The sequence below is a fragment of the Leptodactylus fuscus genome, chromosome 6 (assembly GCF_031893055.1).
Source record: "Leptodactylus fuscus isolate aLepFus1 chromosome 6, aLepFus1.hap2, whole genome shotgun sequence".
Taxonomy (NCBI): domain Eukaryota; kingdom Metazoa; phylum Chordata; class Amphibia; order Anura; family Leptodactylidae; genus Leptodactylus; species Leptodactylus fuscus.
Window position 1 is genome coordinate 55,146,115 of NC_134270.1, and position 60,948 is coordinate 55,207,062.

The 60,948-nt window shown below is 45.4% G+C and overlaps 1 protein-coding gene across 2 annotated transcripts; it reads right to left on the reverse strand.

Annotated features, from left to right (window-relative positions):
• Window positions 1-34,130: 34,130 nt before the first annotated feature.
• LOC142210668 (F-box only protein 2-like) lies at window positions 34,131-45,839 on the reverse strand. 2 transcript variants are annotated; one of them, XM_075279988.1, is made up of 5 exons: window positions 45,802-45,839; window positions 41,887-42,013; window positions 41,396-41,488; window positions 36,913-37,048; window positions 34,131-34,273 (listed from the first exon to the last, which is right to left on the reverse strand). In XM_075279988.1, exons 1-5 carry the CDS (start codon window positions 45,836-45,838, stop codon window positions 34,139-34,141), a joined length of 528 nt encoding a protein of 175 aa, XP_075136089.1. In that variant the 5' UTR covers window position 45,839; the 3' UTR covers window positions 34,131-34,138. The 2 variants fall into 2 exon arrangements, with proteins under 2 accessions (XP_075136089.1, XP_075136090.1); XM_075279989.1 differs by lacking the exon at window positions 41,396-41,488.
• Window positions 45,840-60,948: the final 15,109 nt, after the last annotated feature.

The window sequence follows — 60,948 nt, forward strand, 5'->3', positions numbered from 1 at the left end:
AGAGGTCAGAGCCAGAATCAGTATGAGACGTCAGAGCCAGAAACAGTCTGAGAGGTCAGAGCCAGAATCAATATAAGAGAACAGAGCCAGAATCAGTATGAGAGATCTGAGCAGGAATCAGACCGAGAGGTCAGAGCCGGAAACAGTCTGAGAGGTCAGAGCAAGAAGCAGTATGAGACGTCAGAGTCAGAATCAGTATGAGAGGTCAGAGCCAGAGTCAGTCTGAGAGGTCAAAGCCAGAATCAGTCTGAGTCCTCAGAGCCAGAATCAGTATGAGAGGTCAGAGCCAGATTAAGACTGAGAGGTCAAAGCCAGATTCAGTCTGAGTGGTCAGAGCCAGAATCAGTCTGAGAGGTCAGAGCCTGAATCGGTATGAGAGGTCAGAGCAAGAAGCAGTATGAAAGGTCAGAACTGGAATCAGCATGAGAGGTCAGAGCCAGAATCAGTATGAGAGGTCAGAGCCAGAATCAGTATGAGAGGTCAGACCCAGAATCAGTATGAGAGGTCAGAGCCAGAATCAGTATGAGAGGTCAGAGCCAGAATTAGTATGAGAGGTCAGAGCCAGAATCAGACTGAGAGGTAAGAGCCAGAATCAGTCTGAGGGGTCAGAACCGGAATCAGTCTGAGAGGTCAGAGCCAGAAGCAGTATGAGATGTCAGAGCCAGAATCAGTATGAGAGGTCAGAGCCAAAGTTAGTATGAGAGGTCAGAGCCAGAATCAGTATGAGAGGTCAGAGCCAGAATCAGTATGAGAAGTCAGAGCCAGAAGCAGTATGAGAGGTCAGAGCCAGAATCAGTATGAACGGTCAGAGCCAGAATCAGACTGAGAGGTCAGAGACAGAATCAGTCTGAGAGGTCAGAGCCAGAATCAGTATGAGAGGTCAGAGCCAGAATCTGCATGAGATGTCAGAGCCAGAATCAGTCTGAGAGGTCAGAGCCGGAATCAGACTGAGAGGTCAGTACCAGAATCGGTATGGGAGGTCAGAGCCAGAAGCAGTATGAGAGGTCAGAGCCAGAATCAGTATGAGAGGTCAGAGCCCGGAATCAGACTGAGAGGTCAGAGCCGGAATCAGTATGAGAGGTCAGAGCCAGAATCAGTATGAGAGATCAAAGCCAGAATCAGCCTGAGAGGTCAGAGCCAGAAGAAGTATGAAATGTCAGAGCCAGAAGCAGTCTGAGAGGTCAGAGCCAGAATCAGTCTGAGGGGTCAGAGCCAGAATCAGTATGAGAGGTCAGAGCCAGAATCAGTATGAGAGGTCAGAGCCAGAATCAGTATGAGAGGTCAGAGCCAGAAGCAGTATGAGAGGTCAGAGCCAGAATCAGTATGAACGGTCAGAGCCAGAATCAGACTGAGAGGTCAGAGCCAGAATCAGACTGAGAGGTCAGAGCCAGAATAAGTCTGAGAGGTCAGAGTCAGAATCAGTATGAGAGGTCAGAGCCAGAATCTGTATGAGATGTTAGAGCCAGAATCAGTCTAAGAGGTCAGAGCCGGAATCAGACTGAGAGGTCAGAGCCGGAATCAGCCTGAGAGGTCAGAGCCAGAAGAAGTATGAAATGTCAGAGCCAGAAGCAGTCTGAGAGGTCAGAGCCAGAATCAGTATGAGAGGTCAGAGCCGAAATCAGACTGAAAGGTCAGAGCCAGAATCAGTCTGAGAGGTCAGAGCTAGAATCAGTCTGAGAGGTCAAAGCCAGAATTAGTATGAGAGGTTAGAGCCAGGATCAGACTGAGAGGTCAGAGCCAGAATCAGTCTGAGGGGTCAGAGCCGGAATCAGTCTGAGAGGTCAGAGCTAGAAGCAGTATGAGATGTCAGAGCCAGAATCAGTATGAGAGGTCAGAGCCAAAGTTAGTATGAGAGGTCAGAGCCAGAATCAGTCTAAGAGGTCAGAGCCAGAATCAGTCTAAGAGGTCAGAGCCAGAAGCAGTATGAGAGGTCAGAGCCAGAATCAGTATGAACGGTCAGAGCCAGAATCAGACTGAGAGGTCAGAGCCAGAATCAGTCTGAGAGGTCAGAGCCAGAATCAGTATGAGAGGTCAGAGCCAGAATCTGTATGAGATGTCAGAGCCAGAATCAGTCTGAGAGGTCAGAGCCGGAATCAGACTGAGAGGTCAGTACCAGAATCGGTATGGGAGGTCAGAGCCAGAAGCAGTATGAGAGGTCAGAGCCAGAATCAGTATGAGAGGTCAGAGCCCGGAATCAGACTGAGAGGTCAGAGCCGGAATCAGTATGAGAGGTCAGAGCCAGAATCAGTATGAGAGATCAGAGCCAGAATCAGCCTGAGAGGTCAGAGCCAGAAGAAGTATGAAATGTCAGAGCCAGAAGCAGTCTGAGAGGTCAGAGCCAGAATCAGTCTGAGGGGTCAGAGCCGGAATCAGTTTGAGAGGTCAAAGCCAGAAGCAGTATGAGATGTCAGAGCCAGAATCAGTATGAGAGGTCAGAGCCAAAATTAGTATAAGAGGTCAGAGCCAGAATCAGTCTGAGAGGTCAGAGCCAGAATCAGTATGAGAGGACAGAAGCAGAAGCAGTATGAAAGGTCAGACCCGGAATCAGTATGAGAGGACAGAGCAAGAATCAGTCTGAGAGATCAGTGCCGGAATCAGTATGAGAGGTCAGAGCCGGAATCAGTATGAGAGGTCAGAGCCGGAATCAGTATGAGAGGTCAGAGTCAGAATCAGTCTGAGAGGTCAGAGCCAGAATCAGTCTGAGAATTCAGAGCCAGAATTAGTATGAGAGGTCAGAGCCAGAAACAGTCTGAGGGGTAAGAGCCGGAATCAGACTGAGAGGTCAGAGCCAGAATCAGACTGAGAGGTCAGAGCCGGAATCAGTATAAGAGGTAAGAGCCAGAATCAGTCTGAGAGGTCAGAGCCAGAATCAGTCTGAGAGGTCAGAACCAGAATCAGTGTGAGAGGTCAGAGCCATAAGCAGTATGAAAAGTCAGAACCGGAATCAGAAAAAGCAGTCAGAGCAAGAGGCAGTATGAGACGTCAGAGCCAGAATGTGTATGAGGTGTCAGAGCCAGAATCAGTCTGAGAGGTCAGAGCCAGAATCAGACTGAGAGGTCAGAGCCAGAATCGGTATGGGAGGTCAGAGCCAGAAGCAGTATGAGAGGTCAGAGCCAGAATCAGTATGAGAGGTCAGAGCCCGGAATCAGACTGAGAGGTCAGAGCCGGAATCAGTATGAGAGGTCAGAGCCAGAATCAGTATGAGAGATCAGAGCCAGAATCAGCCTGAGAGGTCAGAGCCAGAAGAAGTATGAAATGTCAGAGCCAGAAGCAGTCTGAGAGGTCAGAGCCAGAATCAGTCTGAGGGGTCAGAGCCGGAATCAGTTTGAGAGGTCAAAGCCAGAAGCAGTATGTGATGTCAGAGCCAGAATCAGTATGAGAGGACAGAGCCAAAATTAGTATAAGAGGTCAGAGCCAGAATCAGTCTGAGAGGTCAGAGCCAGAATCTGTATGAGATGTTAGAGCCAGAATCAGTCTAAGAGGTCAGAGCCGGAATCAGACTGAGAGGTCAGAGCCGGAATCAGCCTGAGAGGTCAGAGCCAGAAGAAGTATGAAATGTCAGAGCCAGAAGCAGTCTGAGAGGTCAGAGCCAGAATCAGTATGAGAGGTCAGAGCCGAAATCAGACTGAAAGGTCAGAGCCAGAATCAGTCTGAGAGGTCAGAGCTAGAATCAGTCTGAGAGGTCAAAGCCAGAATTAGTATGAGAGGTTAGAGCCAGGATCAGACTGAGAGGTCAGAGCCAGAATCAGTCTGAGGGGTCAGAGCCGGAATCAGTCTGAGAGGTCAGAGCTAGAAGCAGTATGAGATGTCAGAGCCAGAATCAGTATGAGAGGTCAGAGCCAAAGTTAGTATGAGAGGTCAGAGCCAGAATCAGTCTAAGAGGTCAGAGCCAGAATCAGTCTAAGAGGTCAGAGCCAGAAGCAGTATGAGAGGTCAGAGCCAGAATCAGTATGAACGGTCAGAGCCAGAATCAGACTGAGAGGTCAGAGCCAGAATCAGTCTGAGAGGTCAGAGCCAGAATCAGTATGAGAGGTCAGAGCCAGAATCTGTATGAGATGTCAGAGCCAGAATCAGTCTGAGAGGTCAGAGCCGGAATCAGACTGAGAGGTCAGTACCAGAATCGGTATGGGAGGTCAGAGCCAGAAGCAGTATGAGAGGTCAGAGCCAGAATCAGTATGAGAGGTCAGAGCCCGGAATCAGACTGAGAGGTCAGAGCCGGAATCAGTATGAGAGGTCAGAGCCAGAATCAGTATGAGAGATCAGAGCCAGAATCAGCCTGAGAGGTCAGAGCCAGAAGAAGTATGAAATGTCAGAGCCAGAAGCAGTCTGAGAGGTCAGAGCCAGAATCAGTCTGAGGGGTCAGAGCCGGAATCAGTTTGAGAGGTCAAAGCCAGAAGCAGTATGAGATGTCAGAGCCAGAATCAGTATGAGAGGTCAGAGCCAAAATTAGTATAAGAGGTCAGAGCCAGAATCAGTCTGAGAGGTCAGAGCCAGAATCAGTATGAGAGGACAGAAGCAGAAGCAGTATGAAAGGTCAGACCCGGAATCAGTATGAGAGGACAGAGCAAGAATCAGTCTGAGAGATCAGTGCCGGAATCAGTATGAGAGGTCAGAGCCGGAATCAGTATGAGAGGTCAGAGCCGGAATCAGTATGAGAGGTCAGAGTCAGAATCAGTCTGAGAGGTCAGAGCCAGAATCAGTCTGAGAATTCAGAGCCAGAATTAGTATGAGAGGTCAGAGCCAGAAACAGTCTGAGGGGTAAGAGCCGGAATCAGACTGAGAGGTCAGAGCCAGAATCAGACTGAGAGGTCAGAGCCGGAATCAGTATAAGAGGTAAGAGCCAGAATCAGTCTGAGAGGTCAGAGCCAGAATCAGTCTGAGAGGTCAGAACCAGAATCAGTGTGAGAGGTCAGAGCCATAAGCAGTATGAAAAGTCAGAACCGGAATCAGAAAAAGCAGTCAGAGCAAGAGGCAGTATGAGACGTCAGAGCCAGAATGTGTATGAGGTGTCAGAGCCAGAATCAGTCTGAGAGGTCAGAGCCAGAATCAGACTGAGAGGTCAGAGCCAGAATCGGTATGGGAGGTCAGAGCCAGAAGCAGTATGAGAGGTCAGAGCCAGAATCAGTATGAGAGGTCAGAGCCCGGAATCAGACTGAGAGGTCAGAGCCGGAATCAGTATGAGAGGTCAGAGCCAGAATCAGTATGAGAGATCAGAGCCAGAATCAGCCTGAGAGGTCAGAGCCAGAAGAAGTATGAAATGTCAGAGCCAGAAGCAGTCTGAGAGGTCAGAGCCAGAATCAGTCTGAGGGGTCAGAGCCGGAATCAGTTTGAGAGGTCAAAGCCAGAAGCAGTATGTGATGTCAGAGCCAGAATCAGTATGAGAGGACAGAGCCAAAATTAGTATAAGAGGTCAGAGCCAGAATCAGTCTGAGAGGTCAGAGCCAGAATCAGACTGAGAGGTCAGAGCCGGAATCAGTATAAGAGGTAAGAGCCAGAATCAGTCTGAGAGGTCAGAGCCAGAATCAGTCTGAGAGGTCAGAGCCAGAATCAGTATGAGAGGACAGAACCAGAAGCAGTATGAAAGGTCAGAGCCGGAATTAGTATAAGAGGACAGAGCAAGAATCAGTCTGAGAGATCAGTGGCGGAATCAGTATGAGAGGTCAGAGTCAGAATCAGTCTGAGAGGTCAGAGCCAGAATCAGTCTGAGAATTCAGAGCCAGAATCAGTATGAGAGGTCAGAGCTAGAATCAGTCTGAGAGGTCTGAGCCAGAATAAGTCTAAGAGGTCAGAGCCAGAATCAGTATGAGAGGTCAGAGCCAGAATTAGTATGAGAGGTCAGAGCCAGAATCAGTCTGAGAGGTCAGAGCCGGAATCAGACTTAGAGGTCAGACCCAGAAGCAGTTTGAGAGATCAGAGCCAGAATCAGCATGAGAGATCAGAACCAGAATCAGTCTGAGAGGTCAGAGCCAGAATCAGTATGAGACGTCAGAGCCAGAAACAGTCTGAGAGGTCAGAGCCAGAATCAATATAAGAGATCAGAGCCAGAATCAGTATGAGAGATCTGAGCAGGAATCAGACTGAGAGGTCAGAGCCGGAAACAGTCTGAGAGGTCAGAGCAAGAAGCAGTATGAGACGTCAGAGTCAGAATCAGTATGAGAGGTCAGAGTCAGAATCAGTCTGAGAGGTCAGAGTCAGAATCAGTCTGAGAGGTCAGAGCCAGAATCAGTCTGAGTCCTCAGAGCCAGAATCAGTATGAGAGGTCAGAGCCAGAATAAGACTGAGAGGTCAGAGCTAGAATCAGTCTGAGTGGTCAGAGCCAGAATCAGTATGAGAGGTAAGAGACCAGAATGAGACTGAGAGGTCAGAGCCAGAATTAGTATGAGAGGTCAGAGACAGAATCACTCAGAGAGGTCAGAGCCAGAATCAGTCTGAGAGGTCAGAGCCAGAATCGGTATGAGAGGTCAGAGCAAGAAGCAGTATGAAAGGTCAGAACTGGAATCAGCATCAGAGGTCAGAGCCAGAATCAGTATAAGAGTTCAGTGCCAGAATCAGTATGAGAGGTCAGAGCCAGAATCAGTCTGAGAGGTCAGAGCCAGAATAAGTACGAGAGGTCAGAGCCAGAATAAGACTGAGAGGTCAGAGCCAGAATCAGTATCATAGGTCAGAGCCAGAATCAGTATGAGAGGTCAGAGCCAGAATCAGTATGAGAGGTCAGAGCCAGAATCAGTATGAGAGGTCAGAGCCAGAATCAGTATGAGAGGTCAGAGCCAGAATCAGTATGAGAGGTCAGAGCCAGAATTAGTATGAGAGGTCAGAGCCAGAATCAGACTGAGAGGTCAGAGCCAGAATCAGACTGAGAGGTCAGAGCCAGAATCAGTCTGAGGGGTCAGAGCCGGAATCAGTCTGAGAGGTCAGAGCAAGAAGCAGTATGAGATGTCACAGCCAGAATCAGTATGAGAGGTCAGAGCCAAAGTTAGTATGAGAGGTCAGAGCCAGAATCAGTCTAAGAGGTCAGAGCCAGAATCAGTATGAGAGGTCAGAGCCAGAAGCAGTATGAGAGGTCAGAGCCAGAATCAGTATGAACGGTCAGAGCCAGAATCAGACTGAGAGGTCAGAGCCAGAATAAGTCTGAGAGGTCAGAGTCAGAATCAGTATGAGAGGTCAGAGCCAGAATCTGTATGAGATGTTAGAGCCAGAATCAGTCTAAGAGGTCAGAGCCGGAATCAGACTGAGAGGTCAGAGCCGGAATCAGTATGAGAGATCAGAGTCAGAATCAGCCTGAGAGGTCAGAGCCAGAAGAAGTATGAAATGTCAGAGCTAGAAGCAGTCTGAGAGGTCAGAGCCAGAATCAGTATGAGAGGTCAGAGCCGAAATCAGACTGAAAGGTCAGAGCCAGAATCAGTCTGAGAGGTCAGAGCTAGAATCAGTCTGAGAGGTCAAAGCCAGAATTAGTATGAGAGGTTAGAGCCAGGATCAGTCTGAGAGGACAGAGCCAGAATCAGTGTGAGAGGTCAGAGCCAGAATCAGTATGAGAGGTCAGAGCCAGAATTAGTATGAGAAGTGAGAGCCAAAATCAGTCTGAGAGGTCAGAGCCAGAATCGGTATGAGAGTTCAGAGCCAGAAGCAGTATGAAAGGTCAGAACTGGAATCAGTATGAGAGGTCAGAGCCCAAATCAGTATGAGATGTCAGAGCCAGAATCAGTATGAGAGGTCAGAGTCAAAATTAGTATGAGAGGTCAGAGCCAGAATCGGTATGAGAGTTCAGAGCCAGAAGCAGTATGAAAGGTCAGAACCAGAATCAGTGTGAGAGGTCAGAGCCATAAGCAGTATAAAAAGTCAGAACCGGAATCAGAAAAAGCGGTCAGAGCAAGAGGCAGTATGAGACGTCAGAGCCAGAAGCAGTATGAGATGTCAGTGCTAGAATCAGTCTGAGAGTTCAGACCCAGAAGCAGTTTGAGAGATCAGAGCCAGAATCAGCATGAGAGATCAGAACCAGAATCAGTCTGAGAGGTCAGAGCCAGAATCAGTATGAGATGTCAGAGCCAGAAACAGTCTGAGAGGTCAGAGCCAGAATCAGTATGAGAGGTCAGAGCCAGAATGTGTATGAGATGTCAGAGCCAGAATCAGTCTGAGAGGTTAGAGCCAGAATCAGTCTGAGAGGTCAGAGCCGGAATCAGACTGAGAGGTCAGAGCCAAAATCGGTATTGGAGGTTAGAGCCAGAAGCAGTCTGAGAGGTCAGAGCCAGAATCAGTATGAGAGGTCAGAGCTGGAATCAGACTGAGAAGTCAGAGCCGAAATCAGACTGAAAGGTCAGAGCCAGAATCAGTCTGAGAGGTCAGAGCCAGATTCAGTCTGAGTGGTCAGAGCCAGAATCAGTCTGAGAGGTCAGAGCCAGAATCGGTATGAGAGGTCAGAGCAAGAAGCAGTATGAAAGGTCAGAACTGGAATCAGCATGAGAGGTCAGAGCCAGAATCAGTATGAGAGTTCAGTGCAAGAATCAGTCTGAGTGGTCAGAGCCAGAATCAGTATGAGAGGTAAGAGACCAGAATGAGACTGAGAGGTCAGAGCCAGAATTAGTATGAGAGGTCAGAGACAGAATCACTCAGAGAGGTCAGAGCCAGAATCAGTCTGAGAGGTCAGAGCCAGAATCGGTATGAGAGGTCAGAGCAAGAAGCAGTATGAAAGGTCAGAACTGGAATCAGCATCAGAGGTCAGAGCCAGAATCAGTATAAGAGTTCAGTGCCAGAATCAGTCTGAGAAATCAGAGCCAGAAGTAGTATTAGACGTCAGAGCCAGAATCAGTATGAGAGGTCAGAGCCAGAATCAGTCTGAGAGGTCAGAGCCAGAATAAGTACGAGAGGTCAGAGCCAGAATAAGACTGAGAGGTCAGAGCCAGAATCAGTATCATAGGTCAGAGCCAGAATCAGTATGAGAGGTCAGAGCCAGAATCAGTATGAGAGGTCAGAGCCAGAATCAGTATGAGAGGTCAGAGCCAGAATCAGTATGAGAGGTCAGATCCAGAATCAGTCTGAGAGGTCAGAGCCAGAAATAGTATGAGAAGTTAGAGCCAGGATCAGTCAGAGAGGTCAGAGCCAGAATCAGTATGAGTGGTCAGAGCAAGAATCGGTATGAGAGGTCAGAGCCAGAAGCATTATGAGACGTCAGAGCCAGAATCAGTCTGAGAGGTCAAAGCCAGAATTAGTATGAGAGGTTAGAGCCAGGATCAGTCTGAGAGGTCAGAGCCAGAATCAGTGTGAGAGGTTAGAGCCAGAATCAGTATGAGAGGTTAGAGCCAGAATCAGACTGAGCGGTTAGAGCCAAAATTATTATGAGAGGTCAGAGCCAGAATCAGTCTGAGAGGTCAGAGCCAGAATCGGTATGAGAGGTCAGAGCCAGAAGCAGTATGAGAGGTCAGAGCCAGAAGCAGTATGAGAGGTCAGAGCCAGAATCAGTCTGAGAGGTCAGAGCCAGAATTAGTATGAGAGGTCAGATCCAGGATCAGTCTGAGAGGTCAGAGCCAGAATCAGTATAAGAGGTCAAAGCAAGAATCAGCCTGAGAGATCAGAGCAAGAATCAGTCTGAGAGGTCAGAGCCAGAATCAGTATGAGAGGTCAGAGCCAAAATCAGTATGAGAGGTCAGAGCAAGAATCATTATGAGATGTCAGAGCCAGAATCAGTCAGAGAAGTCAGAGCCAGAAGCAGTCTGAGAGGTCAGAGCCAGAATCAGTATGAGAGGTCAGAGCCAGAATCAGTCTGAGAGGTCAGAGCAAGAAGCGGTGTGAGAGGTCAGAGCCAAAATCAGTCTGAGAAGTCAGAGCCAGAAGCAGTCTGAGAGGTCAGAGCCAGATTCAGTATGAGAGGTCAGAGCCAGAATCAGACTGAGAGGTCAGAGCCAGAAGTATGAGATGTCAGAGCTAGAAGCAGTCTGAGATGTCAGAGCCAGAATCAGTATGAGAGGTCAGAGCCTGAATCAGACTGAGATGTCAGAGCCGGAATCAGACTGAGAGGTCAGAGCCAGAATCAGTCTGAGAGGTCAGAGCCAGAAGCAGTATGAGACGTCAGAGCCAGAATCAGTCTGAGAGGTCAGAGCCAGAAATAGTATGAGAGGTTAGAGCCAGGATCAGTCAGAGAGGTCAGAGCCAGAATCAGTATGAGTGGTCAGAGCAAGAATCAGTCTGAGAGGTCAGAGCCAGAATTAGTATGAGAGGTCAGATCCAGGATCAGTCTGAGAGGTCAGAGCCAGAATCAGTATTAGAGGTCAGAGCAAGAATCAGTCTGAGAGATCAGAGCCAGAATTAGTCTGAGAGGTCAGAGCCAGAAGCAGTATGAGAGGTCAGAGCCAAAATCAGTCTGAGAGGTCAGAGCCAGAATCATTATGAGATGTCAGAGCCAGAATCAGTCAGAGTCAGAGCCAGAATCAGTCTTAGAGGTCAGAGCCAGAATCAGTATGAGAGGTCAGAGCCAGAATCAGTCTGAGAGGTCAGAGCAAGAAGCAGTGTGAGAGGTCAGAGCCAAAATCAGTCTGAGAAGTCAGACCCAGAAGCAGTCTGAGAGGTCAGAGCCAGATTCAGTATGAGAGGTCAGAGCCAGAATCAGACTGAGAGGTCAGAGCCGGAATCAGTCTGAGAGGTCAGAGCCAGAATCAATCTGAGAGGTCAGAGCCAGAAGCAGTCTGAGAGGTCAGAGCCAAAATCAGTCTCAGAGGTCAGAGCCAGAAGTATGAGATGTCAGAGCCAAAAGCAGTCTGAGAGGTCAGAGCCAGAATCAGTATGAGAGGTCAGAGCCGGAATCAGTCTGAGAGGTCAGAGCCAGAAGCAGTATGAGATGTCAGAGCCAGAATCAGTCTGAGAGGTCAGAGCCAGAATTAGTATGAGAGGTCAGAGCTAGGATCAGTCTGAGAGGTCAGAGCCAGAATCAGTATGAGAGGTAAGAGCAAGAATCAGTCTGAGAAGTCAGAGCAACAATCAGTCTGAGAGGTCAGAGCCAGAATCAGTATGAGAGGTCAGAGCCAGAATCAGTATGAGAGGTCAGAGCCAGAATCAGTCTGAGAGGTCAGAGCCAGAAGAAGTCTGAGAGGTCAGAGCCAGAAGTATGAGATGTCAGAGCCAGAAGCAGTCTGAGAGGTCAGAGCCAAAATCAGTCTGAGATGTCAGAGCCAGAATCAGACTGAGAGGTCAGAGCCAAAATCAGTGTGAGAGGTCAGAGCCAGAATCAGTATGAGAGGTCAGAGCCAGAATTAGTATGAGAAGTGAGAGCCAGAATCAGTATGAGAGGTCAGAGCCAGAATCAGTCTGAGAGGTCAGAGCCAGAATCAGTCTGAGAGGTCAGAGCCAGAATCAGTCTGAGAGGTCAGAGCCAGAATTAGTATGAGAGGTCAGATCCAGGATCAGTCTTAGAGGTCAGAGCCAGAATCAGTATGAGAGGTCAGAGCAAGAATCAGTCTGAGAGATCAGAGCCAGAATCAGTCTGAGAGGTCAGAGCCACAATCAGTCTGAGAGGTCAGAGCCAGAAACAGTATGAGAGATCAGAGCAAGAATCAGTCTGAGAGGTCAGAGCCAGAATCAGTATGAGAGGTCAGAGCCAGAATCAGTATGAGAGGTCAGAGCCAGAATCAGTATGAGAGGTCAGAGCCAGAATCAGTATGAGAGGTCAGAGCCAGAATCAGTCAGAGTCAGAGCCAGAAGCAGTCTGAGAGGTCAGAGCCAGAATCAGTCTGAGAGGTCAGAGCAAGAAGCAGTCTGAGAGGTCAGAGCCAAAATCAGTCTGAGAAGTCAGAGCCAGAAGCAGTCTGAGAGGTCAGAGCCAGAATCAGTATGAGAGGTCAGAGCCAGAATCAGTCTGAGAGGTCAGAGCCAGAAGCAGTCTGAGAGGTCAGAGCCAAAATCAGTCTGAGAGGTCAGAGCCGGAAGTATGAGATGTCAGAGCCAGAAGAAGTATGAGATGTCAGAGCCAGAAGCAGTCTGAGAGGTCAGAGCCAGAATCAGTATGAGAAGTCAGAGCCGGAATCAGACTGAGAGGTCAGAGACGGAATCAGTCTGAGAGGTCAGAGCCAGAATCAGTCTGAGAGGTCAGAGCCAGAATTAGTATGAGAGGTGAGAGCTAGGATCAGTCTGAGAGGTCAGAGCCAGAATCTGTCTGAGAGGTCAGAGCCAGAATCAGTCTGAGAGGTCAGAGCCAGAATCAGTCTGAGAGGTCAGAGCCAGAATCAGTATGAGAGGTCAGAGCCAGAATCAGTATGAGAGGTCAGAGCCAGAATCAGTATGAGAGGTCAGAGCCAGAATCAGTCTGAGAGGTCAGAGCCAGAATCAGTATGAGAGGTCAGAGCCAGAATCAGTATGAGAGATCAGAGCCAGAATCAGTATGAGAGGTCAGAGCCAAAATCAGTCTGAGAGGTCAGAGCCAAAATCAGTCTGAGGGGTCAGAGCCAGAAGTAGTATGAAAGGTCAGAACCGATATCAGTATGAGAGGTCAGAGCCAGAATCAGACTGAGAGGTTAGAGCCAGAATCAGTCTGAGAGGTCAGAGCCAGAATCAGTCTGAGAGGTCAAAGCCAGAAGCAGTATGAGACATCAGAGCCAGAAGCAGTCTGAGAGGTCAGAGTCAGAATCAGACTGAGAGGTCAGAGTCAGAATCAGTGAGAGGTCAGAGCCAGAATCAGTCTGAGAGGTCAGAGCAAGAATTAGTATGAGACGTCAGAGCTAGAAGCAGTCTGAGAGGTCAGAGCCAGAAGCAATATAAGAGGTCAGAGCCAGAATCAGTATGAGAGATCAGAGCCAGAATCAGTCTGAGAGGTCAGAGCCAGAAGCAGTATGAAAGGTCAGAACCGGAATCAGTATGAGAGGTCAGAGCCAGAATCGGTATGAGAGGTCAGAGCCAGATTCAGTCTGAGATATATATGCGAGCGCATATATATGCGCTCAGAAATACAGGGTGTCCAAAAAAAACGCGCGCGCACATGGGCACGGGTGTCCCATATATATACGTGCACATATACAGGGTCTCGCATATATATGCGCTCGCATATATATGCGCGCGCATATACAGGGTGTCCCAAAAAATGTATACACATTTTAGCAGCTGATAACTCAATTATTTATTCTTTCTTTACTGACTGAACCCATTACGAGCGCTCCCATTGAAGTTAAAGGGAAGTGTTCGGCAGCCTGCCGTAGCGCTGGCGTGTACGGCTGTGATACACGCTCGGTGTTACTCTGTGTGAATGTTCCCTTACTCGTGGTTGTGCACGTCAGTTTCACAACCTGAACAGGTGAGAGGCCATCGGGTCTAAATAGATATTATTACTTTTTATACTTTTTTTGTACCAACCATATTTTAAAAATTACTACACTATCATTGGTTTTTGCTCGGTGCTGTTTTGTGTTCTCTTTGAGGTTTAATATAATGGAAGTTCTTGGTTGTCCTGATCTGGTCCTAGTTTTCGCTGAAGTCCTCGCCTGTCTTGGATTGTGTTCAGTCCTGGTCTTGGGTTGTGTCTGGCCTTGTCCTGGATTGTGTCTGGCCTTGTCCTGGATTGTGTCTATTCCTGTCCTTGGGCTGTATCTAGTCCTGTATTGGGCTGTGTGTAGCCTGGTCTTGGGCTGTGTCTAGACCTATTCTTGGGCTGTGTCTAGACCTATTCTTGGGCTGTGTCTGACCCTGTCCTGGATCGGGTCTAGTCCTGTCTTGGACTGTATCTAGTCCTGGTCTTGGGCTGTGTCTGACCCTGTCCTGGATCGGGTCTAGTCCTGTCCTTGGACTGTATCTAGTCCTGGTCTTGGGCTGTATCTAGTCCTGTCTTGGACTGTATCTAGTCCTGTATTGGGCCGTTTCTAGACCTATTCTTGGGCTGTGTCTGACCCTGTCCTAGATTGTGTCTAGTCCTGTCTTGGACTGTATCTAGTCCTGTCTTGGACTGTATCTAGTCCTGTATTGACCTGGTGTAGCCTGCTTTTGGGCCGTGTCTAGACCTATCCTTGGGCTGTGTCTGGCCTTGTCCTGTATTGTGTCTAGTCCTGTCTTGGGCTGTATCTAGTTCTGACCTAGGGCTCTGTTTAGCCTGGTCTTTGGATGCTTCTTAGTCTTGTCTTGGGCTCCGTATACTCCTGATCTAATATTATCTATAGTCAGAGTGTTTTGAGCATGCATTATCCCTAGCCTCACACAGCGGGGACTCAGTAGTCAGCACTGCTACATCTGTCAGACCCCATCGGAATGTTATTATCCATATTCTGCACCGATTCTATGCGGACGGCTTAAAGTGACAGAGCAGACTTTCATATAACCTTCATGGAGTGCATCTTTCAGGGGTTTGTGTGATACTGTGGTGCCGCACGTGTCTCATTCAGTCCATTCTTTGTTACACACACACACATATATATATATATACACACATACTGTACATATCATGGAGGCTTCAGACCCGGGAGGTCAATTATTACCATCTCCCAGTACATGCTCGGCGTTCTACCTCCCAGAGGACACAATCCGTAGCAGAACCATCACCCAATTATATCGACAACCCAGCAGGAGCCACAATTATTATTATTTCTTTCTAGTCACGTCCAATGTAAGCATTATAAAAAAAAGTATTTGCCCCCTTCCAGAATCATTATTTATGAGTGTAAATGTACTTCAGTACTTTCCTCCTGTATTCGTAGTGCAGAAGTCTCGCGCCTGGCCATTGGGGGTAGCTGGTTCCATAGATCCAAAAAGCCCCAAGACGTCTCCGTAGGACAGAGGCAGGGTCTTCAGTATGGCACCTGTGAACCAAGTAGGGTCCAGTACGTAGACAATGGGGCTGAGCCACAGAACTACCATTGGAGAGGCTAGACAATGTTGCAGACAGAAAAATGGAAAAGAGTCCATGTTGCTAGTTGGGATGGGTACAGCACAGATCCAGTTGTGAACCCTCAACAACATGGAAGACGTCATCTTATCAAGAGACTGAGTTGGCCTGGAACCTGGAGGACAAACCTGGGTTTGTCCTTGTAACGTAAGAGACCAGCTTGTAGGCCGTGGGTTGAAGACCAGAGGCAAAGACAGCAGAGACACTGCACTTATTTGGAGATCCCTGGGTGGAAGTGGTGATCCTGACACCGCCAAAAACGGCCTATAGAGTCACCTGTAGGGGTGGGATGAAGCCGAATTCTCCCCAGTTCTGTTGATCTACTTGTTAAATATTTGGCAGGTTTGCAAAGACAGTGATAAAAGGTTCCACCGATGTGATTCTGAGCCTCCGGTAGAGCAGGAAGCCATAGGCCTCCTGCCCTACCACTCTGATATATAGGTTAAAAGTACCCTGTGGTCTACAAGGTGCGAGGAAAACAGACAAGTTACGTGCCCTGGTGCAGGTGGTGGAATAATCACTGCATTGTGTCCCCCGTGTCAGGTCACTCATGTCCTCTCAGAACTCCCGGTACCTTGTATGTGGCTCACAATCTGGAAGAAGAAGCAGTGTCACCGCGGGATGGCAGAGGTGAGTAAAATATTCACACATGGGGGGTTATAATAAGGGGACATTGTGGGGGATTATATTATTGGGGGAATCAGGTTACATTACAGGAGGGTATAAAAACATGGTGGCAGTAGGTGACATTGATGGTCTTAGAGCACATTGGGGGGATTGGTTATATCATGGGGGTATCAGGGGATATTGGGAGAATATTAATACAAAGAGACACCATTTATATCAGGCTATAGTCATACTACCTTCTTTCTATCTTGAAACACTATGCTAAAAAAGTGCAATGCCACAAAAAATGTTTAACAAAAATATATCAGACTTTATTTAAATACATGTTAAAACATATATAAGAAAAGAGATAATGAGGTGGTACAACCATACAAAAAATGGAGGCCCAATTGAGATAATACTATATATTAGTAAGTAAATGACACTCTCATTGCATACATATAAGGATATATACAATAGCCATAATTTTTAGAGTGCAAATACAACATAGAATTATCATAGTACAAAAATATTAATTATCTATGGGAAGACCTCCATATAGTAAACGCACCCCAGGGACCTCCAAACAAGGACACAGGTCGCAGCATGGGCATGTTATACTGTATGGGGGAGCACTGCTGGGCTTGCTATACTGTGGGGGGACACACTGCTGGGCATATAATACTGTAGGGGGACACACTGCTGGGCATGAAATACTGTGTGTGTGGGGGGGGGGGACACTGCTGGGCATGTAATACTGTGGGGGGACACACTGCTGGGCATGAAATACTGTGTGTGTGTGTGGGGGGGGACACTGCTGGGCATGTAATACTGTGCACGCCACTGCCCTCCCCCTTAGACGCAGCAGTACCCCCAAAGATCTCCTGCTCCCCCTTAAACGCCAGAAACACCCAAAGAACCCTGTCTCCCTCCATGCCAACGACTCCTATACCACCCTAAACATCAATCCAATCCCCCAGACCCTCCGGGATACAGTCCCATATAAAACATCACTCTCTTTTCAGCCTCATCCAACATGCAGTCCCGTGTAACTACATAACTCACCCCCCCCAGCCTTACCCAACGTGCAGCCCCATGTAACTAACTCACTCCCCCCTCAGCCTCATCCAATGTGCAGTCCCATGTAACTACATCACTCCCCCCTCATCCAACGTGCAGTCCCATGTAACTACATCACTCCTTCCCTCAGCCTCATCCAACGTGCAGTCCCATGTAACTACATCACTCGCTTCCCTCAGCCAACGTGCAGTCCCATGTAACTACACTCGCTTCCCTCAGCCAACGTGCAGTCCCATGTAACTACATCACTTGCTTCCCTCAGCCTCGTCGAACATGCAGTCCTATGTCACTACATCACTCTCTCCCCTCAGCCTCATCCAACGTGCAGTCCCATGTAACTACATCAATCCTTCCCTCAGCCTCATCCAACACGCAGTCCCATGTAACTACATCACTCCTTACCTCAGCCTCATCCAACGTGCAGGCCCATGTAACTACATCACTCTCTTCCCCCTCAGCCTAATCGAACGTGCAGTCCTATGTAACTACATCACTCTCTCCCCTCAGCCTCATCCAACATGCAGTCCCATGTAACTACATCACTCTCTCCCCTCAGCCTCATCCAACATGCAGTCCCATGTAACTACATCACTCCATACCTCAGCCTCATTGAATGTGCAGTCCCATGTAACTACATCACTCACTCCCCTCAGCCTCATCCAACATGCCGTCTCATGTAAAACAAACCTGTCTCTCCCCTTCCATCCTCCATTACCACGCTACAATCCCCTCTGCTTTCTGTTCTCCAGCTCCATGTGCTCTGCCCCAGCTTCCTCTACACAGCACAGAGCAGAGATGGCCGAAACTCCGCCCTCCTCTGAGAGGCCACGCCCCTTCCTTTTACATCATCCCTACCAGGAGCAACTCCACTCTAGTCACGACCATGTAACATCTGCAGATAAATCAGTGGCCAGGATTCCTTGTGTCTTATAGAAGATGTCTGTCATATGGAGGAGAGGAAGCTACAGTAAAGTGACACACACAGGGACCTGCTGTGCCTATTACTCTGCCTATTAATGTCAGGTATTTGGGGTTATTCAAGTAATTTAGTTTCAGTAACTCCATGTGCCTCACATTAATAACAGTTAACCCCATCATGTCCCTCATATTAACCCCTGTGTGCCCCATATAAGGGTTATTAATATGTGAGACTAATACAGGACCTTAATTATGAAGATACCTAATTATTACCTCCATATGTCCCACATATCAGTAACGCTTATGTGAGGCACACAGGGGGTTAATGTGAGGGACATAATTGGGTTAACTGCTATTACTATGAGGCACATGGAGTTACTAATGCTAGGTTCACACTAGCGTTCGATCTCCATTCTGTGGTTTCCGTCTTCTGCATGCAGAAGACGGAAACCTGTCAGACCGGGTCCGGCCATGAGCGGTGGTGAGCGTTTTATGCTCTTCGCCACGAATCCGTTTTTTTTTTTAATCGGACACAGAGTACTGCATGTCCGACTCTTTGTCCGGTTTTAAAAAAAACGGTTTTGCGGCGGAGAGCATAAAACGTTCACTGCCACTCACGGCCAGACAGCTTTCAAACCCATTCAAATGAATGGGTATGACAGAGTCCTACAGGTTTCCGTCTCCTGCCTCTGTTTTGTGCAGGAAACGGAAACCTGCAGAACAGAGACCGGGCGCAGATGTGAACGAGCACTACTATAAGGTAATAGGGGCACACAGTTGGAAATTTTTCTTTTCAAAGTTTGAGACTTGTTTGGGATAGGTAAGTGAAAAGTTAAGCCAAAAGTGAACTGCGCTTGTAGTGGTAGTGTAGGCACGGGAGTAAGGGAGTTTGGCGCTGTACATTTTTATTCACATGTTGCATTGTTATATTGTGCACTGTGTATCTGTTGCATTGACCTGTACATTATCTTGTATTTGGTATGCAGAGCATCAAAGACATCAACCTTGGAGAGCCCTTCATAGGGTGATTTGCTAATGGCAAGTCATGGTAAAAGTGGGAGTGGGCTTTATAAAAGAGTGCAGTTACATGCATCCAGAGCCCATATAATAATATTAGACCCTAGATTGTTACTAGTTATGGTATTTAATATAAACAATTGGGCCATTTTATTTACACCATTTAGTGTTCACTTTAAATGTTTCTTTCTATACATACCGTGTTTCTCCAAAAATAAGCCCTTACCCAAAAATAAGCCCTAGCTAGATATTCCAGGTTTTTTGGAATAGGCTTGAAATATAAGCCCTACTCCCAAAATAAGCGCTAGCTAGTTTAACCCATTCCTGACATCTGCTGTAATGTGCTGCGGAAACTTGGAGCTAATGCCTGTGATCAGAGTCCACTCTGATCATGAGTATTGTTGAGCGAGACCCCGCCCCCAAAGTATTGCAACCGCCTGAGGTTAGCACGTGACCCCCTCCAAACCCATCCCCCAAAGTAGAACAACAATCCCCGGGGCTGGTTCCCACTAGCCCCGTAAATTTCTTGTTGTAGGACAGCTCCCACGCCGAGAGATCGTGGAAACCGACCTGTTCCTGTGACAGCCGGGAGCTCCCAGGCCTGTAATTGGAATGTTACTTTTGAGGCTGGTCTATGACCAGCGTCAATAGTAATGTAGATAATCTCCCATAGAATGCACTACGTTGTAGTGCAGTCCATGAAAAGATTATAGGGTCAAGCCCCATAGGGGAAGTTAATAGTATAAATAAATAAATAAATAAATAAGAATGTTAAAAAAAATAAAAGTTAAAATCCCCCCCACTTTCACTATACATATAAAATAAAAAAATTACTGTGAAACACACACACATTAGGTATATTTGTGTCTGAAAACGCCCGACCTACAAATGTATTAAAATATTTTTCCTCTATAGTAAATAAAAAGTGATTGAGTGTGTGACTGTTGTTCATGGAAATAATTAAGACCTACCCTGAAAATAAGCCCTAGCCTTTTTTCAGAGAAATTATATAAGACACGGTCTTATTTTCGGAGAAAATCACTATATGAATATAGAAAGTTATGTATAATCGTTTAATAATAAAAAAATTTGATAAAGCCTTTGTTTTAATATTTTTTTAGTATGAGAAATATCTCTATATATCTCAATATACCAATACATTATGTAAGCACAGTAAAATACTGCAGCTTGGTATAAGGAAAAGCCTCTGTTGCATCTAATAGAGCTTGTGACTCAGTAGGGTAACAGCCTTGCGTACTCCACTTCATGGGTTCAAATCCCAGTTGACACCTAATTAAAAAAATAAAGTTAAACTGTAAGTGATTAGAGGATCTTATCCTCCAGAGATCACAGAGACATGACAGGATCTTATCCTCCAGAGATGACAGAGACATGACAGGATCTTATCCTCCAGAGATGACAGAGACATGACAGGATCTTATCCTCCAGAGATGACAGAGACATGACAGGAACTTATCCTCCAGAGATGACAGAGACATGACAGGAATTTATCCTCCAGAGATGACAGAGACATGACAGGACCTTATCCTCCAGAGATGACAGAGACATGACAGGATCTTATCCTCCAGAGATGACAGAGACATGACAGGATCTTATCCTCCAGAGATGACAGAGACATGACAGGATCTTATCCTCCAGAGATGACAGAGACATGACAGGATCTTATCCTCCAGAGATGACAGAGACATGACAGGATCTTATCCTCCAGAGATGACAGAGACATGACAGGATCTTATCCTCCAGAGATGACAGAGACATGACAGGAATTTATCCTCCAGAGATGACATCACAGAGACATGACAGGAATTTATCCTCCAGAGATGACATCACAGAGCTGAGAATACTAATGAGCCTTCAGCTGGGAGAAAGAAACTATTCATCAGGTGACCGAGTGAGAGGACCTTAAAAACCAGGAGCCTCCTGGGAAGCTCTGATGAGTTGACAAGTCTGTATTAGATTTCTCAGTCTTGATTTGTCTGTGCAGGGAATATTCCTTCTTTGTGATCTGCTGTGAGAGTAAATCCACCATTATCCAGTATATCACATTTATTGTATCCAGCCTGTAGTCCAGGTCTGACCTGCACTCATACAATGTAACAATGTCAGGATCTGAGATATATAAAATAGGTGTTACTGTGGTTGTGCTTTTGACTGGTGTTCGTCTGGAGATTTGAGCCGGTGTCCTGTGGTTCTTTGGTTGGTTCTCTTGGCCACTGAGCTGTTGGGATAGTGGTTGGGTCTCTTCCTCAGTGTCTACTTGAGCTTGCTTTGTGTCCTGGTGGATGCGAGCTCAGGTGTCTGTAATTGTCGTCAACCTATCAGGTCTTTCCGGGGTCTGTATACGGCTGACTGCTGGCTTCAGTCCTTGCTGGTGTTTGTGGTTTCCAGCTCGGATTCTTGGCCCAGCCTAGAAGGAGAGTTTAGTTAGAGTTGTACGGCTTCTTGAGCTGAATTGGAAGTGGTGTGAGTTGTGTTCTGTGTGAGTCTGTTTTCCCTCAAACATTCCTACTCAACCCCTGTCCTGTATTTCTGGCTGCCTGTCACTGTTTGGTATTTGTGAGTTTCTGTTTTGGGTTCCAGGTTTGTTTTGCCCCTGTCCTGTGATACCTTTCCTCACTACTCCACTCCTCCTCTCCTCAATTCCTGTTGTGTGCTTAGTGGTTGTGCTGCACCTGTTAGTTCTCCGGCACGTCCCATCCTAGTTTACACTGTTTGCTGTAGCACTTATCCTTTCGCTAGGGGGTGACTGCCTCTAGTTTCCCAGTCCCTAGCCTCTTTCAGCTCTCATCCTACCTGTCTGTTAGGTCTTTGTGTTTAGAGAGCCAGTAGTTGTTGGGGCTGAGCTTAGCTCGGGAACAGCTGACCTACACCCTCAGTCAGGGCCTAGTTAGTCGTCGTAGCACTAGGGACACATTATCTTCCCCATTTCCCTAGTAGTGCTAGCACCATTCAGTACCATGGTTGTCGGGCATCTACATAACCGTCACAAACAATCCCCCTCATCTGAATATGTAACCAAAAATGGTTCACATCTGCATCGATGTCTCTGTAGGAGACTCTGCCACAGATGTCATCAAAAATCAGTGAAGAGAAAAGTTCGGCACCAAGGACTTTTTTCTCCATCAGTTTCAGCATAACAGCAGAAACACACAAAACTTGGTCTTTACACCAGACATCTATCTGTAAATCTTCATTTAAATGAGACCCAAAACCTATCAAGAGCCATAGTTCTGGAGAGAAGAACATTTAGGGTGCGTTCACATGGAGTAACGTGCCGCGTGATGTGGCACGTATACGGTGTGTGAGAGTTTGCGCGCCATTAAAGCTCCCATTGATTTCAATGGGAGTCAGGATCGTATACGCCACATTATTTTGCGGCCGTGATTTTGATAGGCCGCAAAATAACGCGGCGTATACGATCCGAACTCCCATTGAAATCAATCGGAGCGTATACGGCGGGCAAACTCTCACACGCCGTATACGTGCCACATCACGCGGCACGTTACATTGTGTGAACTTACCCTTAGGCAACATTTACTAAATAGACACCCAATGGGAATAAAGACAAGGACAAAGATATAAGAGGGCAAAAGGAAATTTTTATTTTTAGGCAGGAGTGGGGTCATATTTTATTTCTATATTCTTATTATATATATTATATGTATGTGTACATGTAAATTATACATACTGTAATACTAAACATATTTATAGATGGAGTCGGGTTGTATTTTACTACTATATTCCTATTATATTATACTACTATCTATGTCTAGGAGTTATTTTTGAATAATACTAAACTTATTTCTAGATGGGGCGGGGTTACATTTTATTACTATATTACTGTTCTATTTTACTGCTGTGTAAATGTATGTGTATGTTTAATTTATTTCTACAACAATTACTAAACTAATTTACTAAGTTAGGGTGCATTCACACTGAGTAAACGCTAGCTTATTTTGTAAAGTAAAATTACACTTGTAAATTTTGCTATCCCATTGACTTCAATGACATTTTACAGGCGTATTTTTACAGGCGTATTTTTACAGGCGTATTTTTTACAGGCGTATTTTTACACTTGTAAAAAAATATCATTGAAGTCAATGGGATAGCAAAATTTACAAGTGTAATTTTACTCTACAAAATAAGCTAGCGTTTACTCAGTGTGAATGCACCCTTAGGCCGTATTGATCCAGAGGAACCAGAAAATCCCCTGTGTGAAAAGATCCGATAGTTCTCATATCGGGGGAAAATTCCTTGACACCAAATATGGCAATTGGAAAAAAATCCCAGGATCAAAGGCTGATATCTAACCTATGTAATATGTTGGGGTTTTTTTCATTGTTTTTTTTTTTTTTTAACTATACTATACTATTTTTGTCTTTGTGCTAAACTACTATATATTCACATGAATAGCTAAAATTAAATTTTATATTTATTTTTTTTAGTTTTTATTGCACTATTTATTACTTTACCTACTTTAAATTTATAAATACTATTTTTAGACATCTATATTTTTTAGCTTATGTGTGATCTACTTATTTCTCTATCATCTAAACCTATTTAAGGCCGTGTTTTGATCCAAAAGAAGGCGAAAACCCTTATGAGGATTGGGCCAATTGTCCTCATTTAAGGGGAAAAATTCCTTCTTGACTCCAAATATGGCAATCGGAATAAATCCCTGGATCAAAAGCCAATCTATCTATATATCTGAGTATCTATGTGTTGGCGTCTATACTTATCATGTAGTGTTTGTGATGTACATGTGATGTGTGTTGTGTTTAATTCTTACCAGGCCTGTGTCTTATATTGCACTATTTATTTCTTTACTACCTTTAAATCTATAATATTAAAATTTAGTATTTTGCTATTGTTTTTCTATTTGTACTAAGCTTGTACTAAACTGTGTTTGTGTGTGAGCTATAACTTATATCTTATTTTAATTTTTTTTAGAATTTTTTTCTTAGATTTATATACTATTTTTTAGATACTATTTTTAGACATTCATATTTTTCAGCTTATTTCTCTATCATCTAAACCTATTTAAGGCCATGTATTGATCCAGAAGAAGGCGAAAACCCTTATGAGGATTGGGCCAATTGTCCTCATTTAAGGGGAAAATTTCTTCTTGACCCCAAATATGGCAATCGGAATAAATCCCTGGATCAAAAGCCAATCTATCTATATATCTACTAAGTATCTATGTGTTGGCGTCTATACTTATCATGTAGTGTGTACTTATCATGTAGTGTGTGTGATGTGTGTTGTGTGTAATACTTACCAGGCCTGTGCTAAGGTGAGCTCAGGAATAATGGCCGCTCTGGTACTTATCTCTGCTCACCAGATGGAACTAAGCACAGGCCGCTCCTGGGGACGTAGAAGTCAACGGCCTGGGACAGCAGCACAATGGCAAGTTGCGGCACACAGATGTCTGGAGAGAGTTGATGTTTAAGGCAGCCTGGATCATACACAGCAGCATGTAGACGTGGAGGAGGCATGAAGTTCTTGGCAGTGGACGCAGGTGGACGCAGGTTCTTGCAGGTATATCCTACAAGAAATAATGGAAAAACTTACCAGATGGTTGTGGATTTCTTCACCTTCTAGATCTTCTCATCCATCTAAGAGGAAACAAAGACAAAGTCATTGACACAAACAAAGGTTGAAGACATGAACAATGACGATGACCACAATGTAAGGAAAACATCCTATGATAGGAGGATCTTACCGGGTCCAGCTTGGTGACATGTACTTATATTGGTCCTCGTGGTGAAGGGCGTTCCTATCTTCTGGCCACTGCAGATGTTTCTCCTCCAGAACTGGTTGAAATGGTCGAAATGGTGGCTGTGCTCTCCTCTGTTCCAGTTCCTCCCAGCCGATGGTGGAAAAAAATGGATGCTCTCGAATGTTCCCGCACACACCCAGGCGCTCTTCAGGATTCTTGCGCAGCAGATTTTGTACAAGATGTTTTATGTTGGCATCAACCTCAGTTCGAAATTTGGGCTTCTTGGTGAGCTTCGCTTTAAAAGCCTTCTGTTGGATAGGACCATCGTAAAATGGGAGGCGTCCAGTTGCCATTTTGGACACTACGATTCCTAGGCTCCACCAGTCGACTGCTGCGCCATATCCTTTCTGAAAATGCACCTCTGGGGCCATATAATGGAAAGTTCCTGTCACATCACAGAGTTGATTGGAGGTGGTGACGCCATCTTGGGCCAGCCCCAGGTCGATGACACGGATGTGGCCATCTGCATCCAGCATGATGTTTTCCGGCTTTATATCTCTGCAATGAAATTAGAGAAGAAAATGATAATCTGCACAGTTATACAGGAGACAAGGAATGGGTCACTACGTAAACAGGGAGACTAGCCAGGCAGGACCCCAGGAAAGCTGGGTGCAGGAAATCCAGCATGTGAAGGAGACACAGAGAATGGAGGAAGTCCTTCTTACCGGTGAACGATGTTGTGTCCATGGAGGAACTGGAGACTGCATACAATTTCTGCTGTGTAGAATCTCATAGGGAGAAAAGAGAGAAATCTCAGTGTTAGCAAATCTCTAACTATACCCCCTGACCACAATTTTCATTTCTCACCCAACTCACGCTAATTTATTTGATACTTTCTCCGTTTTCTTACCTTATATTGCCGATGTCCAGGCAGCCGCACATCCTGAGCAAAGCCTCCAGGCTGCCGCCAGACAGATACTCTGTGATGAAATATGCCCGCTGCTCAGAATGATGTGCGGCATAGAGGTGGCAAATAAACAGGCATTCTCTGGCTGTAACGAGTATCTTCTGCTCTCTCTTGATGGTATCCATATTGTCCCCTCTTTTGTTGATGACTTTGACGGCCATGTAGATGTCTCGGCCAGGGACTGATGCCAGGAAAACCTGAAACAAACAGAAGATGCTTAATGGAGGACATCTACAAAGAAATGAGGTCTGGTTATATATCAGCCTTAGGAGCAGGGGTGAACAGAAGGGTTGTCAGACTGCTAGTACCCAGGGCCAGTGTTGGGGTCAAACAGGCAAATGCCCAGGGCCCCCGTCTCCTTAGGGGCCCCAGGAACCGCAGCACCAGAAATTTGATCTGGTGACCCAGACCGGGGCAGCTTTAATAACAAGTGTATCAGCGTGCTATATACTATGGACATCTATGCCAGAGCAAGGAGCTACAGAGTTCCTGCTCTTACACAGATGATTATGTAGAAGACGGGGGCGCGATGACATCACTATATCACGCCCTGTGCGCCGGACCTGGTTTTATTCTTTTATGAGAAATTAAAGGATGTTATTACTAAAGAAAGGGGGGCACATATTTAAAATAGTTCCCCCACTAAATTTACTATTAATTATTGCTTGTTATAAATCCCCCCTTATATAATAGCTCCCCCATAAAGATATATGTATTTGTAAGGAGAGACTATTATTAATAAGACTGGGGAATCTATTATATAAGGGGGTATGTATAAAAAGGAACTATTAATAGTAAATCTAGTGGAGGGTCTATTATATATTGGGTGGGGGTAATAGTTCCCCTAGCTGTTGTAGTAATACTGGTTTACCCTGTACTTATGCACAGACACAAAGTCCTGTATGTCTGACTTTGTGTCTGTGCAAAAAAAAAACAAAAAACGCTTTCCCCGCGGAGAGGCTGCATACGGACAGCGGGGGTTTGCTTTAATAACCCATTCAAATAAATGGTTTTTTAAACTGACCGCTGCCAAGTCGTCCCCTATGCAGTTTCTCCAGGGATTAGGATGGAAACACGGCAGGTGGCCGCCACATTTTGTCTAAAACCGGCCCTGCCCAGGAGCAAAGCTAAGCTAGAGCGTTTACATATAGATCAAAATAAAAAAAAAAAAAAACATGGATCCATTGCAAACAGCATACCATATTTTTGTGTTTGTCCAAGAAATGGTTTTGATCTCTATATAAACGGATGGCCATCTGTACCTTTTTTTGCATACATTAAATGGATATAAATGTAATCTGAATGGAGGCTTATTCATATTTCCAAGTTACTGTAAAGCTGTAATGAGGACATATAGAACAATATATGTATTGCCCTTCTAGCTTCCTAGACCTAAGCCCAAAGACCTAACTATGAAGATACAAAGAGCTAATGAAATATGGGACATAAGGCAGTGGTCAGGAGGACAGGGAAGATTCTCGATGTCCCACCAGTCATCCCATAGAAGTACATTGCAATTAATATCTACCCAACCTGAAATGGTTGATAACAGAGACCAATAGAGGGAGATAAAATGGACATTTCTAGGTCAAAATGAGATTAGAAGTTATATAACTTACTTTGCCAAAGTTGCCCCTACCCAAAATCTTGTGGATGTTGTAGTGGCTGATGGTAAGCCCAGGGTAGGGGCCTGATGTTTGGGCATCTTGGCTGCTCCCAGGGGTTGGCTCCTGGTCCTCTGATCCTTCATCCTGGGTTCTTCTCTTCTTGGTCTTCTTCAATCCAGTCTTGCTCTCCTCTTCTCTCTTCCTCTTTTCTTCTCTCTTCTCCTCTCCGTCTTCTCCTCGTCCAGTGGACGCCATTCTCCTCGTCTTGCACAATCCAAAAACAATCCGAACAAATCTCTAGAAACACTTCTAATCGCCGCCGTCGACAGTTAGAAACTGAATGTGAGTTGGCCGTGTGCAGGTGACATCATGTCAGGTCATGGTATCCTCAGGTGGCACCTGCCAGGCAGTGGTCCATTCACCTGCACTGCCATATACTCTGTGGTGTTGGCATTATGCGGGACAGTATAGTGTCCAGAGGATTGAGAGAGAACTTTATGGTGACTGCTGGTGCTGTATTATCAGTAGTTGGGGGAAGAAGTGACTGGTATATCATGGCTGGCAGTGCCATAGTTCATATATAGCTAATATATATTTTTCTACTAATATACATAGAAAGAATATTTCTATAATACATGCTCCTGGGTGTCTATAAAATAAAAGTAGTAATTTTTAAAGTGCTGGCAATGGTTAAAGGGGCGCTCTAATGTTAATAAAACTATATAATAATAATAATACATTATATTTATATAGTGCCAACATATTCCACAACACTTTACAAATTGTAGGGTTCCAGTACAGACAAAAATATACATTACAGATTAATACTCAATTCACACAATAGGACTGAGGGCCCTGCTCTGAGAGCTTACAATCTATGAGGTAGAGGGGGAGACACAAGAAGTAACAGGGTGGCATCCAGGGGTGAACCATGGCTTTCTGCCGCCTGAAGCGGACGTCAGAAAGCCGCCTCCCCCCCCCAAGGAGGGGGCGGAGCCGAGCGGAAGGGGCAGGACAGGCCGAGCGGAGGAGGCGGGGCCGAGTGGAGGGGGCGGGCCGAGCGGAGTGATCGTCTTTAGCAGGCCGAGAGCAGGCACGGAGAGGACCTGCTCTCTGCCTGAGCGTGAGGGGCGGCCGCTGGAGCAGCGCTGCTCCAGCAACCTCCCCAATCCACCGCTCAGTGACGGAGAAAGGACAGCTTATCCTGGACTGGCTTAGGTCAGCAAAAATGCCGCCCTCCCCGTGGCCCTGGCATAGCACCGCCTGAAGCGGTCGCTTCAGGTCGCCTCATGGGAGGTGCGGCACTGGCGGCATCAGAGGTAACATTGCTTATATAGTGGTCCAGACATATTTTGTGATAGAGGTTACTGTCATTACACATAAATAAAGCTGTATGAGCCGTCACCAGTCAGTGCCCTCTAATGTGCATATGGTGCCTGGACTAATAAAGTTACAGTCTGATACGACATCATATCCTGTAGGGTAATGCGGGAGCGTGAACTGGAGGGTTCGTTTTAGGGATTCAAACTGCGGAAGAGATTACATTAAGGAATTGTGATAGGCCTGTCTGAAAAGATGTGTCTTTAGTTTTTGCTTGAAGTTGTCGAAATTGGGAGTCTGTCTGGGGTAGAGCATTCCAGAGAAGTGGTGCAACTTGAGAGAAGTCTTGGATATGGAAGCGGGAGGTTTTGAGAACAGGATGTTATTCTTAGGGTGAATTCACACTGAGTAAACGCTAGCTTATTCTGAACGTAAAACACGTTCAGAATAAGCGGCGTCTAAAGCAGCTCCATTCATTTCTATGGGAGCGGGGATACGAGCGCTCCCCATAGAAATGAATGGGCTGCTTCTTTCACTCCGTGCAGTCCCATTGAAGTGAATGGGGAGTGCCGGCGTATACGGCAAGCTCTGCTCATGCCGGAGCGTACACGCCGGCACTCCCCATTCACTTCAATGGGACTGCACGGAGTGAAAGAAGCAGCCCATTCATTTCTATGGGGAGCGCTCGTATCCCCGCTCCCATAGAAATGAATGGAGCTGCTTTAGACGCCGCTTATTCTGAACGTGTTTTACGTTCAGAATAAGCTAGCGTTTACTCAGTGTGAATTCACCCTTAGGTCATTGAGTGAATGGAGAGCTCAGGTTGGGCAATAGACAGAGATGAGGCAAGAAATGGAGGTGCAGCATTAGGGAGAGCCTTGTGGATGGGGGTGATAAGTTTATATTGTATTCTATATTGAATAGGCAGCCAATGCAGTGACTGACACAGACCGGAGGCATCACTTTTGTCCTTTTAGAAAAGGCTTTACTATGTACGGTAGGCTGGTTTAACCATTTCATTTGTAATGGACCCAGCAGACTGTAATAGTGCCCCTGGTGGTTACACCTGCACACCTGTGTTCTATACATTGTATGCTACATCTGTAAAGGATTGCTCCTCCTACAGGTACAATGGTCTCCTACATCTGCTGTGTAACCTCACCTGTGGTTTTCTTTCTGCTCCATGTCACGTTATTCTGCAGTTATCACCATGGATTTCACCATTTACAATTTATAGGGTGAAATGTGCGGCCCACCCACCACATTATGTTATAAATACCCCTAGAAACACACAAGCCATTTGGTATGATTTTTGCTACTGTAGAATTTGGGCGAATATTCTACTGATTTCTATGATAGAATATCATTTGTGACCCGTCCTGTGTGGACTTATCATTATAGGGATATCATGTCTTGTATTAGATGTCAGTAGGCTACAGATGAATGGTGTAATGACTGGTAAGACGGAAACCTCAGAACGGAGACCAGACGCTGGTGTGATATCATGTCTTGTATTAGACGTCAGTAGGCTACAGGTAACTGGTGTAATGGCTGGTTTGGTTCACGTTCCCTAGAACATGGGTAGGCAGTCTTTGGTTCTCCAGCTTTTGGGGAACTAAATCCTAGCATGCCTACCTGATCTGCTCTTCTTAAAGCTTCCCATAGAAGTGAATTGAGCCCGCTGAAAGTTCTAGTCTCACAGCAGCTGGAGTGATGAAGGTTGCTGATCCCTGCTCTCAGTGAGGTTTTGCCATGAAAAACAATTATCGCCTATTCATCTGGAGAATGTGGATATAAAAATCCCCTATGCATGCCACCTCTACGTGACTGTAACACAGGTGCGTACCATAACCTGAGCTCCTTTCACCGCTATGGGGCTTCTGCTTCCATTTTGCCTGACAGCCTCATAGCAGTGAATGGAGTGCAGGTCATGGACCATGATCGTCGACGGCATGTATATGTACAGTTAGTTTCTGGTCCCCATTCCCCTGATCGCTGGGGATCCCAACAGATGAACCCACAGGGATCTGACACTTAACCCCTAACATGTGAATAGGCTATTAGTGTCTTTCATGGAAAAACCCTTTTAAATGTCTCTGGACATAACCTGCATCAATTTCACAGATAACAAGCTGCTACTGTTTAGTGTAGTAATAAATAGTGAACACTAGATGGCGCAAGAGCAGCACTGCCTACACAATACAGAATAAGGGAGAGTTCACACGGAGTAACGTACCGCGTGATGTGGCACGTAGACGCTGCGTGAGCTTTTGCGGGCCGTATACGCTCCCATTGATTTCAATGGGAGCCGGGATCGTATACGCGGCGCTATTTTGTGGCCGTGTTTTTGCAGCTGCAAAATCACGGCCGCAAAATAGCGTCACGTATAGGATCCCGGCTCCCATTGAAATCAATGGGAGCGTATACGGCCCGCAAAATCTCACGCGGCGTATACGTGCCACATCACGCGGCACTTTACTCCTTGTGAGTTCACCCTAAGGCTGCATGCACACATATTTTTACAAGCCCTGCGTAACTCCGTGTGCATGCAGCCTTACAGGGGTCACTACACAGGTCTCCTGCCTCATCCATTATACAGGTCAGGCTTGGGCTGGCCCATCGGGGTACTGGGAATTCCCCTGGCAGCTCCGTTCCTTTAGGGGCCCGGCCAGGCTCCCGCTGACTTTTTAATAGGCCATTACTGCAAGCGGTAACAACTACTATTAACTTTCCTATCACTACTCCTGTCCACAAAAGCTTCCTCCACTTCCTCGTCATTCTTCATTCTCGTGGGGGCCTGTGTGCCATATATGACATGATCATGTCGGAGCATAATGTGCAGCGCACAGGACCTGCTGGAGGCTGAAAATGAAACAGGCAGCAAAGGAGGCTGCTGTGTGCAAGAGCAGTGATATGTAAGTTAATAGCGGCCTTTACTCCAGGAGGTAGTGGCTTGTCACTGTATGGGGGGCTCATAGAGGGATGCTTACTGTATGGGAGCCCTTACTGTATTGGGGCCTGTATTATATTGGGATCTGCAAAGAGGCAATATAGGAGGACTATAAAGGGAGCGATATACCTGTATCGGGAGTCAGTAAGGGTTAAATTATACTGTGTGGGGGCTCGGAAAAGGGGACGCTATACCATGGGGGGGCCAAGATATAAGTCATTATACCATGTGGGGACCAGGAAAGAGTGTAAAGGTGGCTTTATAGCATGTGGGAGTCAAAAAAGGGTCCGTTATACTGTTTGGGAGCCAGTAAAGGGTGTTATACCATGTGGAGGCCAGTAAAGGGTGTGTTATGTGTTACACTGTGTGGCGGTCAGTAAGGATGGCATTATACCATGTGGGACCAGTAAAGTGCTGCAGTAGTGAAGCTCTGTTTTGGCTTTCAGTGGTGGGATCTGAGGTAGAGGTCTGCCTCAATTCCTCTTCATTTTCCTCTTTCTTAGGGCTAGTTCACACGTGGGCAAAGGGGCGGATTTTGACAGCGGATTTCGCTTCAAAATCCGCCCCTTTACAATGCTGGTCTATGCAGACCACCGGGCTTCTTATTTCCGCTAGCAGCGGGCTGCTGCTAGCGGAGAAAAGAAGCGACATGTCCTATCTTCAAGGGGAAGGCGCGGCGCGCTGGACCGCGGCTTCCGCCTAGCGGCAGCACCCTCCTATGTCGGCTCATTCATTTGAGTCGATGGTCGCGGCAGGCGGGTTTTGACCAGAGAGAGACGCGGCTCGACGCGTCTCTCTGTGTGAAAACCCACGCGGACAGTTCACATGTGAACTGACCCTTAAAGAGGACCTTTCATGTCCTCGGGCACATGCGGTATTATACACCGCAAGAAAGCCAACAGTGCAGTGAATTCAACACACTATCGGCTTTCCCGTTATGTGCCCCTACAGAAGAGCTCTCAGTGCCGTTTCCGTAGTTCTTCAGTATCAGAAAGGTGTTTCTGGCAGTCTGTCAGGAACGCCCCTCCTGACAGTAGAGTCTATAGCGCAGTACTCTGAGAGGGGGCTTCCTTACTGCCCAACCATGACGCTGAGCTGTGAGGAACGCCCTCCCCTGTACTAGTCTATGGACAAGTACTGTCAGGGCGTTCCTCACAGTTACCGTCATGGCTGGACGTTAACCTGAAAGGTCCTCTTCAACTGGTCCTTACTCTTCCCAGACCCTCTGAGAACTACAACCCCCAGCAGTGACAGATCTTCAGGACCTGCTGAGAGTAGTCTCATTCTTGTACCATTGTGCTGCAGTGATAGTGTCTGCTCTAATGGCTGAAACAACAATCTCAGTCATGTAACCCCTCAGATGCCACAGTCAGTGCAGAGTAATATAGAAAATATAAGGACTGGTTTATCAAGAACAGTCTTTTCCACGTGCCGGAGTTTCCACCACTTTATAATGAAGTTTACACTTTGTCATAAATCAGACCCATCCTCCGAGTCCTTAGACCTATGCAGCTCCTTGCTGGTGTAAATTAGGTAGGGTGGGCTACAGGTACCAGCTGTGGGTGTAGTGAGATGGTTGTTCTTCACTTCAAGTGAGAGGACCAAGATGGCTGCCGCTTATTAGCCTGGATGAGTCAGTTTCATGAAAATTGCTCCTGAGTGTTCCTAGTCCTGTGTGTATCAAAGCTCAGGATAAGGCAGGTGATATATAACATCAATTCATACTTGTGATTCCTCATCCTATCACTTTGGTAACACCCTGGCTGTGTCATGGGGTCAAGTTTTGTTACCCTCTAATTTATGTGTCGGGGGTATAAAGTTCAAGGATCACCAACTATTGTAACACCAAATACACTTATATACGAGTATTTGCAGGTGTCATGAAAGCTGGAAGCTGTATCACACATTAACCACTGTAAGACGAACATAGCACCCCTGTATGTCACGGTTCTATTTTTCTTTTTTATTGGAAATTAGTGGAACTTTGGTCTAATTTTAGAGTAGACATATTAAATGTTAAGTTTTAACTTATATATTATTAGGGATCCATGCTTTTGGTTTGTACATTGACGTCTTAGCGACAGAACAAAGTTGCACATCGGACACATTGAGCAGCCATATTACCACTGCCCTGTTGCCAGTGACTGCCCATCAACACCTGTAACACTATCACTGCAATAAACAACACGAATTACATTCTGCTGGAAATCCTGTCATTCCAGGGCCTGATCTGATCCTCTGCTCCCTACTGGTCAACACCCAACCTCACACTGTACTGTTCCAATAGACGCCATATTACATACTGCCCTACATCAGTACAGATAATAGTTCTGCTGCACATACCGTGTTTCCCCGAAAATAAGACAGTGTCTTATATAAAATTTTGGTCCTAAAGATATGCTATGTCTTATTTTCAGGGGATGTCTTATTTTATTTTTGTGTGCCGCTGCCACCACTGCACTGCGCTGATATGTGCTTGCTGCGCAAAGATTGTATGAAGAAAAAAATTCATGCTGACACTGCTGCGATAAGTTGTATCCACTGTTCCTGCTGCTGTGGGATGAGCTGGGAGAATGGACTCCCCGCCGCATACGATGCTTAGTGTATGCACAGCGGGCATCTCCCAGCTCATCCTACCGCAACAGGAACAGTGGATACAACTTATCGCAGCGGTGTCAGCAGCCGGCATACCTGTGCACATGGAACATCACAAACAGTGTTCAGCCGGCCGCAATGTTTTTCTTTATACAATCTTTGTGCAAAAAAATTATTATTATTGGGGGATGTCTTACTTTCGGGGGGTGCCTTATATTAGGCAATTCAACAAAACCTCTGCTATGTCTTACTTTCGGGGGGTATGACTTATTTTCAGGGAAACAGGGTAGTCTGTCAGTGATACCTGCTGTTCCTAATGGCTCTTGTGATACTCCTACATGTATTCTCAATAGACACATGTATAGCATGTCGCAGTGTCTGATAAATCACCCGTGCAGCCCCAGTGTCACACCAGTTCATTTATTGATCCACGTTGAGACAGAAGAAACCAGTCATGTGACATAGGAATAACATTTCCATTCTTCTTCAGTTTCTAGGCTTCAATTGTTATACTGCTGTTGGTCATTCGGACTCCATACCAGCCCTTCCAGTAAACTGAATCTTGACCGCCATGTGTGAACTGGATGAAACGCACTCCAGGTCCATATTCTGAGAAGGTATGACTGAGCTGTAGGATAAATCAAATAGTCAGTGACCATAATGTTTGTACATGGGTCAAGAACATATGTAACAGGATCCTCAGTGTGTGAGGATATCAAATGCATACCGCTCTCCTGACAGGTAGGGAAACTGCAGCTGCATCCTCCTCCTCCCCCTTCTCTTATCCTAGTCACTGACTAATATTTGCTGTTACACTGGAGTGTGAGGAAGATCGAGAATACGTAGGCTAGGTTCACACTTACACTGGGCTTGCTGTCATTCAGGGCCACCGGGGGACCTGAACAACGAAGAAATCATCTTCTACAAGGGGTCATTCACACGGAGTAAAGTGGTGCAGATTCTGCCACGATAACTCGCAGCAGAATCAGCACTGATAAAAAGCCTCCCATTGATTTCAATGTGTTCCGCGTGTTAAACGGAACCCATTGAAGTCCACGGGAATTTTTTTATCACCTCTGATTCTGCCGCGAGTTATCGTGGCAGAATCAGCGCCACTTTACTCCATGTGAATGACCCGTAAGAGTGGTTACCCGCAGACACACGCGGACCTCATAGTCTATGTGTGTCTCTTGGATTTCTGCCATTTTTATACTGAAATTATATTTTCTAATAATAACACATATTACAAAGTTTTACATATTCACAAAAAGTTGTAAAGATCCAGTATTAGATTCTAAAAAGATGTTTACCTTCTTGTGAAATAACCTCCACACCTGTCCACATGTTTTGTCAGGTATTGCAGTTCCACAAATTCCAAAATTTCTGCTTCCATTAGACTTATAGGGAAATCGCCAGGACGTTTCCGTAGGTACAGTTGCCATACTGCGATTTCCAAAACCACAACGGTTTTAGAAATCCCAGTGTGTCCGCTGTGCATATTTTTCTGCAATGTAAGGAAGGGATTCGCTAGGATTCCAAACACTTTGCAGGGACTGTAAAACACCGTGTTTTTCTCGTGCCGTTTTCGCTTGGCCAAACCGTGGCATTTACACCACGTGGGGCCCTGGCCTAACAGAACAAAGCTGCATTTTTGCAGACAAAACCCATGGACAGATATGGCACTGTTTCTAGAAGAGAGAAGCAATGTTTTTCTAATCCTGTAGAACCCGTTTAAGAATTATAAGCAGAGATGAGCGAGTACTATTCGAAACTCCCGTTTCGAATAGCACGCACCCATAGGAATGAATAAATGCAGCCGGCACGCAGGTGGTTAAGTCAAAGTCTGCTTGCCGGCCGCATTCCATTCATTCCTATGGGTGCGTGCTAACTTCTAATAAACTTTGTGCTTCAGTTCCTCAACATTTTCAAAAATTCTGCTGGTTGTTCGTTTATAGTCTCAAGATAGTTTGAAGACTACATAAGGCTCCAGTATTTGCCGGAAATTACATTTCTAGAATAACAACAGCTCCATAGTCAGGGAACACCATAAATAATGTAACATGGCATGAATATTTCATCCATGTAGCAGGGTGCTGCTCATGATCATCCCATCCTATCTTATACTTCTATCTTATAATAAACCTCTATTAATTATGTCATTGTGACACTGTCCAGGTCTGCGGGTCCTGCAAGTGAGAAAAGAGCAACATGGACAAAACCTGATGTGCTCAAAGTATCTAAGCCTATTATGTGTAATATAGTCTGCTGAGCCATTGTATCTAAGTCTATCTAATGTGATACTGTCTGTCAAGCCACGTATTTCAGCTTGTTATGTAAAATCTATGTATATAAGTATCTTGTGATACTTTCTGCTAAGTCTGTGTATCTAATCCTGTTTTATGTGATGCTATTTGCCAAGCAGCTGAATGTAAGTCTGTCATGTGTGATACTGTCTGTAGAACTAGTGTATAGAAACCTTAGCTGACACATGATAGATAACGTATCTAAGTCTACCATATGTGATACAGTCTGCTGCAATCCATGGCCATGTGTGGCACTTCCATGAAAGAAAGAAGACATGAATTTCTTATCTTAGCATATCCCCAAGTCTATTATGTGGGTTGTTACCACACACACACTTCCCATCATTTGCTGCTGTCTGCGTATTTTACTTTTGTTGTCCACACAACTCTGTTTTGGGCAGAGGCCCCATGTTGCTGAAACGCAGCTTTTTCTGTTGCAGATTTTGCTGCCTTTTTTGACTCAAAGCCAGGAGTGGATTGAGCAAAAGGTAGAAGTATACTAGCTTCCTATATATTTCCCATTACTTTTTGTAGTCATTCTTGTCCTTTGGCTCAAAAAACTGGAGCAAAATCTGCAACAAAAAAGCTGTAGGAATAAGGCTTAAAGAGGATCTGTCTACTAGTATAAAATACAACGTGACATACATCATTTGATTCTCGCTGTGCCCTGAAACATTTTATTTTTAAAATCTGTCCATCCATTCACAAGAAATTGTCCCATGAAAATGGTATGTAAACTAGCTCTTATCCCTAGCTCTTAGGTTTCTACCCACTTGGGGATTAAGAACTAGTTTACTTATAATTTTCCTTGGATTATTTCTTGTGAATGGATGGATGGATTTTAAAAATAAAACTACCAAATTGATCAGTCTGAATACGTGACGCCATGCTTGTATAATACTTGTTTGAATCAGTCATAGCTAACAAGATTTTGCATAAGCCAAGCCTCAAGCGCTTGTCTCACCTGGTTCCAGGTACCCTCAGTCTTTTCGGGAATAGTGATGTTCTCACTCTTGTATTCATTGATGACATCCTGGCTATCAGACAACAGCTGCACGGTCAGCTCATACGAACATCCAGCGTCAGTCCGTGCTGCATACCTGCAACCATAAGGTTCCCTGAATGGTAAATCTGCCAAGTTTTCCTCACAAACAGACTGCAAGATTATATTCAGGGGGTGACAACTGCCTACAATAACTATAATGGCAGTGAGGTGGTGGAGGTCACTGACTTACACAAAATGGCGCTAGGAGGACAACTGTCTGATGTGTAGTTGAAGAAAGCGTCTTTATATATGAGTCTTCCCACCTGGCATATGACCATAGCACAAGAAGACAATATCTCAATTTGCATGCAAAGGACACAGCCAGCAGTACAACCTACAAGTTAATGGCATAATTGGCAGGATCCAAAGTAATTGGAAGAATTCACTGGCAGGGTTGCTAGTACTATTGTCTTGGGCGAAGATGCGATAGATAGATGAAGCAGTCTGTTCTATGGTTTGGTTGAGTCAGTGAGCTCCTCATCCTCAGGTCCCAGGCCCTCGTCTTGGAAGTATAGGTTGTATAGGGTCTTCAGATGTAATGAACAGCGATTGTACAGACAGCTATGGAAATATATGATGAGCCTGTGCCATCGTACATTTCAGAGGACAGGGACTCCCTGTGGGGGAGACAGACATTGCAGCTAGTAGGGCAGTTGAACAAGTAAATAAGGGACTGATCTCAGGTGTTGAGAATGGAGAAAGCCTCTGGGTGGTGATCATGCCATAGTGTGAAGAGAGGGAAGATCCAACCCCAAATGTCTGGATGTTACAGGGCAGTAGTAAGTAATAAATGATGTTATACCACCAGCTTCATGCAGTGGGGTCAGTAGTGGCTGAAGAATAAAAGTGCCATCAAAGGAATAGTGTTACTTTGTTGGTTTCCTGGGGCAGGCTTAGGAACTGAGCTCCTCCTGTAGTGTGGTGGGAGCTGCTCTCCAACTGTAGCTTGGTGAAAGTTGGATCTAGATGACTGTAGGGTTGAACATAGATGAGTCTAGGACAATCTGGGTGTGTGAATGAAAGTAGTTTCACCCTGATATATTGTGACGTGGTGGTTATCTGGGACAACAGCTCGGTATGTATATGAGGTGGTGGCATGTACAGTAGAATTGTTTTACATATTTACTTTTTCTTTGTCTCATGATGTGTTTTATGATGCGTATTGTACTGAATACACGGATAACTTACTGCGTTTTATGATGTACTAAACTTATTTGAAATGGCTAGGGATATTTAGGGATGGACTGGTTCTCTATTAGGGTCAGTATTTTGAGACCGCCATTGTCAGAATGGGATTCTCTTTTGGGGTACAAGGGCACAGATTAGGGTAAATTAGTAATACTTCCATTCTTCCAATATCACTTTAACCCCTTCCCAACATCCGCCGTAATAGTACGGCACTACCGGGAAGGACTTCCCGCAAACCGCCGTACTACTATGGTGGCTGCATGGTGCGCACACAGAACCTGCGTAACCTGTAACATACGGCTGACAATGCCCTTTAACACCCGCGGTAGGAACCGGGTCCGATTGCGGGTGTTAACCCCTGAGATGCCGGCGGTCAAACATGACCGCTGGCATCTCAGGGGTTTCGGTATTTTTGCGGACCGATCGGCACCCCCTCGCAACGGTTTCGGGGGGTGCTGATGTTCGTAGGGGGCAGCCCGGGGTCTGATCCTTGACCCCAGGTCTGCCCCATGCCGTCTCCTCCACGTCCCTGGTTGATCCTGCCAGGAATGGAAGCTGTCAGCCCTATGCGTCTGCACAGCATGACTGCTTCCTGTGCTCTGCAATACACGTGTAACACGTGTATTGCAGCTACATATAGTGAAGCAGTGATCAGAATAATAAAATATTCACCATCTTTCCCTTGCAAAATGTTCAATAAAAAGTAATCAAATGGTCAGATGAAAACCAAAATGGTACCAATAAAAAGCAGAAGTCATACCGCAAAAACTAAGCCCTCAGCCAGCTCTGTCTAGCGAAAAATAAAAATGTTATGCCTTTCAGAAAATGGCGATGCAAAAATAATAGATTTTTTCCTTACATTGAATTTTATTCTGCACAAATAGCAATGCATTAAAAAATCATATAAATGAGGTATCGCTGCAACCGTACCGACCCGCAGAATAAAGGTAACATGTTACTTATGCTGTACTCTGCACGGGAAAAAAAAATGCTAAAAAGCAATGCCAGAATTGATGTTTCCTTTTACATCCCACACAGAAAGAGTTAATACAATGTAGTCAATAAGTTACAGGCAACCCAAAATGGTGGCATTGAGAAGTACATCTAATACCGCAAACACCAAGCCCTCATATGGCCACATTGCCAGAAAATAAAAATAAAAATCTAGCTTGTACAATGTGAAGACAAAAACCCCAAAAGTTGCCAAATCACTAGGACGGGCTGCGAAGGAAATGTATAAGCTGTGCAAGCGTTTTCAGGGGACACCCCATATTTAGAGCTTATAAGAGATAATACACCAGCGCTGATCCCCCAGAATGCCCCTCTTCCCCGTCCGTGTCATAGGAGCTAATGGGAAAATAGAATGGGATTTGGTGTACCCAATTTACTCCACACAGCTTACATATTCACTTCGGGGTTACTAATGCTTACTACATCACTTGATAAATTCTTTGAGGGGTGCGGTTTTTAAAATGGGGTCACTTTCTAGAGGTTTCCACTGTTTTGACTCCACAATGGCTTTGTAAATGCGACATGGTTTCTGAAACTGATCGCAGCCAAATCTGCCCTCTAAAAGCTCCTTGGCGCGCCTTCCCTCCTGCGTCTCGCTGTGCGTCCATATATTAGTTTACACCCACAAGTGGGGTACTATGGTAGTCGGGAGAACTTGCCTAACAAATTGTGGGATGTGTTTTCTCTTTTAACCCCTTGTGAATGTGCAAATTCTAGGGCTAAACGAAAATATTTGTAAAATAAAATCAAATTTGAATATTTCACCTCCATTTTGTATTAATTCCTGTGAAGCACTTATAGGGTTAAAATACTAGGTATATGTTGTTTTGGCATATTTAAGGGGTGCAGTTTTGAAAATGGGGTGATTTATGGGGATTTTAATACAAGGGTCTTTCAAAACCCCTTCATAACTGGATTAGTCCCTTAAAAAATGGGTTTTGGAAATTTCTTGAAAATTTTGAATATTGTTGTTTCACTTGTAAACCTTATAATATCCGTAAAAAATAAAAGGGTGACTAAAGTTTGATGCGACATAAAGCAGAGATCTTGGACATGAGATTTATTATATAATTTTGGCGGTCTGACTATCTGTATGCAATGCACATCGTTTCAAACTTTATAAAATGCATATTTTTCAAAATTTCCACCAAATTTCCTATTTTTTCATAATTAAACACAAAACATATCAACCAAAATTTACTACTAACATGAAGTATAATGTGTTTGAAAAAAACTATCTTAAAATCACTTTGGTAAGTTAAAGCATTCCAAAGTTATTGCCACATAAAGTGACACATGCCAGTTTTGAAAAATCGAGCTTGATCAGATTTTATTCACAATAGAACATAGAGTATATATCAGAAGTTGAAAGCTGACTTAGTTGAGAATCCTCCAGCTGGCTTTTATTTGTACCATTTACTTTTCCAGCCTGTTATTAACCCCGTCCCAACCTTTATGAAGCGTTTCTACCATCAATTTCTATTTTTATTTTTTTTTTTCAAACAAAATGGAGAAATGTCTTTCAACTTCTGATATGTGTTATATGTTCTATTGGGGATACTCTATGGTTATATGAGGTTTCCAAATTATTGCATTCTTGTTTTCTTTACATCTTACACAGTGTCCCCAATATGGAATAGGGGGTGTAAGATTGTCACATGAATTGTATATTTGCTGTTTAGTCATTGGGTCTGCAGTAGTCTGGTACTTTCTGGAAAGAGGGTTCATTCTTTCATTGGCTGCGGAGCAGTTTTTGTCCCTTTGGCATTGCAATTCCAGAGCTGACTCTGTTGTATTCAAAGACTACTGTTATGCCAATGTGTGCCTGACACCTGTGTCTTGTGACTGCAGTTCTCATGCTGAATAAGTTGATTTGTCCTTGTCATGTCGGTCTCCTGATGTTGATCCTGACTGTTCCTTACTACTGACAACTGGTGTTAACTATTCTTGTGCCAAACATTATCTTCTTTAGTAAATGTTGGTGACAATGCGCCTGTGTGAGTCCAGTGTATTACTTAGCTGTGTCAATAGAGCAATTGAGATGTGGGGATCCGGCTGTCAGATCCTTGGGATCGTCAAAATAGGTGGAAGTGTTCTTGGCCTGGTGTAACAGCTAGTTGGGATAGTCAGAGTTATGCCACTGGCCCCTACCTAACCATCATATTGGCTACCACCCAGCTTTCCTACCCACAAATCATCTCACCAGTCGCTGACCAGAATCTTGGGTTGAGCGTCCAGCTCTTCTGCAGTATATCCTTCATTAAGTAGATCAATCTTTTGAGATTTACAGCACCATCTGAGGAGAGAAGACCATATATGTACATTTTATGTGACCTCTGTGCCCTCTCCCTCATCTTCATCAATTCTCAGGAAAGACCCAGGCTTCATGGAACTTTTATATGCCATGATTGTTCTATTTACTGCATACTGTATATCACAGGAGATTACTACTGCCAGTATTACTCCGTAGGTACTATATAATAGTATGTACACCTGCTGTTCCAGGAGACCCTGGATAATATTAGCAATGACTGCTCATAATATCGCACAGTGATCTACAGTAGTCTGGATAATTGTGAATTTTTCATTTTTTTTTAACTGTAATTTTTATTAAAGTTTGTCAATAAGAAAGAAAATACCAGGACATTAATCAGAAGATAAGTGATTTTTTCTTTTTCTATATCAGACACTTACTCAAAGGATGTAGCAAAATACTTGGAGATTCCATCAGAAGGAAACTCTGCTCCGCAGTCTCCCGGGAGCTCTTCAACTTTCCACCCATCACCTCCATGTTGAACGTCTTCCCAGTGTTCTAGCTCCTCTATATCAGAGAATAAACAATATACAGTACAGTGTCTACTAGAAAATCAGTCACAGGGGGCCAGGAAGATGAGCTGCAAGAGCTGTTTGTTGAAGTCCTCATGTAGAGCTGTTGTAGCTGTCATTATATTTGCCGGACCCTCTTTCAAAGGCAGCACTGCCACAGATAAAGCAGCTCAACCATATGATAAGCCCACCAAATAGCTATTGATATCGCTTTTCTTTTTAACATGTTACTGTCCATCCTTTACAATTGTGTAGGGGAGCGTTCAATGAACATTTTTGTAACATATTTTATTTAGTAAAAGCTCTAAAGTTCTCCCTTAGCAGCTCTAGCTATCCATGGAGAAATCACTAGCTAAAAACACATCAGGAAAGCTCATATACCTGGCTGTGCATTTAACTGGTGGTTAGAGATGAGCGAATAGGTATTCGATCGAATATCATGGCGTTCGATGTATTCATTCACAATCGAATACAAGGCCGCATACGCAGTAAAAATTTGTGTCCCCTCCCACCTTCCCTGGCACGTTTTTTGCACCAATAACTGTGCAGGGCAGTTGGCACAGGAACTACGACAACGGAGGCAGTGAAAAAAATTGAAAAAACCCATTGGCTGCTGAAAACATGTGACCTCCCAATTCATAAGAACGGCCGCCGCCCTATTCATGTCATTTCAGTTTTGGAGTGATAGGGAGAGTGTGGTGCCAGACTATCAGTGCGATACAGTGCTTTGGTTAGGCAGGAATTGTGAAGAATAACAGCTCTTTTCAGAGCTCAATAATCGCTAGCTAGCTAGCTAGAAAATCATGCAGCGTAGCAGCAGGGTACGTGGGCGAGGACGTGCATACCCAGCTGGGTGTGTAGTCCACAGTCCAGGTACTGGAGAGGGGCTGCCAGCATTGCCTCTCGTCAGTAGCAGCAGGGTACGTGCGCGAGGACGTGCATACCCAGCTGGGTGTGTATTCCACAGTCCAGGTACTGGAGAGGGGCTACCAGCATTGCCTCTCGTCAGTAGCAGCAGGGTACGTGCGTGAGGACGTGGACGTGCATACCCAGCTGTATATCCACCCCACAGTCCAGCTACTGGAGAGGGGCTGCCAGCAGTGTCCCTCGTCAGTAGCAGCAGGGGACGTGGGCGAGGACGTGGACGTGCATACCCAGCTGGGTGTGTAGTCCACAGTCCAGCTACTGAAGAGGGGCTGCCAGCATTGCCTCTCGTCAGTAGCAGCAGAGGACGTGGACATGCATACCCAGCTGGGTGTCTAGTCCACAGTCCAGCTACTGTAGAGGGGATGCCATGAATGTCCTTCGTCATCATGAGCAGGGGACGTGGGCTAGGATGTGGATACCCAGCTGTATATCCACTCCACAGTCCAGGCACTGGAGAGGGGCTGCCAGCAGCAGCAGGGGACATGGGTGAGGATGTGGATAACCAGCTGGGTATCCACTCTAGAGCCCAGGTACTGGAGAGATTCAGTCAGCAAACAATTTACTCTTCCTTCTCTTCCTCTTCCTACAACCCCAGCCCCTAATTCTGCATGTGAAATTTTTTTTTTTTTTTTTATATATATATATAAAAAAATATATATTTCCATTATTCCCCCCCAGGGGGCTGCAACTTAATTTTTAGGGCTCCAGCCCAAGGGCCTGAAAATTCATGTTTTAGGGTTCACCCCAAGGGCCTGAAAATTAATGTTTTAGGGCTCACTCCAAGGGCCTGAAATCTAATTTTTTAGGGGTCACCAAAATGGTCAAAAAATAAAACACTGCTTCTGCATGGCTCTTGTCACCCCAAGGGCCAAAAAATGAAACACTGCTGCTGCATGGCTCTAGTCACCAAAAGGGCCAAAAAATAAAACACTGCTGCTGCATGGCTCTTGTCACCAATAGGGCATAAAACACTGCTTTTTAAAGGCTGTAGCCACTCCAAGGGCCAAAAACACTACTTTCTAAAGGCTCTACTCATGCCAAGGGCCAAAAGCACTGTAGTTGAGTCTCCACTCACTCCAAGGGCAAAAACACTGCTTTCTTAAAGTCTCTACTCATACCAAGGGCAAAAAAGACTGCTTTTTAAAGGCTCAACTCACCCAAAGGGCCAACAAATCTCTGCTGGTGCAAGGCTGAACTAAGTTAAAGGGCCTAAAACTCTGCAGGTAGAAGGCTGAAGTCACCTGAAGGGCCTCAATTTATGCTGGTAGCTCAGCTTAACTTAATTTGGAAGGGGTCATGTTAAGGGCTAGAAAAGTGCATTTTGGAAGGTCTTACCACATCACACACATCCACAATGACAGTTCAGGGTGGGGACTGAAAGATTTCCCATTGCCTATTCCATCGGTGGTTGTCATGGGGAACGTGATTTAAAGGGGTGATTGTTAATGTTTGTTGAGCTTAAGTTGGGGTTTGTGTCCATCCATTTGGGGAGTAAAGAAGGTTTCCAGGTATTTTCCCACTTTGATAGAGGTTTTTTTGAATGTGGAAAGTGTGTAGTTGTTAGGCTGTGATAGTGGGGTAATAGAGGGACTTTGGTGTGTTAGGTGCCCCCAGACATGCTTCCCCTGCTGTTCCAGTTGCATTTTAGAGGTGTTGGCATCATTTGCTGAGGTGTCATAGTGGACTTGGTGACCCTCCTGAGTCGAATGGTGGGATCCCCTGAAACGAAGCATTTTCTCCCATAGACTATAATTGGGTTCGATATTCGTTCTAATAGTCGAATATTGAGATGCTATTCGGAACGAATAACGAACATCGAATATTTTACTGTTTGCTGATCTCTACTGGTGATATTTTTTTTAGAGCTCCAATTTTGGTAGATATATATTTGGTATGCACTGCACCAGCATTCAGTCGCGGCTAGACGTTTTTTGGACCGAATTCTGAGGCGGCCTCCACCTCAAAATCCAGTCCAAAATTCTCCCTCTGAACCCAGCCTTACAATGTGCACTTCCCACAATCCAATTTGCCTCATTCCGTCAGGTTACAAACTGTTGTCACTGCTCATATTCTTTGTAATCATAAGGCAGGGTTTACACAGTGCTTATTTGTTTAGGAAATACATATAGTTTTCTATTTCAGTAATAATTATTCTGCATTACACCTGAATGCTAATGGAACATAAAAACTGCGTGCAGTTCTTCAGTAAAAAAAGCGCAGTTGTAAACACAGCCTCAAGGGAATCATTGGAGTGTAGGAATAGTAGGAGCGATGAGAGCTGGTGTTATACATCCTATTACTATCGGTATATTATCTGATGAAGGAGGAGGCACTGCTGCACAGATTTACCAACATCTCTATAAAGTCTAATAATCTTCATGTAAGATCTTCATGTCATGGTTGGGGCAATTTGAGAGTTGCAACACATCTGCATTCACTTTCATTGGCAGCTTTGACCACACAATGGGTAAGTAGCTCTAGCTTAATGGACTGTTTCATTGGGTCTAAGGAGCCCAGTACTCCGGAGGAAAGCACATAACTTCACAATAAAACTGTCAATATTCAGTACCATACACTACACGCAGGCTAATTTCCAAATGGGGAGGACAAAATCAAATTTTTACTTGAGTGCTTCAAGATCTGTACAAAATAATAAAAGCATCGATCAAGTGGCTGGACAAGTATAAACTTAAAGTGTGAGAATCCTGCAAACAGCTCCTCACATCCCAGCTTCTTGGATCACTGTGACATGAGAGTGGAGGGGGAGGCATAATTGATGGTATCTGCCATCACAGCTGGGTTACCAGGTTATGTTTGTATAAAATTCAATATTTTACAACATTGTCACTATCTTACCTTCCCCGCAAGGGTTCTTGATAAGATTCCTTGCCATTTTTTGATATTCTTATGTGAAAGGTCCACTGACGCAATCTAAAAAATAGTTTGAAAGGAAAGGGTTAACATTAGAATAGGCCATCAGGTGATCTGCAGATATCCTGGCTATTGGAGCTCCATAGATGTAATATTAATGGCTTATCCTAAGGACAGTCCAACAGTATTATAAAGGTGAACGACACCTTTAATATTCCCCCAATTTCTCACACAAGGTTAATGCTCCCCACAGGATATTGACCCCAATCACTGCCCCATACAATATGATGGACCCTCCATCACAGTCCCTATACAACATAATGACCCCATGACTGCCTCCTTGTAGTATAATGGTCCCCATCACAATGGCCCCTATCAGTGCCATTGTACAAGATAGTGGCCTCCAATATTGTCCTGATACACTATATTGGCATTCATCTGTGTTCCCTATACAGTGTCTCTCGTCATTGCTTCAATGAGTGGTACCCAATTAGTGACCCTTGTACAATGTCCCCCATACAGGATCCCCTCTACACAGCCTCCATTCAGTCCCTCACACAGAGATGAGTTATGAGTACTGTAGCTACCTGTCTGCTCCCTGGCCCCGTTCTTCCTTGTGGCGTGTCATGTGTGCCTAGAGAAAGAGGGAGGGGGGGGGGAATGGATAGGTAAATACTGCACTGATTCTTACTCCTAGCAGATTTTAGGTTACATGCCTAATGTGGACTGCAGCCTGAAATCGGAAAGTTTCAGAACTGAGTCACAGTTTCGACTGTAGTTTTAACAACCGGACCATCAGAACCAAGTAGAAGCGGTTGCATCCCACCCCTGCATTTAAATTGCACAAAAGACCACAAAACAACATAAAAATCATATTGCAATATTTTAAATGCAGAAGCCAAAACCTATTGAGGATTAAAGGGGTTGTCCCACCACAAGGATCCTATCTATACTGCTGGTTAATGTGGATGTAAGACTTTTCCTAAATACACTGCTTCAGCAGAACTCCTTTGTTTGTCCACTATCTTACTTTATTCAATTTTTTGTGGCCACAGCCCTGACCTAGCTGCTCCTGAGTCAAATGATGTATCTGCTGCTCTCAGGGGGGAGGGAGGAGGGGCTAAGTGCAGGGAGCGAGCCTGTGTATCTAGCTAATCCTGTGTCTACAACATGTGACCTAGGTCCTGCACTCAGATAGAGGAGCTGCTTTCATTTCTTCTGTTCTCCCAGTTATCAGGCTAGCTAATTCAATTGTGTTCATTATGGCAGAGACAGGAAGTCTCTGTATGTAACACAGAATGGAGTTGCTGCTGCCTGTACTTCATAGTCCAATATGGGTGGGCGGAGCTACACGTGAATTTGGGGGCGGAGCTAAACGGCAGGTTGCCTGTGAAACCCCGCCCACCAAATGATGCAAGAAACCAGGAAGAAAGACGATTTTATAAGAGTGAAGACTGCTCAGTATGTGAGGTGGGAATACCCCTTTAATAAAGCAAAACAACCAAAAAAAACCCTCTGCATATACAGAACATGCTGCATTTTGAAAAATACGCCTTTGATCTTAAAAGCACTACAAAAAAAGATATTGAATGTAGCTAATGTTGTCTGTTAGGCCAGTCTATTGAGGCATCTATGAAAACAGACAAAATAGGACATGACTGATAAGACAGCCATCCCACCGAACTGTTACAAAGACATCTCACTGCTGTTTTTGAATGACTATGTGAGTAAAGCCTATGCGTGTGTGAAGGGAACCTAAGGCTATGTCCAAGAAGAAGGGACACTTACTGCATACTTGCCAACTCTTCCACAATTAGGGTCCATTCACACAGAGTAACGTGCCGCTTGATGTAGCATGTATACGGCGTGTGAGACTTTGCGTGCCGTAAAAGCTCCCATTGATTTCAGTGGGAGCCTGGATCATATACGCCGCGTTATTTTGCGGCCGTAATTTTGCGGCCGTGAACGCTGCGTATACTATCCAGGCTCCCATTAAAATCAATGGGAGCTTTTACGGCGCGCAAAGTCTCACACGCCGTATACGTGCCACATCACACGGCACGTTACTCCGTGTGAATGGACCCTAACAGGAGAATCCTACAAAAAATGGATGACCTCTTGGAAGACTGGACCCTAATGAGAAAGTCCCCTGTACTTTTTATAGATGGGGGCCCAGAGGTGGGTCCTGAAGTCCAGGACAGAACGTCCGGACAGGAGAGGGATTTATATCAGTATATTTAGCACAAAGCAGATTGCAAAGATTGAATTCACTGTAACAAATCCTGAGCTGTGACAAATACTGAGATTCTGAAAATCAGGAACACCACCACTGCCCCCTACCCCGCTTCTTCTTATCCCTTAAACATCAAGTAGTGTCCTGTATATCCAAGAATTCTAGCCCCTTGGTCCAGCATTCCAGCAAGCACCAGCACCAGGAATATAGCAGAGCTAAAATTGTCCTAAAACTCTTTGCATTGTGATACAAAACTATCTTGATAAAGTTAATTCAGCAGGTTAGCCGGCATCTCAGTGTAAACCTACCCAGATGATATGAAACATACCAGATACAATCTAGAACAGATGTAGTTAAGGTTGTGAATTTAGCGCAGTCTATAATTTTACACAACTTATTGTAGTATTATACGAGGCTTTACATACAACTGCAGGTAGGCCTAGTACCTTAGCTTGACTTAAATATGCTCAAAAAACATGAAATGACAACTGAGCTCTGCTATATCTGTACAGTCATTGTCATTTGCAATCCCAGACAAACTGCAAGCTTTACTCACTTATATAAGCAGCAGAATAGTATAGAGGGGTCGAGACGAAGCGACTGCTCTCTGCACCGTCTTCACGGAACTGTTACTTTATACTGTACTGTCTGGCCTCAGTCCCTTTACATGACACAGCAAGCTAGCAATCTCCTCCCTGCACCATCCTGCAGAGAATGCATCTGCATGGGCGAGGCCCACATATAATGATTAGATTTATAAGAGGGGAACTCATCAACCTCAGCGACTATAACATGATACTGTCACTTCTCAAAGAAGATAAACCTGTTCTTTCAACAATTTGAAAGAACGATAAGGTGACCTAAATTCTTACACACCCCCACCCCCATTGCATTCAGATGGTGTTGGCTTGCAGCCAGAGAAATAACTTGCAGAAAGAGCAGCTTAGTGGGTTCAGACTACTGTTAGTAATGGCTATTGTATCAACCGGCTAATAGAGACGCATTCCTCCTCTGTCAGGACTTTTTCCTCCTATTGTCAAAGTAAACAAACATGATGGAAGAAAGCATTTTTTTTCTACATTAGAGTCCAGTGAAACAGACATGGAGTATGTGAACGTGCCTTTGTCTAAAGCAGAGGTTCTCAAACTTATTTTGTCTACCGCCCACTTCGAGAATTTAATTTTCTAGCGCCCCCCCAATTTTTTTTACTTTACTACATCTTAAGAATCACAATCGCAGTCATTATGTTAATATTGGAGCTTACCGCCATCTATGGTACAGTTTGACAACTTTTGGACAGGAAATAGTTACTGTCTAGTCCCCTAGATGGTGTTACACGAGGAAACGTGCGTTAAGCGTAAAGGAGCGGTAAAGTTTGTGTTAAAAGTAAAAAAAACAATTTTAAAGGGGTAGCCTCATGAAGCTTGAGCTGCCTTCTAAGCTGCCTAAAAATCTTTTCTTCCTGTTTGCTCGCGTCAATTAGCCCCGACCCCAAATTAGCGTGTAGCTCCACCCACCACATAGCGTGATCCTATGGGATGACTGAAGGGCCTGTGATGTCATCAAAAGGTCCTGTAGACTTGGATTTACCTTGTACGGAGTTTCCTAAAGGACCTGGCTCCTCTGCCCACTAGCAGCCTGCTCTATATAATAAAGCTTTATCCTAGTGAACAGAGAGACCAGGTCCTTTAGCCCAGTAGGATTTAGACTGCTTTATATAAGAAACAGCAGCACTTATTCCACACACACCCCTCTATCTCACAGCAGGGAGCTAGGTGATGTGTATGTGATGTGTATGTGTGGTGCAGACACAGGCTGGCTCTGTACACTCAGCCCCCCCCCCCTCTCTCCCCCCACACAGCAGGGAGCTACGTCATGTGGCTCCCTCAGCAATGAGCAGGGGGCCAGGTGCTAGTGTCCATAATGAAGTGAATAAAGTAAGATAGTGGACAAACATAGCAGTTTTCCTGAAGCAGTGTATTTAGGAAAAGTCTTAAATCCACATTAACAAACAGTATAGATAGAATCATTGTTATGATACCACCCCTTTAAATTAACCATCGCCCCCTAAACCGCTTCAACGCCCCCCAATCTTCTCTGTGCCCTTTACTGCCCCCCTATAGGCCTCCAGCGCCCACAAGGGGGCGTTATCGCCCACTTTGAGAAAGACTGGTCTAAAGTGTGTGATTTAATGCATATTAAAAGAAAGACATATCCAAATATGTGCACAGCGAGGCAGATGTGCTACAATAAAATGTTACATATTTTTCTGAAGAACACAGGCAACGTATCAAAAGATAAGAACATTTAAAAACCTTGAGGCTTTTCAGATTTATTTATTTCTTTTCTTAATAGGCCGTTACTGGCTGGAGTTACTCCAGCCAGTAACGGGCTCTATTTACTTACCGATCCTGGCAGTGTCCGGGATCGGTAAGTGACGCCACAGGTCCCACAAACATCATTATTATACTCAGGGGTCTTTTTAGACCCCTGAGTATAATGATCGGAGGTCCAGGGGAGGTAAGGTAACATAAAAAACTGTGTCACTTACCTCTCCAGGCAGGTTTGGGCCTACTTCTGTGACTCTCCCTGACGTCACATAACTGGGGCCTGCGTCCCAGGTTATGTGACGCCATTGAAGATGGCCGACACCACTGAGGACTGCAGCAGAGCCGAGGATAGGTAAGTAACATTGTTTTTATGTTGGTACCCTACTTCGGTCTCCAATTATTATACTCTGGGGTCTTAAAAGACCCCAGTGTATAATAATTGTTCATGAGTTTCCACAGTAGGGCATAAAACTGTGTGCAGGGGCCACTATGGGACATAATACTGTGTGCAGGGGCCACTATGGGGCATAATACTGTGTGCAGGGTGCCACTATGGGACATAATACTGTGTGGAGGGGGCACTATGGGGCATAATACTGTGTGCAGGGGCCACTATGGGGCATAATACCTTGTACAGGGGCCACTATGGGACATAATATTATGTGCAGGGGCCACTATGGGGCAGAATACTGTGTGCAGGGGCCACTATGGGGCATAATACTGTGCGCAGGGGCCACTATGGGGCATAATACTGCGTACAGAGGCCACTATGGGGCATAATACTGTGTACAGGGGCCACTATGGGGCATAAAAGTGTGTGCAGGGACCACTATGGGGCATAATAGTGTGTGCAGGGGCCACTATAGGGCATAATAGAGAGCACAGGAATGCGGGGGGGGGGGGAATTCGGTCAGGTGACTTCAGTGGGCTTTGGTCGGGGGAGGGGGGGGGGCATGTCAAAAGTTCGCTACGGAGCCCTGTTGTTCCTAGTTATGCCACTGTTTGCATCCATTGGGCACTGGCTTTCACAGATCCCACAGACTTGAGTCTATTCAAGGATCTATGAAAACTGGCAGAATAGCAGGTCATATATTTTGAAGGAACATTAGATAGGTCCATAGGGTGGGTCATCAATTGAATATTGACAGGGGTTAAACATCAAAGACCCCACTAGCCAGCCGTATGTTGAAGTAGGTCTAATTTAAATATGCAGGCCTGGAGAAGTCACCCCCATCATCAGGCCTGGAGAAGTCTCTCACACACACACACACACACACACAGTTGGTAGTGTATTAAGTGAGTTCTGATTTTAATGGTAGGAAAAGGTAGTTTAAATACAATACAGACAAGAGCAGGTTGGACTATAACATAACATAGTTGGCATAACATGATAGGTTGTAGAGTTGTAACATAAACCTAGCCTGTGACTATTGGCTAAGGCCTACGGTAAACTCCATCTCATTATTACTATCCAAACTGGGATGGACTTTCTCATGAAACAAAGTCTAGATGCATATATCATGGCAAGAGAGATAATTAATAATCAATAGGCTGGTCAGACCACTCAGCCTTGGGGCTAACGATCAATAGGCTATAGAACCTGTTTCTACACACCCAGTACATCTTCAAAGCTGAGGCCCTAAACAGTGATAAGGATTTATAGCCCATTCACTCATCTTGGACTCTCTTCTTTGATCTTTTGTATACAGCCATACGGACAATGCCCATTCCCCGCCTGACTGTCTCCATTTTCTGTAAGATGGTATAGATTTGTGTATAGTATCAACAAATACACAGAACATGGCCAGTTTAACGGCTTCCTTGTGGAACAGACAGCTGATCCCTGAGACGGAGAATGAGATAGAGAGATATAAATAGATATAATGAGATATACCAGCATCAGCCCCCACCTTTTTATACTTAAATTTTTCAAAGATATTGTTGGCCCCTGACACAGGCGTGTTGCAATTAATCTCCCAATTGACTTGAATGGGACTGACAGGCCATGTGACCAATGAACATGATATCACATGGCTTGGTATATGAAACTGCTTCTACTTCAAAAAACTGATCTGTGCAGTTCCTACTCCTGCTGATCTTCCCTTCAGATGGACTGTAGTAAAACTGGTTAAATGAGTCTCTGCTCATTGAAATAGTGCAAAAATTTGTGACTGAAGAGGAAGAGATTTTTATATTTTTCCCATGAATATTGTGTTCCATACTGAGTTAAGTTTGTTTCACAGATAAGAGTTCTTTAAAAATAAGATCCTCCACCTCAAATTTCAGACTCCATCTTCCCTAGCAGACGAGATCTTTCAAAGGCGCTCCCCATCCCCAAGGTCTCACGTTTGTGGTTAAGATTAGATGACTTTCCACTGACCATGGAAGTCCCAACTTTAAATTTTGAGGATTTATTCACCAAATTAGATGAATTCGAATTTCAGAAGGGATATGAATTTTCTTGTCCAAAGACAGTGGTAAGCTGTGCCAACTGTGTAGATTGGATCCCTGCACAACTCAAGAATGGTGAAGTGTCAGAACTGAAGATGTCATTAAACCGAACACTGACATGGCCTATCTGATGGTGCAGAGGCAAGATAGGAAAAGGTCTGTAGATCTGTTCACTAACATCTGAATCTTTCCTTCTAGAAGGAGACATCTTTGTCAGTCAAAATTCAGCTCAATTCCCAGAAAAGTCTTTTTCTATGAAGGAGTCATAGATTTCTTGCGGTTGGGAGTGGATAAAATCAGCAGGTATCTGTCCAAGTAAGGGACTAAAGTCACCCTCTTTTCCCAATGAATGGACCGGTTTTATACTGGTTCGGATTCCCTGCCTTCCTCCCGCCCCACCTCCATGGCCAGGCTGGTTCTGGAGCTAGGGTGGCAGGACCTTTGGAGGCTTCTGTTTCCTGATTCTAGGGTCTTCTCCTGTCACTCTGCCCATAGACATGCCCTGTCCCGTATTCATTTTGCCTTTGGGAATGTTAAGGCATGTTCTGTTTTGCATTCAGTCTCTTACTTACCCAGGGCGCTTTCTGACCACTCCCCCCCTACTGATAGAGCTGACCTATGGTGACACTGCTAGATTGAGTCGCAATTACCATATACATCCTTTCTGGTGATTAACTCCCCCGATACTTCCCCTTCTTTCTTATGGGAGACCACTAAGGCATACCTTAGGGGTTCCATGAAGTCCTCCATTTCCTTTGTCAAGCGGGAATCCTCGTTGCTGGAGGCCAGTCTAGCGGCTCAGTGTACCTCCTTGGAGGCAGCCTATGTCGCCAACCCAACTGACGATACTAGATCCCAGTGGTTGCTGGCTGGCAGACAATACTTACACTGCCTGCATGATTAGACCCGTAGGTCCCTCTTTTTTAATAAGCAAAGATTTTATGAGCTGGGTAACCAATCAAGTACTTTGCTGGCCCACTTGGTACACCAGAATACTGCTTCCCTGCCATTCTTCGTGTGCGCTCGGAAACGGGTGCCATGATCTGTCATAGCCAGGGCATTAGCAATAGATTCCACCAGTATTATAGTAGGTTATATAGCTCCAACCTCGGGGTTTCTGAACGGGAGATGTCTGACTATCTTGATTCCATCCCCTTTCCCACTTTGTCTGTCGACCAACCTGCTTTTTTGGACTCCCCTTTTACTCTGGAGGAGTTGACAGAGGCGTTGTCCGGCATGGCAAATGGAAAATCTCCGGGCCCCAATGGCATCCCTGTGGAGGTGTACACTTCTTCCTGTGCTGCTGGAGTGTTACAAGTCTGCTTTTGAGGGCCGCAGTCTTCCGGCATCCTTTTATGACGCTACCATTATCCTGCTGCTTAAGCCAGACAAGGACCCGCTAGACTGTGGCTCTTATAGACCTATAAACTTGTTAAATATTGATTATAAACTTTTGGCTAAAATGCTGGCTAACAGGCTCAATTCGGTGATTCTGGACTTAGTTCACTCAGACCAAACAGGTTTTATGCCAGGTAAATCCACGTCTGATAATCTTAGACGCATCCAGGTGGTGGCCCAGATTGGGTCGGTGTCCTCTGGTGCAACCAAGGCCTTCGATTCGGTCGAGTGGCCCTTCCTCTTACAATCCCTGCGTAAATATGGCTTTGGGCAGTCTTTTATTGGGTGTCGCTCCTGTACCGATCCCCCAGAGCGGCGTTGTCCATTAATGGTTCACTGTACTCTTATTTTTCGTTGGGTAGGGGTACGCGTCAGGGCTGTCCGCTCTCACTGCTGCTGTTTGCCTTAGCCATAGAACCCTTGGCCATGCTTCTTCGACAGGACCCGGTTTACCAGGGTATAGTTATTGGCTCCCGGGAGGAGAGAGTTGTGCTCTATGCCGACGACCTCCTCCTCTTCCTGTCTGACCCTTCTGTGTCGCTGCCCCGCGCCATGGAACTGATAGATGCATTTGGTAATTATTCGGGCCTGCGCACTAACTGGGTCAAAACTTCCTATATGCATATCGGTCATGCTTCAGCAGTGGTGGTGGGGGGAAATGATGTGTGGGCTGCCGGTAGTCTCGGCCTGTAAATATATCGGTATTATACTTCCCAGGGACCATAAGCGGTTCCTTGATTTGAACATATTTCCTCTCCTCTCCCATTTTAAGACTAAGTCTCAAACCTGGGCGGCGTTACCCCTATCTGTGGCGGGTCGGATTAATCTCATTAAAATGATTGTCCTGCCTAAGTGCCTATATGTATTGAGCCACTCGGCCATGCCCGTACTCCTCCACTTCTTTAAACAGTTGGATTCCCTGATTACTTCTTTTGTGTGGGGCCACTCTAGATCTAAGTTGAGGCTATCCGCTCTTCAGAGACCGAAACAACTGGGAGGTGCATCTCTCCCCAACCTGTTACTTTACTACCTGGCTGGTCAGCTTCATTTTGTTAAGCCCTGGCTCTCGCTGGAGCAGCTTCGGGGCCCGGAGGCACATCTAGCCCATCACCTGGACTTGCGTTCCCTGTGGCCGATGTTAAAGACTCCCCAACTGTTTAGGGACAAATTTTTGCCTCTTCACACTCTGGCAGCACAGGTCTGGAAATAGGCCCATAAAGTGCCCTACTATTCTGACACCCCTGAAGAAACCCTCCTGTGGGACAATCCTGGTCTAGTAGTAGAAAAATATTCCAGTCCGCACTCCTGAGATTTACTTAAAAATTAATCTTTAATTGTCCATGTAAAAATGGGTAAATCCAATGTAAAAATTATATGTGACAGTGATAAACACAAACGTGCATTTAAAAACCCAAGAACTGGCTGACGCGTTTCTGGGTATGCTGTACCCCTTAGTCATAGCCTGACTGGACTATTTTTCTACTACTCGACCTTTCGTCTTTCCTTGGAGTCCGGGATCATTCAGCCGTGCACCCTGAAGATTGGTGAGCCTATGTTTTAAACTTTTTCTTTTTGCTTCACACAATCCTGGTCTGCCTGACCTCTATGGGTTACCTGATGCCCGGTCTTTGTCCCAGTATGGTGTACTCTTCCTTTCGGACCTGTATATGCAGGGGGTCTTTGTTTCTTTTGACTCCCTATCTTCCTCACGCGAGATTCTCTGTCACCAGTTTTTTCGATTTCTTCAAATTCGTCACACTCTCTCCTCTTTGTTTCCTGCCAAGCCGAGTGCCATTTCTGAATACCCTTTGATTGGTGTGCTACGTTCTTAGGTTCCGCGGGGTCTGATTTCTGCCCTTAATATCTGATTTATGCTAAAGTGTCCTTGGCTGAGACCCCGGCCAATGACGCGCTGGCGCACCAACATCCCAGAGCTGACGGACGAGACGTTCCAGGATATTTTGGAATCTCCTCTCTACTTTTCTCCCTCGGCTAACAATAAGTTGATCCAATTGTTTATCTTGCATCAATGTTACCTGACCCAGACCCGCCTTCACAAGATGGGTCGTTTGCCTGCCCTGAATTGCCTCAGGTGCCCGCACCCTCGTGCGGACTTCTGGCATATGATATGGAACTGCGCGATTGTACAGTCTTTCTGGAGGGGGGTGGTGGATCTTCTGGCAGACGTCCTGGACTATTCTATGCCATTTTCTCCTGAAATTTGCTTATTTGGCATCCTGGACGATGAGGCTTGGCACCATCACGTCCGGATCTTTCTTCGGGAAAGTCTATTCTACGCCAGGAAGGCTATTGCCCTTCGGTGGATGGCCCCTCGGTCTCCGTCGGTGTCTCAATGGCACAAACTGGTTAATTCGATCCTCCCCTTTAACCAAATTATATACAAAGGTAGGGGCTGCCCCCAGAAATTTACTAAGGTCTGGGAAGCGTGGTGCGCCTCCCCCGTAACCCCTCCATGCGCTCGGTGTTAGGCGCTTACATACCCTGAGGCGTGACATCTGCCGGGTGGATCCGTTGCCCCTTACTCATTGGTAAAATTGTATACTTGCTGACACTGTAATGTCTTTTGCTTTTGCTATTTTCTCTGCTCGTGGTGGAGGGGTGGGGGTGGGATGGTGGCGTGGCAGTTCCTTGATTGTTTGTCTGTGTTGTTCTGTTTCTATGTTTTACCCTTTTTGCTGTTCTGTACATGATTTTCTTGATTATCCTGTTTATTTTGTTGCATCTCCTTCAATAAAACGAGTTTAAAAAAAAAAAGATTTATAACTAATACTGTACAATTAAGTAATACATGCACAATAAGACACAGCTTCTTTTATCAGAACGGGTGTATAGGGACATGGTAATATGTATCCTATAAGTCTAGCATGGCCATCACACACAGAGTGTCGAGGATATTGACTCCATTCTGAATTTTTTGAACAGAAGAAATTTGTTTATGTTCCTTAGCCTAGTTCACATCTGCGTTCGGTATTCTGTTTGGGGAGTCCGCTTGGGGACCCAACCAATGGAAACCTATACGCATTGCAAAGCGGTTAGCTAAGAAACCACACATACCCAGGGGTGAACCTTCCTTTTTTGAGGTGGACGACAGAAAGCCACCCCCCCCCCCCCCCGGGAGGAGGGCCGGAGCGAAGGGGGTGGGGCGAAGTGAAGGGAGCGTGGTGGAGCAAATGGGCGTGGCTTAGCGGCGTTCTCAGGCAGAGAGCAGGCAGGGAGAGGACCTGCTCTCTGCCTGTGCATGAGGGGAGGCCGCTGGAGCAGTGCTGCGTCCACAGGGCCTCCCCAATCCACCGCTCGGTGCTAAGCCAGTCCAGGACAGCTTTTCCTGGACTGACTTAGGTAAGCAAAAATTCCGCCCTCCCTGGGGTCCTGGCATAGCGCCGCCTGAAGCGGTCACTTCAGGTCGCCTCATGGGAGGTGCGGCGCTGCCCCTACGCTGAATTCCTAGCTACACCTCTGCATAGATAATAAGTAATCACAAGGATGACAAGTTGCATACAGGTACATAAAGGAGGAGGCATCAGATATAAATGAAGAAAAACAGTCTGTAAGGATAAGGGCTAGTTCACACGGGGGAAGGTGGCAGTGGATTTTGACGCAGAATCCGCCTCAAAATCCGCTGCTCCCATTGACTTCAATGGGAGCCGCTCGCTTCTTTTTTCCTCTAGCTAGTAGCCAAAAAAAGAAGCGAGCTGCCATATCTTACCGCGGATTCCGCAGTTGAATTAGCCGTGGTGCGAGGCTCCAGCCTATTCATTTGGGACTAATCCATTGTGGAATGCCACAACGGGATGCCAGTGCACTGCATACGGAATCCCATGTGAATTAGCCCTAAGAGGATATAATAAGGATCGTACTCGTGACATGGCCAAGTGCTTGCCTAGTCTTCCAGCGCTGAGCCTGGCGTCTGACTAGTATTGGTGTGCATGTGATTGATATATCAGTATGTGGGGACGTAGTATGTGATGATATCATCGCAGTATACCTCATCCCATGGAAAGAAGTAATGAGGAGTAGGAGTAATAAAGTGTAGCTGAAGGCTACCACCTCTTGTGGTAGAAAAAGGGTTTTGTGGGGCCACACGGTGGCTCAATGGTTAGCACTGCAGCCTTGCAGCGCTGGAGTCCTGGTGTTCAAATCCTGCCAAGGGCAAAATACCATCTGCAAGGAGTTTGTATGTTCTCCCCGTGTTTGCATGGATTTCCATCTCATATTCCAAAAAAGACATACTGATAGGGAAAAATGTACATTGTGAGCTCTATGTGGGGCTCACAATCTACATAAAAAAAAAAAAAAGAAAAAGGGTTTTGCACTATAAGAAAATATATAGACAAGAGATAATCTGACTATTGTGACACCTTCTTGGGGTTAATGAGGAAGTTATTAAGATGTATTAGTATGTAAGGAGGGGAGAAAAAGGATTAATAAAAAACAATAGTTAATAAAAAAATATAGCTAATATAAGTTAGAAAAGATAAGGAAACTTTCCATAAAGGAAAAAAATTGAAAAAAATTAAAATTTGATGAAAAATCATGGGTCCAGGGAGTAAATATACAGGGACAAATGGGGTGTGTGTGGGGGGGTGGTTAGTAGATACCTAGGAGTACTTATCCTCTAGACCAGTGCTTCCCAAACTGTGTGAACAAGTGCTCTGCGAACCATCTACATGTGCTCCGCGATGTGGCATTAATAAACGGTTAACAATAAAAAATAGATAAATGTGAAGGGTTACTGTTTTACATGTACTCCAAATATTCTACCGCACTGTGTCAGTTTAGTTGGCGCAGTATTTGCAGTTATTTGCCACGTGTTGTTCGAAAAACATTCCCATTAGTTGTTCAGCAATGGATCGCTGGATGCAGTTAATACCCCTGACACAGACCCTCCAGTAAGAGCAGCGGCGTCAACATCAAACAGGTATGTTCAAAATATTATGTTAAAAAGTTAAAATATGGATGTTGTGATTATCCAGAAACAGATTTGGGCAATACGACTTTTTAATTGCAGCGTTAAAGAGTAGAGATGAGCGAACACTAAAATGTTCGAGGTTCGAAATTCGATTCGAACAGCCGCTCAATGTTCGTGTGTTCGAACGGGTTTCGAACCCCATTATAGTCTATGGGGAACAGATACTCGTTAAGGGGGAAACCCAAATCCGTGTCTGGAGGGTCACCAAGTCCACTATGACACCCCAGGAAATGATGCCAACACCTCTGGAATGACACTGGGACAGCAGGGGAAGCATGTCTGGGGGCATCTAACACACCAAAGACCCTCTATCACCCCAACATCACAGCCTAACAACTACACACTTTACACACTCAATACCACCTCTCTGACAGTAGGAAAACACCTTGAAACATGTGTATTTGGCACTTGCAGTGAGGAGAGCTTGTCACCAGCAGTGAATTTGGCCCTTGTAGTAAGTTGAGGTTGGCACCAACATTTGTTTTGAAAATCAGGGTGGATTGAGCCTCTAACCAGCAGAGTTTGGGCAAATTCATGGTGGAGGGAGCCTCTAAAAACCCCAGTTTGGACCAATTCATGGTGGAGGGAGCCTCTAACCAGCCCAGTTTGGGCAAATTCATGGTGGAGGGAGCCTCTAAAAAACCCAGTTTGGACCAATTCATGGTGGAGGGAGCCTCTAACCAGCCCAGTTTGGGCAAATTCATGGTGGAGGGAGCCTCTAACCAGCCCAGTTTGGACCAATTAATGGTGGAGGGAGCCTCTAACCAGCCCAGTTTGGACCAATTAATGGTGGAGGGAGCCTCTAACCACCCCAGTTTGGACCAATTCATGGTGGAGGGAGCCTCTAAACAGCCCAGTTTGGGCAAATTCATGGTGGAGGGAGCCTCTAAAAAACCCAGTTTGGACCAATTCATGGTGGAGGGAGCCTCTAACCAGCCCAGTTTGGACCAATTAATGGTGGAGGGAGCCTCTAAACAGCCAAGTTTGGACCAATTCATGGTGGAGGGAGCCTCTAAAAACCCCAGTTTGGACCAATTCATGGTGGAGGGAGCCTCTAACCAGCCCAGTTTGGGCAAATTCATGGTGGAGGGAGCCTCTAAACAGCCCAGTTTGGGCAAATTCATGGTGGAGGGAGCCTCTAACCAGCCCAGTTTGGACCAATTAATGGTGGAGGGAGCCTCTAACCAGCCCAGTTTGGACCAATTAATGGTGGAGGGAGCCTCTAACCAGCCCAGTTTGGACCAATTAATGGTGGAGGGAGCCTCTAACCACCCCAGTTTGGACCAATTCATGGTGGAGGGAGCCTCTAACCAGCCCAGTTTGGACCAATTCATGGTGGAGGGAGCCTCTAAAAAACCCAGTTTGGACCAATTCATGGTGGAGGGAGCCTCTAAACAGCCCAGTTTGGGCAAATTCATGGTGGAGGGAGCCTCTAAACAGCCCAGTTTGGGCAAATTCATGGTGGAGGGAGCCTCTAACCAGCCCAGTTTGGACCAATTAATGGTGGAGGGAGCCTCTAACCAGCCCAGTTTGGACCAATTCATGGTGGAGGGAGCCTCTAAAAAACCCAGTTTGGACCAATTCATGGTGGAGGGAGCCTCTAAACAGCCCAGTTTGGGCAAATTCATGGTGGAGGGAGCCTCTAAAAAACCCAGTTTGGACCAATTCATGGTGGAGGGAGCCTCTAACCAGCCCAGTTTGGACCAATTAATGGTGGAGGGAGCCTCTAA

Bases quoted from the DNA above. Each gene is read 5' to 3' on its own strand.
- LOC142210668 (XM_075279988.1), bottom strand. From the start codon at position 45,838: ATGGCAAGGAATCTTATCAAGAACCCTTGCGGGGAAG. The intron at 37,049-41,395 runs GTGAGATGATTT...TTATGGTTGCAG, and splicing joins AAGATTCTGGTCAGCGACTG to GTATGCAGCACGGACTGACG. The intron at 34,274-36,912 runs GTGAGACAAGCG...TTTATCCTACAG, and splicing joins CTGAGGGTACCTGGAACCAG to CTCAGTCATACCTTCTCAGA.